A 72,089-nucleotide genomic window follows, 5' to 3' on the forward strand; every position below is an offset into this window, starting at 1 on the left:
ACTTGGATATCGTCGTTTGGTTTTTCTGTTCGTTTTTCGCGTTATTCGTATCGTGTGTTTTTCTTTCCGCGTCATAAATTGGACGCTTCACGTAGTGTGTGATGAGCTAGAAGAAGAGGAAGGCAAGCTCGAGCCCTGCAAAAAACGAACGAAAAAACGAAAAACGTTGGTGCCTTTGAGAATGCATCAATAGATTAAACTGACGTTATGACGAAGCAGGCGTTAAGGTTGTGCGCCCAAAAATTATTCGGGGAAAACCGAACATCTTGAATGTCTTACTGGAACGTTATAAGTTATTTGGGTTCACGTGCCTGTCGTAAAACTGCCTTCAATTAGGATTGCATTTTGGTCATAATGAAGCAACGCTACTCTTTTCGAGGCTGTTAAGATTAACAAAAAGAGTTTTTTTCGCTTGTTTAGTCACTAAGAAAGTAAATGTCGTTCTGGAATTTTGTATGTGATTAGGTTTCGATTGCCAGTAGCGAAACTTCCTCTATAAGGGTGACAGCTGCGCTTCTCTCGAGCATGAGAAAGTAATGCAACTTTTTTCGAGGCCAGTAATATTAATAGAAGCGTTTCTTTTGAGAATAGGGCAAAATGATGAGAAGTGTTTATATTCCTAGTAGTTTCAAGCCACCAATATATGGCTCTGAATGCATGCTATAACGAACGCTTGTTTGGCGCTTGGTTTACGTTGTACGAACGATGCCTAGAGGTGCGATTCCTTTGAGGCAATACTTGATAGCATGTAGCATGATATTTGATACTTGCAAGTGTTGTCATTGTTGTTGTTTCCATGCGGTGCTAAAGATATATTGATGTAGTTATGAGATGTGGAATAATGGTGCTGGTGCAACATGTATATAATCGACTGTAACCGAGTCTATGTCAATTGCAAAAAATACCACCGGAATAGCGTTCGAGGTAAATTTTCAATACATTGACATGAAATGAATTGCGACATACGAATTATCGTCGACTCATTTTACGATGAAAAAACCATTTTAGAGATTATTCTACTAAGTAGTACTAAGCAGATGCGATCGTATATTGGACACAACCTCCTATATTTTTTTTTCAAAAATGACTTTTTTCAATTTCGATTTCTTTCTGTTTTTTAAAGATTTTGTTGACTAATACAATTTTTTGGTAACCAACTCAATATTAAATCCAATTAACCTGATTAACCAGCTTTTATTTGATTCCTAAAACGTGCCTGCACAACGTTCTTTCCATACAGAGATATTTCTATTCGAATGAGGAATTACTTATTCGTCTCTGATGTTGAATAATTCAATAAACAATAAGCCAACTCGATCACTTCGGCGGCCGAAACTATATAACGCCGGCTAGGTGGACTGGTGCACTGGTACTGACGCGCTCGGCCTAGCTACCCTTGCAGGGAACTCCAGACCAACACGGTCTGAGCGGGATTTTGCCTTTCCCTTCACTCCTCCTCCTTTGCCATGTCCAGACATGGCTGCTTGGGTTGGTTTGTTGATGTGTTGTGATGCGAACTGATGTGGTGTACGGTTTGAATTAGAATGATCGTTACGGCAGCGGAGCGGGGATTTTTAAGCTGACTGGCTGGTTCGAGAATTACGCGTGTGTGAGACTGCGACCAATGTTTCGTTCATTTTTTTCTTTTTCCTTTCCAATCGTGCTTCATTCTATTTCGCTGCTGCTCTGGTTGCCCGTTTTGGTCGGTACGATTTGAGGAGCACAAAATGGACCAATCAAAAATGAGCACATAGTGCTTTTGGACAATGCTTGATATTTCACAATTATTCAATTATTTATCTCAAGAAAAATGAAATGTTATTCGTTATGATAGATGCGTAGATATATTTCCTATCAATTGATGCAAAAACCTTTGCGATCTATTGAGAAATGCTCGAGTTATAAGCGTTCCAAATCTTGCATTTTTTCCTACTTGTTCAGTGCCTAGATTTCCATTTCATCCCCTATATCTTCCGGTTAGACGTAGTCCTACGTCAAAAAAAAATCGGATGAACCGTTCCGGAGGTAGAACTCCCACCAGTTTGCAAAACTTAGTTTCGAGAAAAACGCGTTCGAAATTTTGGATCCGCGCTCCTTACGCAAAGACTTAGTTCCACCATTGGTTTGTAACTTTGGAACGGAGCATCGGACAAACCTGGGACAAAAAATATAGTAAAAAAAAAAGGAATTCAGGACAGGAATTATTTTTTTTTATTTTTTTCAAGTTTCCATAGTTTACTACCCCCTTAATAGAGAATAGGGGAAGTGTGGATAAGACGGACATGTTAACAAGAACTTCAATTGTATTTTTGGATACCCATGTTTTCCGAAACTTGAATGCAGTTTCTTACAATTCAATATACTGTACTATTCCTCAACATAGTTCCCTTCGAGGGCAATACACTTGGTATAGCGAGTTCCCAAAATTCGATTCCCTTTCTGTAGTACTAAACGTCTATGTTTTCGGAATATGCCTCAGTGCCACTCTGCAGAATGCCTATTGGATTCAGGAGTTTGGTAATGGGTCCACGTTTCATCCATTATCACAAAACGTCTGAGAGAAGTCCCCTCGATTACGCCTCAACAACGCCAAACCAGCTGTTGAACCATCATCGCGCCGCTTTTTTTGGTCGACAGTCAGCAAACGCGGTACCCCTCGCGCGGATAGCGCGGAAATGCATCCCTCTTTTTCTTTTGAAACGCCTACGGCCTCAGCTAACTCGCATAACTTCATTTTATGGCCGTTCAAAAATTAAAAACGTGACATGTTTGTTTAGGGCTGTCTTTTTTCTGTCAGATTTCCTGTATCAAACATTTATTCCATGAAACGGAGAAACATGTTATTTGCAAGTGGTTGAAAAATCTTATTATAATGACGAGTTTAGGTAGAAGTACTAAGAATTTTTGACGTAGAACTACGTCTTTCATTAAGGGTGCCAAATCAGAAAACAGGTCACGTTTTTATGAAATAAAGTTAACGTTAATAACTATTTTTGTCGCGAATGGATTTTGGCGATTTACATAGTAAACGAATCGGAAGAGCTGTCAATAACGAGCAACTTACCGAAGACCAACGGAAGGGAAATCATAGGATTTAAAGTCTCCGTGAACAAAGGAAAAGAAGAACAATGGAGGGGAATACTTGCCTAGAGTATAAACATTGGATCTCGCTGAGGCAAACTTTCATTCGGCATCGGACTGTTGAGCAATCCAGTTCACTTTGCTTTCGCTGCGCTTCGATCTAAGATTGGACCCCACCAGTGGTAATCCAACTTGGATATCGTCGTTTGGTTTTTCTGTTCGTTTTTCGCGTTATTCGTATCGTGTGTTTTTCTTTCCGCGTCATAAATTGGACGCTTCACGTAGTGTGTGATGAGCTAGAAGAAGAGGAAGGCAAGCTCGAGCCCTGCAAAAAACGAACGAAAAAACGAAAAACGTTGGTGCCTTTGAGAATGCATCAATAGATTAAACTGACGTTATGACGAAGCAGGCGTTAAGGTTGTGCGCCCAAAAATTATTCGGGGAAAACCGAACATCTTGAATGTCTTACTGGAACGTTATAAGTTATTTGGGTTCACGTGCCTGTCGTAAAACTGCCTTCAATTAGGATTGCATTTTGGTCATAATGAAGCAACGCTACTCTTTTCGAGGCTGTTAAGATTAACAAAAAGAGTTTTTTTCGCTTGTTTAGTCACTAAGAAAGTAAATGTCGTTCTGGAATTTTGTATGTGATTAGGTTTCGATTGCCAGTAGCGAAACTTCCTCTATAAGGGTGACAGCTGCGCTTCTCTCGAGCATGAGAAAGTAATGCAACTTTTTTCGAGGCCAGTAATATTAATAGAAGCGTTTCTTTTGAGAATAGGGCAAAATGATGAGAAGTGTTTATATTCCTAGTAGTTTCAAGCCACCAATATATGGCTCTGAATGCATGCTATAACGAACGCTTGTTTGGCGCTTGGTTTACGTTGTACGAACGATGCCTAGAGGTGCGATTCCTTTGAGGCAATACTTGATAGCATGTAGCATGATATTTGATACTTGCAAGTGTTGTCATTGTTGTTGTTTCCATGCGGTGCTAAAGATATATTGATGTAGTTATGAGATGTGGAATAATGGTGCTGGTGCAACATGTATATAATCGACTGTAACCGAGTCTATGTCAATTGCAAAAAATACCACCGGAATAGCGTTCGAGGTAAATTTTCAATACATTGACATGAAATGAATTGCGACATACGAATTATCGTCGACTCATTTTACGATGAAAAAAACCATTTTAGAGATTATTCTACTAAGTAGTACTAAGCAGATGCGATCGTATATTGGACACAACCTCCTATATTTTTTTTTTCAAAAATGACTTTTTTCAATTTCGATTTCTTTCTGTTTTTTAAAGATTTTGTTGACTAATACAATTTTTTGGTAACCAACTCAATATTAAATCCAATTAACCTGATTAACCAGCTTTTATTTGATTCCTAAAACGTGCCTGCACAACGTTCTTTCCATACAGAGATATTTCTATTCGAATGAGGAATTACTTATTCGTCTCTGATGTTGAATAATTCAATAAACAATAATGGTACCGTAATCTCAAAGGAAGTTTTGAAAACTCCAATGGATTTTGTATAAGTTTAATCTATTAATTTGCCGAAAAAAAAAATTTGAATTTTTGGCATCGATTTTAAAAAAAATGCCAAAACAGGGTTTTTGTAGTGTTTTAGAAAATCTTCTGTTATTCGCAAATATTGCAGTAATTTTAAGTGTTTGCAAGAATATCTTTAGCCTAGTGCATCTTCAAAACCCCTGTGAACGTTGCAGATTGATGTTCACTCTAACCGCTGCTGTTCCTCATCGTTTTCGAGTAGATAGTTGGTGCCAGGGCTCTGCATAGTCAAAGTCAACTGAGGATAGTCAGCTGACTATCTGACTGACTATATCCATACTCAGTTAGTAATGACTTTTGGCTTCTTCACGCAGTTTCTCCGATAAAACGACTAAACAGTCAGTCGGTCGTTTGGTCGCTATCTCCCTCTACCGACTCGACTATATCATTTCATTCTTCCCAGTCAAATTGTCCTGATTGCATTTTGAAGTGACTTCCCTCAAAACAAATTCGTTCCTCTCTCTCTCTCTCCCATGCACGTTTGCATGCATCGATGTTTGAGTTCACCGTGGTTTGACAAACGCTACAGGTAAGCTAGATTTTGACGTAGGACTACGTCTAACCGGAAGATATAGGGGGTGAAATGGAAATCTAGGCACTGAACAAGTAGGAAAAAATGCAAGATTTGGAACGTTTATAACTCGAGCATTTCTCAATAGATCGCAAAGGTTTTTGCATCAATTGATAGGAAATATATCTACGCATCTATCATAACGAATAACATTTCATTTTTCTTGAGATAAATAATTGAATAATTGTGAAATATCAAGCATTGTCCAAATGCACTATGTGCCCATTTTTGATTGGTCCATTTTGTGCTCCTCAAATCGTACCGACCAAAACGGGCAACCAGAGCAGCAGCGAAATAGAATGAAGCACGATTGGAAAGGAAACAGAAAAAAAAAGAACGAAACATTGGTCGCAGTCTCACACATGCGTAATTCTCGAGCCAGCCAGTCAGCTTAAAAATCCCCGCTCCGCTGCCGTAACGATCATTCTCATTCAAACCGCACATCAGTTCGCATCACAACACATCAACAAACCAAACCAAGCAGCCAAATCTGGACATGGCAAAGGAGGAAAAATTAAGGGAAAGGCAAAACCCGCTCGAATCGTGTCGGTCTGGAGTTCCCTGCAAGGGTAGCTAGGCCGAGCGCATTAGTACCAGTGCACCAGTCCACCAAGCCGGCGTTATATAGTTTCGGCCGCCGAAGTGATCGAGTTAGCTGCCAAAGCTGCTCGCGCCGAAAACAAAACCCGCATTCGGAACAGAACACATTCGGTTCGGTGGACATCAAGTCAACAGGCAGTTGCAGCGAGTGGTGAGTGGCAAACGCAATCGCAAAACGGCAGCTGGTAGCAGAAGAAAATAGTTTGTTCTTTATACAATCTGCTTTGGTGGCAAATCCAGAACAAGGCGGCATCGAGGGCGTTCGAAATGGTTTTTTTCAAAACCACGAGTACAAAGTTTTCTAAATTGGAACCATTCCATAAAACAAGGCGCTTATCAGGGCCATTAAACCTTTCAAAAAAGAGTTTTCGAAATATAGTTCAATGCTTTCTAAAATAATATCCAAAATAATAATAAAAAACAATTTGATTTTTTCATAATTTGTTTGCCAGGATCTGCTGAGTATGTGAATTTGGCAGTTGTTCTGAGCTTATTGATAGTTGGGGACTTTCCTGATTATTCAATTTACACCAATTCTTAAATTGTTTCCAGATTGAAAGTACAGTAATTTACAATTAGTTCGACATTTAGCTAATTGGACGGACATGTAATGCGACATAATTAGTTGGACATTTTTGTAAACATAGAGATCCAAATTATGACCCCACATTGAAAGTCGACACTGTACCACTGTCATCGCAAATGTTCAATTACAGGTTAAAATCGTTTCCAATGCGACACTGAGTGGTGCTTCGGCACGTCGCATTGAATGTAATTTACTGTACAACATGTCACAAAGCTGGATGGGAAGAAATTTTCCAACTGTGAAAGCTGTGGCGAGTGGCAACAAATCGCTAAACAGGAAGGTTTAGCCGAACAAGATGGGGATATCGAGTGATAACAAAACAATAAACTCTTTAGAATGAAGATAATTTTGTGATCCTGAAAAGGACCCTTTTTAGCCTGCATGTGAATCCAACGAGCGAACAAATCGTAATGAATGTATTTTTTTGCCATCGCTGCCTTTTAACGCTCATTCGTTCGTCTCGTTGGACTCGTCCCTTTGGCTGAGTCTGCCGATTTGTCTCTATCCTGTGAGCGTGTACCGCTAGAGTATAAAGCGCGCGGATCCAAAAAAAATATCTCATTTTCTTTCAAACCGTAAACCAGTGTGGTTGTACGGCATCGTTTAGCATCGCATCGCATCACATCATAAAAAGAAAACAAGCAGCAACGTGGACGTGTTGACGTAACAAAGGAGGACAAGTTAAGGGAAAGGCAAAGTCTCACTCGAACCGTGCATGTTTCCAGTTCCCTGTTGGTCGCATTCATTGATTGCTCCGCAAGGGTAACTAGGCCGAACGGATTGGTGCCGGAGCACCAGTATACCTAACAGCGGTTATAGAGTTTCGACCGTCGGAGTGCTCGAGTTGGCTTGCAAAGCTGCTCACGACAATCAGAAAACACGCATCAAGAACAGAGCAGCTTCGGTTCGGCGCTCGTCAAGGCAACAACTAGTTTCAGCGAGTGGCAAACGCAATCGCAAAACGGCAGCAGGTAGAAGAAAGAAAAAGTTTGTTTATACAGACCGCTTTGGTGGCAAAACCAGCCACCGTAAAACACGGCGCTTTACAGGGCCATTAAACCATTCAAAAAAGAGTTATTAAAAGTTTTTCACAATACCAATGCATTCTAAAGTGACATAATATGACATATAATATAAACTGTTTTGTTTTGTTTATGCTTGTTCTTGAACTGGTTGGGGTTTTTTAAATTGATCATTCAGTTTTCACAAACCCATGTATAGTTTCCGAATCAAAAGTGGCTTCAAATTACAACACATTGTATGCAGGATGGCATTAACGAATTTTCTCGGTAGCAAGAACTGCTTTCTTTGGTTGACTGACTGACGTTACATCTGCATTGTATAGGAAAATAACTAAGGAGCAACATGATGAGCTATGTATTTCCTGCTGCTCTGTTCTTATTTTAAGTTCTTATAGTTCGTTTATCTTTCAACAGATCGTCTCCAAAACCTCAGTTCTTTTTTATTTTTATTTACTTTGTTTACGGATACTACAAATCTTACAATTCATTCGTCTCTGAAACCACAGTTTAAGGTACGTTAATGTGCTCAATAATGAAATATATGATAGTGAATGAGTTGATGACTACCTATGCATTCCCTATCACAGCCATCATTTTGATTGTACGATATATGCATACGCCGAAAGATGCCCGGCGTTGAGCATTTAATAAGTACAAAGCCTTTAGAAAAAAATCAAGAATCAAGTTTGTAAAAAAAAACGCAAAAACACAACACCAAAGGTTCTTTTCAGAACCCCCAACATGTTCATAAAAAGTAAACAGTAAAGTAATTCATTTTTCAGGTAGATAGGTAGGTAGAAGAAAATAAAACAATATAATTAAAATATATATTTAGCAAAAGCTGTCCCCTTTGTATAGTCCTACGTCACTCCGGTTATGTCCCCGACATTACCCACCCGTCTTTTTTTGTAGCGTTTACGAAAACTACTCACACGTATAATATAGCGTGCAGTGTGTGTGTGCTATTTTGCGCACTATTTACTAATACTAACGCGAGGACCTTTATAGCATACTTGATAAATGTCTAAGTTCATTGATTTGAGTTCACGATGGGGTAACTTCTTTTATGCATCAGAAATCATGCTTTCGTTCCTCTTTATATAGACGTAAAAATAAGATTGTGTACGCGGTTATAAAATTAGTGTCAAAGGGAAATGGAAGTGTGGATTGAAGTCAGTTGATTGAAGAGACAAATTTGTATTCATTAGTCGAGTCAGTTAAAATAACCACTGACTGGACTAGTTCACCAGTCATCCTCGTTAGTCAACGCTAGTCAATTCATTTTCTAGTCAAGTCACTTCTTATTGTGGACAACTGTCGAAGCAGTTCTAGCCGAAGCGAAGCTACGGAGAGTAGAGTCGGTCTTCATTTTTCACCTTCGAAGATTTCGGGCCCTGGTTGGTGCGATTGACCTTGAATCATGGGAGCTAGGGGAACCCATTAGAAGGAGATTCCAACAACTTCGCTTCTGCTGACGTTATAACTTAACTATCACAACGACGCTCTAACATGCATAGTAGACTCAATTACCTGACCGAACGCTTCCCTGTGACTGGTCTGACCATCAATGTCAGCGACACTAAAGCTCTAGACCTCAACACGATCAACCCTTTCAAATTCAAAGTAGCGGGCAATCAGTGAAGATAGAAATAATGAAAACCAATTTCTCGTTCTCAATCTCGATTTTTTATTGTGACTAATATGCTTACAAAAGACAGACATGACACCCATTTCCAATTCTTTCGAACCTTTTCCATGGTGTGTATGTATGAAAACAGCTTCTCCAGTAACTCCTAGCTCATTTCCAACATTTGAACTGAGTTTTTACCCAGGGCTCAGGCTGCTGCTTTGAGCGAAACTGCCATCAGAACGTTGTCTCAGCCACTCCTGAACAGAAATGCAGATGCGTTTGTGAGTCGCTCTTAGCATGAAGAACAGACACGGCACTGATCATCGTCCCTGCCTGCCTACGAATCAAGTTCCTATCGGGGATTAGAAACCTAGTCATTCAAAAGATGTTCGAATTTATCTTCGTACAGCTACGGATTCGGAAGTTGAAGGGCACAAAAGGCACTCAAAGCTTCACTAAGCTTCTCTAACCAATGTGTATTGTTATTATTATCATTCAAGACTTGCACAGGAGATTAAGTAATGGAATAATGATTTGACCTGTGCTAGGAACACTGATTTCGGTATAATTTCTAAATGAACACTTGGACCAACCAAATATATGCCGAAGACGAAAATGCAATTTTATTGATATGCTGGAGAATGATGGATTGTACAGGGTTTTCCAACATTAAATTCCGAAAGTAAATTGAAATAAAACACACTTAGAATTCGAATTTCGATGAAACTTTTATTTCAAATTGAAGTTTGGTTTATGCCATTATGTGTGAAATACAACATCATTCAAATGTCCACCTAGGGCTTCCTCGCACACCTTGACCCGGAACAGGTAATTTTCGATGACTTTTCGGCACATATGGGGCGGTATTTCGGTCATAACTTCACGAATGTTGTCTTTCAAATGTTCAAGAGTTTGCGGAGAGTTGGCATAGACACGGTCTTTCGCATAACCCCACAAAAAAGTCTAGCGGGTTCAAATCGCATGATCTGGACGGCCAATTGGCATCACCAAAACGCGAAATTATGCGTCCCTCAAATTTCGTTCGCAATATAGCCATGTTTGGTCGTGTTGTGTGGCACGTGGTGCCGTTCTGCTGAAACCACATGTCATCCGTATCCATATCTTCAATTTGTGGCAAAAAAAAATCGGTTAACATGCGGTCATAGCGCTCACCATTCACCGTCTCACCGTCCTCATTTTCAAAGAAATACGGCCCGATGACTCCACCAGACCATAATGCGCACCAAACAGTGACTTTTGGCGGATGCAATGGCCTCTCAACAATCACGTGTGGATTTTCTGAGCCCCATATACGGAAATTTTGGGTGTTCACATAGCCACCGAGCTCGAAATGTGCCTCATCGCAGACGAAAATTTGATGCGAAAATTCAGATTTGGCTGCTGTTGTTCGTTCACCCAATCGACGTATGTCCGACGCATTCCATGGTCACCACGCTCTAATTTTTGTACTAGTTGAACTTTATATGGATGTAGGTGCAAGTCCAAATGCAAAATTCGCCACAATGATGTGTTTGACAAGCCCAATTGCTGAGCACGCCGTGGAATCGAAACATTCGGGTCATCCTCCACACTGGCAGCAACAGCAGCAATATTTTCGGCCGAACGCACATTACGATGATGCACAGGTTTCACAATATCCGCTACGGATCCAGTTTGTTCGAATTTACGCACTACATTAGCGATTGTGTGCTCTGTAGGCCGTCCATGACGACCAAAATCCGTCCGTAATGCTCGAAAAACATTTGCCGGTTTCTCATCATTTTTATAGTATAATTTAGCAAAACGATCCATATTGTAAAATGGCAGACATTCAACTAACGATATGACGCTTTGATTGACAGCTATGTCAAACGGTTGTCAGCGCAGGGCTGTATACTTTCGGGAGAACGTAATGGAAAACCAAGTACATGAAAAGAAAACATGTTGTTAAAAAAGTATATTTTCAGCATTTTGCTCTAACGGAATCATGTTCCTTGATTCCACAATGGTTTATTGCAAGGCTGTTATCACGTATGATCGACATGGAAAAATAATCATCTCTCAAAGTACTCCCATTGCGCTGGTGATTTCCGAGAACAACTTTGAAATTCGATTTCGTTACCGCAACTCAACCGTTTCGGGCAATTCCACTCGAATAGAACAGAAAAAACACGACCATGTAAACTCGGCTCAGCGAGTTGCGATAAAAAAGGTACCTACCACTAGTTCCGAAGTCATTCATTTAACAAACCCTCGTCTTTCCCCTCGTCTAATTCTATGCAATTTCACAGGTATTTCATCTGCACCAGATGAGAAGTTTCCGCTTACATGAAACACAATAATTTTTATCACCACCAAAAGCGGAACAAGCGAAAGATAAAAGCCCACAAAAAAGCCGGGACAACCCGCCATCCTGTTTTCCCTAACCGAACGTCAACCAAAATCAGCCAAGCAAAAACAGACTTTCCGACACTCCTTCAGTCTATAGCATAAAAATGGACCACAGGAGAAATCTAGAGAGCACCAACCAAAAAAAAAACACCAACATCTCACAACATAATGTTTGTTTATTCGTCTTGCCTCCTTTCCGGCCCGCTGCGAAACGGGTTGTGTGGTTGAAGGAGAAAAACAGTGAAAAATTTATAAAATTTTTAATCAGTAGGTGAAAACTTATTACTTTCGGCGTAAAAGTTTTACAGCGAAAAACACACACTTTTCCGTGCTGCCTTTCCCGAGCGCGCTGTTGTCACAACGTAAACTGGAATTTACCATCCCGAGGAAGAGAGAGACCCATAAACGGATGAAGAATTACTTCGGTGCTGTAATTTTGTGGAAGTTAAACTGTACTTTAGCGAACACTAATCAATTTACTTACTGAGCATCCGTAAGCCTTTGATTATAACACGTTGATGGAATAAAAAGAATGCGGTTATTACTTACCGTTCTTTTTGTTTCTTGGCATCACAAAAATTTCGATTTTTCATGAATTACTTCTGGTATAAACAGAAGTCTAGAGAACAGAATATTTTTCTGTTCTTATGCTGTCCATTTCTGAACTCTCTCTTGTAATGCTTTACATCTTCAAGTCGAGTATAGCAGTCACGAAAGGTTTCGTCACGAATCCCTTCCCACGCGACTTTCAGACTCAGTAATATTCCTGAACAACACTTTTACTCTGTGCTATAAACTCTCAACTGTTTTTTACTTATCGTATTTCGGTGATTTTGTTCTCGTAAAATAAATAAATGGCTCCAGCGACAATGTTTAGAAATCCATTGTCATGAATTATCTTCCTAATTTTTTATTATTTTGAATTTTGAACAATATCTAATACGATGTTCTTACATATGTTTTACAGATTACAGACAAAAATATATATTAATACAACATTTCCCTGCAGTCTATCTTGAATCAGGATCAATTCATGGTCAACACACACATCGTCATCGACGAGGGCATAAATTTAGAAACCTCTAATGACGCTCATTTTATCATCCCAAACAGCAGCGCCCATTCCGCGGGTGAAATATTGCATTTCCATATTAGTTCGACATAATTAAACTGAACAGAAAATTTACGAGCGGTTCTCACCGCCGCCCACAGGTAGATATCTCGTATTCGTTCGCTCAATCATTATAATCCATCGTTCCGGAGTAAACCCGAAGACAGGTGGAGGTTACTTTGCGACGATAATCAAAATTTCAACAGCCATTCATCGTAGTTTTCTTTACCGCTGCTGTCCTTCAAGGCATTTCTACCTCTTTTCTTGAGAGGATGCCGCAAAATCTTACCTCTGCCGCTTTGGTGCCCCGATTCGATGCATATCATTTAAATATTTATGGGCTCTGCATCGCAGCATCCAGCGGCGCGTACTTTTGAGGGGGGGGAGGGGGGTTTCATTTCGAAACCTTGCTACTGTTAAGAAAACCTGAAGCCGGCATCACTCCTTCAACTTCACTTAACCTGAGAAAATATTGATTACGGTATAAATGGGAATATAATGAAACAACCAGATCGGGGGTTGAACTCACTGCCAGATTGTTTACGAAATGGTTAGCGCGTACTGTCGTCGAAACTGAAAAGTAATCTTAAAACAGGATTGTTCGCTGGAAATAATTGAGAGTTTCGATCTCAGTGCAAGATTTATACGACTCAAGACAGATTGTTATCATGCTCGAAACTGGATTTTCGAAATGGGTGTACAGCAGTGTGTCTCCATTGATGAGAAAACCCGTGGTAGGTCAAGCCATAATGGTGAAAGGTATTCAGAACTGTGATAAGGGATAAATCCATAAAGGGTGCTTATATTGTTTTCTTTCATCCCATATATGGAGAGACACCCTACAATCACCGAGATGATAAATTGGAAGAGTGTTCCCAATAAAACATCATTAGATATTTATCTTCGCTGCTATCTCCGAACTTCTTGTCTTTTTGCTTGTTTCGCTTTTTTCGTTTGATTCGGTCAATGTGTTCCATTCCTCTATGTCATTCAACGATGTTGGTTGAACGATATTTTACGATACACAAAAAAAACCTGCTATTTGATCGAAACAAGAAATGAAATATGCATCCCAAAGAAGATTGTGTTGGATTACCTGTTATCAGTAGTGCTCTTACCTTTCTGATTTATTTGATTTGTTGTTAGTTTATTTTCCAAAAATATATACGAATGATTTAGTATTTTGGATTATTAGGGTTAATATATTTATTCTGATGACCGCGTATAGCTTGTTATAAAAATGCAAATGATGATTAGGCTCGGTATCGTGTCGCTAACTTCGGTCAGGTCGATTCGGTCCACTGCCATCTCCGCGAAAACGTAACTTTGAAATTGATGTTTTGAAGAACAGACTTCATAATTCTTTCAGCTCGCGGTTGGCTCCGACGAAGTTTATCGCTAGAGCATTCAGAAAAGTAGACAAAACAAGATCTCATTTTCGAAATTGTCTACAAATTTTCCTATACAGACCGTACATCTTTATACCAATATTATAGTAGTAGTACCAATTATAGTTACATAAGTGAGTTTTTTATTAGCTTGGAAAACATGTTTTATTTTTAATGCCCATAAGAGGCTGTCCACATACCACATACCAATTGCATTGTGCCTATATTCAATTTTCAATTAGTCTTATTTTATATTTTGTGTCTTTAATGATAAAAAAAACAAAAAGGTCACAGGAGGGTTGTGTCCGAGACACGACCGCATAGTTGACGTAGGATTCCGTTAGGCTACCTGTTGATTTTGGATATGTTTAAAGAATTACATCGTTAAAATCATTGATAATGGTTTGATGGCCCTGAAAAGTGCAATCTCGTTTGGTTGTTGGGTATTGTTTGTTCACTCCACCAGTGTTTACCGAGTGGTGATGACAGAAGTATGGTAAACAGTCGTTGGATGGTGCGTATCAGATAGAAGAAACCGAAGTGGAATGAGATATGATGAATACCGCCCACTGTGACCCTATACGAGATGCTTCCTGTGTTATGTATGGATGAAATAAAGAAAAAAAACTCAGCAATGTAATATAGGATAATTACCAATACCGAACACAATTATCAATTTTCAGTAAAAACATGTTACTTTAATATGAAGAAAACATATTTGAAATGGAAAAAAGCATTTTTGTTTTATATTTTTATTCAACCCAATGCGAATTTTAATTGGACTAACATTACCTAACACTATAGTGTATATATATATATATATATATATATATATATATATATATATATATATATATATATATATATATATATATATATATATATATATATATATATATATATATATATATATATATATATATATAGTATATATATATATGTAGAGCATATGGGAAATCACTATTTTCGAATATTTCTTCACTTTTCCAATTTTTTCTCGCCGCATGAACTTTCCTTAGGTAAAAATGAACACAACAAAACAGACAGCTTAAATCGAACGAAACATTCTCGAGCGGGAACACACCTTGGTTTTTATTTATGAAAATTGAAATAAATCGTTTCAAACATAAAATCATATTTAACACAACTGCTACCATAAACAATTTTACAATTACACTTGTGCTAAATTTTCCACAATACACGATCGGTCATTGATTTGAAATTTCCCGAACCAACCAACATTGAAGTTCCAAATTTAAATTTTATTTGCTAGAATGAATCGTATCACTAGGGGAAATTTTTATACAGCAAGTAAGGTGCAATATAACAATGCCCCCGACTTGTATATATTGCAATGCTGATTTTCCTCGGGCACCTTGGTTTTGATGTCTCTGTTAGGGAACCGCCGCATGTGTCGTCAATTTCGACCAATTAGAAATGGATATTCCCGTTAGGATAGGGGTTGAGATTTCTCAGTTGTTCGATAGTTAGTTTCATGACATATATTATTTTATTCAAAATGAAAAATTGTTATGGAGTGCCGAAATCGATTGACGCAAAAACATCTTCAATCCATCATGAAATGACTGAACAATAAGCGTTTGAAATTGGACAATTATCACGATGTGCTTGATTTTCGATTTTCAATTTGTACCCCAATATGTTCCCGAAAGACGTAATCCTACGTCAAAAAAAGAAGATGGGTACGAACTTAGGGGCACGGACGGAATTTTGTTTATTTGTTTAGATATAACATTCATCTGACAAAATCGTCTTAATGAACAAAAATTAGTATAATAGTCGAACAAAAACATAACATTAAACACATCGGGATTCTCAATTCGGTTTCTGAAGCGTAGTGATGATTCTCCAAAGTCATAAAACTGCTCTACGGATGAAAAGGTTCTGATCATTTCCGTGACCGGCTCATGTTGACCATACGATGAACGATGTGCAAGCGGTTGCAGCAAAAACGAGGATCGTAGAATTCTACTGGGAGCGCGAAAGTTCATCTTTTCGAGCAAGTTAGGCGCATCGATTTCACCACAAAGAAGTTTGGCAACGAAGGTGGCTTGTTGAATACGCCTACGACGCTCAAGAGTATTCAAGTTCAGTAAGCGACATCTAGCTGTATATGACGGCAGGTTCCGCGGGTCACGCCAAGGCAGATTCCTAAGCGCTCTACGGATGAACCATTTTTGAATCCGTTCAATCCTGACGATCCACATGTGTTGGTACGGGCTCCATACTACAGATGCGGTTTCAAGAATCGGCCGAACAAGCGAGCAGAAGAGAGATTTCAGGCAGTAGGGATCAGTAAAGTCCCTAGAGATTCTCGAAATAAACCCAAGCTGACGATTGGCCTTGGATATCAATGCAGATCGGTGTGCGTCGAAAGTGAGCTTAGGGTCGAGAGTTACGCCCAAGTCATTGACCTGACTGACTCTCTCCAAGATAATATCATCGATCGTGTAGTCGAATATAGTTGGTTGTCTTTTTCGATGGAAACTCATGATGACACATTTATTTATACTGATAGTTAGTTTGTTCAGGCGACACCAACTCACAAACTGGTCAAGCAGGCTCTGTAACCGTCGGCAATCCTCGAGGGTTTCGATGGCTAGATAGATTTTCAAGTCGTCTGCATATATCGACACACAGTCACATGCTAGAATAAGCGACACATCGTTATAGAAGATCGCGAACAGCAGTGGTCCAAGATTGCTGCCTTGCGGAACACCCGAAGAAACAGCAAACGGAGATGAAGTGTGAGACAGGAGCTTGACACGGAGCGTTCTTCCAGACAGGTATGATCTCAGCCAGTTGATGAATTCGTCGGAAGCACCAAGACGGGATAGTTTTCTCAGTAGGATGCGATGGTCAATTCGATCGAAAGCGGCTTTTATATCGGTGTAGATAGCATCAACTTGAGCGCGTTCCTCTAGACGGTTGATACAAAACGACGAAAACTCGAGGAGATTGGTGCTAACCGAGCGTCCTGGCATAAAGCCATGTTGTACTGGTGAGATATAACGCTTAACTTTGAAAAAGACAGCATCGTTCACGATCAACTCAAAAAGCTTGGAGGCGGCAGATAAACTGGTTATGCCACGATAGTTAGCCACGTTACACTTATCACCTTTCTTAAACACGGGAAACATAAAGGAATGCTTCCACACATCTGGAAAAACCCCTTGACTCAGCGAAGCTGTGTAAATACGGGAGAGCGGTAAAGCCAAAGATGTAGCACAGCGGCAAAAAACTATATCTGGAACGCCATCTGGGCCATTTTGACATAGGACTGTGGTTGTGTGTAGTAATTGCATTTGAATTTTCCTTTTTTTAAATATTGGGTTGGGGAAAAAGAAATGTCGTATATTGTATATGGCAGCACTTGAACATATCTTGTGTTGTACTTATCGCATCGGGTCATACTATACTATTTAAAGACGACAATCTGTACTACAAGTATCGTTTTGACAGTGTTGTGATTGTCCTTTTCAGTCTCAAGTTATAGCGCGTCAAAGATGGAGTCTACCAAGCAAGAAATTCGCCATATTTTACGTTTTTACTACCTGTGAGGTAAAACTGCAACGAAGGCGGCTGAAAAAAATTCGTGTATTTTATGGACCCGATAATGTAACGAATCGAACAGCACAGCGTTGGTTTGATCGATTTCGTTCTGGTTTAGTGGTTGTCGAAGATACACCCCGTACTGGTAGGCCAATCGTCGTGGAAACCGATAAAATCGTTGAAATCATCCAAGTAAACCGGCATCTGAGCACTCTCTCGATTGGCCAGGAACTGGGTATAGACCATAAAACCGCTTGGAACCATTTGCAGAAGATTGGATTCCAAAAAAAGCTGGATGTATGGGTGTCACACGAGTTGACGCAAAAATCTTTTAGACTGAATCAACGCCTGTGATGCACTGCTGAAACGGAACGAACTCGACCCATTTTTGAAGAAGACTGTGACTGGTGATGAAAAGTGGATCACGTACGACAACCTAAAGCGAAAAAAGTCGTGGTCGAAGCGCGGTGAGCCGGCCCAAACTATCGCCAAGCCCGGATTGACGGCCAGGAAGGTTTTGCTGTGTGTTTGGTGGGATTGGAAGGGAATCATCAACTATGAGCTGCTCAACTATGGCCAAACCCTCAACTCGGATCTCTACTGTGATCAGCTTAACCGTTTGAAGCAAGCGATTGAAAAGAAGCGAATGATCAATAGGAATGGTGTTGTTTTCCACCAGGACAACGCTCGGCCTCACACATCTTTGGTGACCCGCCAGAAGCTACATTTTTAGCAGAACCAGAATTTCACCCAAGAAAGATTATCCATCTGCAGGAATCTTTTAATACTTTGTGACGATAGGTGTCGGCTACATACAGCTGAGAGATGAATGTATCGAAAATTCAGAAAACATTTATTCGAAATATATCAATTCTTTGCCAACTGCCATAATTTGAAACGTTTTTTGATTGTATCGTCGATACAGCACAGATTGAATACGGAAAAACTTTCAAAAATGACAAAAACAAAGCACAACAGCCAAAGTATGTATTATGATAGATAAGCTGAAAGAAAAAAAACCTAAATAATATAATTTCCTATAGAATCATGAAAATCATAACGTTTAGCGAGAAGTAAAATTGATTTGTAAATAAGTTTAGAGCACTTCAATAATACTAAGCTTTCAGCTCCTATCAAAACGTCAGTCGGGCCCTTATAATTTTGAACGCAAGCATTAATCGATGAAAACATGTAGTTCGTTGTGGAGGCGATCTGGCGTAGTGGTAACATCCATGCCTCTCACGCTAAAGGTCACGAGTTCAATTCTCACTCCCGACATTCTTCCAAAAATGGAAGTAAAAAGTGACGAACCAGCCAAATGAGTTGAAAATCACTATAATACAGATAAAAAAAATGTAGTTCGTTCATTTTTATTATTTCAATTTATATTGCCACTGATAACAATTCTTTTTTTATGTAGTGGATTATTATAAAAATTTAATTGAATTCTTCATAACAACTTCTTTGATTATATCCGCATGACCCAGGTATGACTTATGTTTTTCAATTAATCATCCCTCCTTTACTCGAGTATACGTATACCGAGAATCAATTGTTTAGAGGAGACTATTAAATACTATTAAAACTGCCTGAAGTTGAAGATTAAATATTGTTTTTGAGTTTTTCAATTTAATTATATCTTTTTTAACGCCTAAAATACACAACACGAACAATTTATTTTCTATTTTTTTTTTTTTTGATAAAGCCATCGTTGGTAGACCGCAGCCTAACATTTGAACAATTTGTCGCCCGTGATGCCCAAAAGTTTGACCACCCCTGATTTAGCGATATCTGACAATTCCTCTACTCACAATTTCTCTGATCATACATTACGCATCTACCTACACTCTGTCCAACTTCTATAAGACCAGATGATAATCTTGATGCTTTGTGTCATTTTGAACAAACAATGCTCATTAGAGGCGAATGAACTGAAAAGTTTAAACCCTCTTAAAGCCAAAAAGAAGAAGAAGAAGAACAAACAATGATTCAATTTATATTCTAGTGTGCAGGTATTGGTGACTACCATACACTGCATGATTTTCATATGTGTGTGTGCAAGCGCTGAGTGTAAACGAATATTTTCGTATTTTCAACTGTCAAGTTTCTATAAGACCAGTTACATTTTCCGTTGTTTTAGTTGTTTTGTTCAATTAAATCTGGAAAATGCCGAAGGGAAAAGTCCTCACGGAGAGAGAAGAGAGACAAATCGATGCATTTCACCAAGAAAATGATGGTATCAGAGAAATTTCTCGTCGGATTGGACGACTATTTGGCGTATCCTCAAGGATATGGTAAGAAGAAAAGAGTTCCAATATTTGAACTACTTAACTACTCGGGTGACAATTCATCAAATTTTGGTAAAAAATCCTCACATAAAGAAGGCTTAAAAGGTTAAAACTCCTCATCTTACACCATCTCACCTCGAAAGACGTCTGAGTTTTGCCAAATCTCACATCAACCGACAGTGGGACATGGTATGTTGTGACAAAAAATGTTTCCAAAAGAATACATTTTGCTATATGCCATAACGAAGAGTTCTTCAATGTATGGGTTATCTTCACTGAAGTTCAATTTGGATGGAAGGAACAGTATTTTTCAACCAGGAATTTTGGTGGAGGTTCGTGCATGGTTTGGGCGGGATTCTGCGCAACCGGAAAGCTCAAAAAATAGCTTTCAAGGATTACACGCATGTTCTGGAATCCTCTCTTCTACCGTTTTTGCGTGGATATCGTCACAAAAAAATCAAATTCCAGCAAAATAATGCATCTATTCATACCAGCAAGTAAACTAAGCTATGGATTAAGGACCAAAAATTTATTTTTTTGGACTGGCCGGCTCGCTCTCCAGACTTGAATCCTGTTGAAAATCTTAGGGGGATCCTTGTACGCAGAATCTACACTGAGGGGAAACGGTACACCACGATTGTAGAACTCATGGTCGTAATTTCGGAAAAATGGAAAAAAATAGAGAAATCCGTTCAGCAAAATTTGATAAATAGTATTCCAACACGATTTTTCAAGGTTATTAGTCGAAATGGCAAGGTTACCGATTATTGACATGTAATTCAGCCTATCGTTTTGAATTTTTCATTGTTGAATGAAAATGAATTTTGAAGTGGTCTTATAGAAACTGGATAGCTGAAATTATCATATTTAAGCACAAGAAATAAACAAACAACTCTTTTGAACGAAATTGACGTTAAATATACTTTATTCTAAGCAGTCTACAATGTATGAATGTATCTTGGTGAAATTCTAACTGTTTGTGTTGCAAAGAAATAGAATCAGGGTGGTCTTATAAATAGAAGTTGGACAGAGTGTACATTGTCCGGAGTTGGAGTTCTCGAGTGAAATCTTCCACTGGAACGACGAACGATTAGGTTTTTTTTCGGACAAACCACTTCAGCTGCACAACGGCAACAACACAGGTTGAAGGAGAAACGCACAGTAGTTTTGAGACAGTTCGCTAGCAGTGATTTCGTCTATGCTTACGCCATTGTTGGCAGCCATAACCCCCGGATCCGAGTGCGAGTCAAAGTCCTACTCCATTGTCAGTAACCGTCGACGTATTGGCCTAGCATAACATCTCCAGCCGTCCTGCAGTAGAACAAAAACCAGTTCTTAAAGAGAAGCTGCCAGCTGACGAATCACAGTACTTTTCGGATTTAGCGTTGAAGTTGATCCATATTAACCAGGTCAAGCGTCATTTGCGGTTGTGACAACCAAGAAAACAGATCATGTTTCCTGTTTGATTTGAATCGAACTGGATGCCTTACAGGGAGAGAAGTCCCATTCCAAACAATCAGGGAAGTATATCACGCGGTCGAACCTGGGTCTGTCGCGAAAAGTATTCAATCATGAAGGAAATGCATAGTTTCCCTCCGTTTCGATACACTCTGCGTTCGACACCTAACTCAAGATATTATCTCCGAAAAGTATTGATATTTCTATGTGCGAAAATACTGGCGAACCTCTTGGAAAGGGCACACCCATATCAGCACATCCAATAAAACCAGAGCATATAAACTCATCGAACAAATTGAGTAAGTCCATGAAACCGAATGGCCAACGGGAGACTGAATAAAACATCCGCACAGATACGCAAAACAAGAAATATGGTAATGCTTGCGTATTCTATTAGCTTCTCCGTCTGTGAAACACCGATCCCACCGTCCCCGCCCCTCTCATATATCTTAATCTTCCGAAGAATCACACAAGAGTCGCGCTAACCAAATCAGCCGGTAGAAATGAAAACGGGAACAAATCACATTACTTTGTATTTAATCATTAGAAAAGAAAATAACCAAATTACATATTAACGAGTTCGTTAGCCGGAACCCGAAATGAGGTTATAAATATATTTACACGCTTTTTTGCTTTTGTTTCTGGGGGCCGTTCCGTTCCTCTTGTGGGAAGGGGGATGTGGAGGTGTGCCGGCCAAAAGATCAAAACAAAAGGAAGTGAGCAACAGGAAGCTCTTATTTTCTGGTTGGCGTGTCTTTGACGATGTGTGCACGATTTGAGGTGGAGTTGTTTGCTCGGTCGGAAGGAACTGCTCCGAGTTTCAATTAGGTTTCCTTCACTCATCCAACTTGCCACCACCCCCCGTGGCGCATCCTCTCGAAGTTTTGGTTTTTATTCTGCCATGCTTCTTGGCCGGGTCGATTGGGTGGCTGCAGCGGAAGGAAGGGAGTTGACTTTGGCTTCAATTCGTTCGAAAGCCGTGAGAAAAGCAACAACAGCATACCAGCCGGCAATGTTCAACTAGAAACATTCTCCTCCCACACACACACTCACTCTATACGCGCAAATGACGTGCACCTCGGGAGGAAAAGCCTCCGGAAAAAAAGCTCTCACTGTAGAACTGCTTGTATAATGAGATTAGGTCTGATCTACGTTTGTAAAATATTCAGAAGCTTTATAAGTAGATGTGGGCGGAGTTACACAATTTCTCAAAGATTTTACAACATGCGGTTCTGCATTGGTTACGCTAGTAAATTTGTGTTATCATCATAATTGGAATATTTCGGAACGTTTTCTGCGTTCACGATTCACTTTCTAAAAATATCGCCAACCTACGTAATGCCCATATTGATGAATCGAGAATGAAATTAAGATTATGAATATAATGGAGTGACATTTTACCTTTTCAAGAAGTTATATAGAATCCCACAATTTTATTTGACTTTTTTCGACAATCAAAAGAGTACAGACGGCGCCCAGCAAACATTAAATCGTATAACTTTGCACATGATAAGTAACATATAATTTCGAATCAAATCACAATCGCATAAAATATCAATCAAAATATCGATCATATATATCTAAAATCGCATAAAATGCAAAAACACGATTTTCCATGTCATCGATGAACTGAGTGGTAACGTTGTCGTATCAAATCGCATATCAGTCCAAAAAGCATCGCATATCGTTATATACGGCTTTATATGCGTACAAAATATGGCATATACGTATATCGCCTCCACTTTTGTGTGTATATGCTAGTTATCTGCATCATATATCATACAAATGTGTTTTGGTTGTATGTATATCGCCTCCAATTATAGCTATTCATACGACTTAATGTTTGCTGGGCGGTTTCATGTGTAAAATATGGTGCATTTGACGAATTTCATGCCAACTCGTCTTAGGAGTTGGCAGTACCATCTCAGATAGTAGTGAAACGTTGTGAGTGTAAAGACATGGGTCATTGAGGCAACTTTGCATACTTAAAATATTCGAAAAATAATTAGACTACTTTTTGGGTACAGCCAAAAAATTTTCCTTAATTTCTTTCGAAAAATTATAACTCAAAAATTATGATACCTACAAAATTTTTGTCAAAGGATGAAATGTAGGAAATTGTTTAAAAATATAACAAACATTTTTTGAAAAATTTTCGCTGAAAAAAAAGTTGTTTAAAAAAATTAAAATTAATTTTTCTCAAAATCTTATTTTTTTAAAATTCGCAAAATTAAATATATGAATAGCCCTTACAATTTCCAACAAGCCATCCATACACCGGAAGATGGGCACTTTTACAGGGAAATTTTTTTTTTCTAACAACAACTTTTTCATGTTTTCTTTGGGTGGAGCCGATCTGGCGTGGAGGTAACATCCATACTTCTCACGCTCAAGATCACGAGTTCAATTCTCACTCCCGACATTCTTCCAAAATGGAAGGTAAAAGTGACGAACCAGCCAGAAGCGTTGAAAGTCACTATAATACAGGAAAAAAAAAAAAAAATGTTTTCTTTGAAAAAAACACAACCAATCCTAATTTTGTTTAAATGTTCTTGACATGTTTCGAAATAGAGAAAAGTTAGCAGAGGATTCAAAATGCGATAATTTATAAAAATGTAACGAATTGAACATTAATAGTATTTTTTCAAATAAAAACATGAAAAAGTTGTTGTTCGAAAAACTTTTTCCATGTAAATGTGCCCATCTTCCGATGTATGGAAAACTGGTTGGAAATTTGAGGGGCTATTTATATCTTTTTTACAGAATTTTGAAGGCATATTTTTTCGAAAAAAATGATTTTTAATTTCTGAAATTTTTTTTAATGAAATTTTTTTTCCAAAAAAAAGGTTTGATAATTTTTAATGAAAACCAAAATAATTTCCTACATTCCTTTCTGTATCTAAAATTTAGTTGGTCTGATAGATTTTTTTGTGTTTTTTTTTAATTTTGAGTTTTTTCAATTTTTTTTCGAAAAATCTTAATTTAAAAACTATAAGATCTACAAAACGTTGGTCAGAGAATGAAATGTATTAAATTATTTTGGTTTTCATTAAAAATTATCAAACAAATTTTTGGAAAAAAATTCATTGAAAAAAACATATTTTGAAAATTAAAATTATTTTTTTCCGAAAACATGTTTTCAAAAATTGGACAAAATAACTATGAACAGCCCTTTAAATTTCCAACAAGTCATCGGAAGGCACATTTACATAGAAAAAGTTTTACGAAAAACAACTTTTCCTTTTTTTTCTTCGAAAAAATACTATTAATGTTTAATTTGTATCGTTTTTATTTATAAATTATCGCTCTAAATATAAACTCTGTTAACTTTTCTCTATTTAGGAACATATCAAGAACATGTCAAACGTGAGAATTTACACACAAAAATGTTACGAGCAAAGCATTAATTTTTCCAGGAGTCTTCATACAAAAATGACTTATATTCCAAAAACTATAACAGATAGAAAGTGGATGTCTTCGACAAAAGTTTATATTTTAACAAGAACTTAAACTTTGTCGAACACACTATATCGCTTTCTTGACTTTAAACAAAATTTGGATTAGTTGTATTTTTTAAAAGAAAACATGAAAAAGAAAAACTTTTTCCCTGTAAAAGTGCCCATCTTCCGATGTATAGACGACTTGTCCATACATCGGAAGATGGGCACTTTTACTTGGAAATTTTAAGGGCTATTCATATATATTTTTGGGAATTTTAAAAAATACGTTTTTGAGAAAATAGAATTTTAATTTTTAAAATAACTTTTTTTCAGCGAATTTATTTTTCCAAAATTTTTTGGTATTTTTTTGTAAAAATTTAAACAATTTCCTTCATTTCATCCTTTGACAAGAATTTTGTAGGTACATATCATAATTTTCAAGTTATAAATCTTTGAAAAAAATTAAGAAAAAAAAATGGGTAGGTTATATCTATGATATAACCGCAAGGTTGACGTGGGACTACCTTAGCTTAGTATTGTTTGTATTGATTAAATTTTTGACTGAATGAAACAATTTCCGAATTCAATTGAATTCAATATATTTGCGTTACGAGACCGTGTTAGGGAAACGCACTCTAGTCTGCACAAAAGCAAGCGAGTACAAAAGTATTCGCATTTTGCATGTATTTGCAACACCTTGGCTTAGAAGTCTTTATAGGTAAACAGATTTCAGTCGGAACAAAAATACTCTCGACCTGCATGAATTTGCAATCCCAACTTCCCTAGACACCTTGGTTCTGAAGCCTGTGTTGAGAAAACATATTTTAGTCGGAACAAAAATGCCCCCCACTTGCATGAATTTGCAATGCCAATTTTCCCATGCTCCATGGATTTTTTAAATCTGTGTTAAGGAAACACATTTCAGTTGGAACAAAAATACCCCGATTTGCATGTATTTGCAATGCCAACTTCCCCACGCTCCTTGGATTTAAAGTCTGTGTTAGGAAAACACATTTCGGTGGGAACAAAAGCTCCCCCTACTTTCATGTGTTTGCAATGTCGATTTCTCCAACGCTGCTTGGTTTTGAAGTCTGTGTTAGGGAAACCGTAAAGCGGGCCAATCAAAACGAGGCAGTTAGGGCGTTTAGATAACGCCTAACATTTTACAGTTATTCAATTATTTATCTAATGAAAAATAACATTAGTTATTAGTTGTGATAGATGTGTAGAATAATTCCCTATCAATTGATGCAAACATCTCATCGATCCAGTAAAAAATGTTCGAGTTATAAGCATTCGAAATCTTGCATTTTTTTTCCTCATGTTCAGTGTTTATGTTTTCATTTTACCCCCCATATACTCCGGTTAGACGTAGTCCCACGTCAAAAAATTTTGGCTTTTTCCAAAAAGTAGTCGAATTATATTTCAACTATGCAAAGTTGCTTAAATGATCCATGTCTTTACACCCACTGCTATCTGTGATGGTACTGCCAACGGCCAGTCGGGTTGGCATGAAAATCGTCATTTATGGAATAAAAAAATACAGCATCGTGCCCAGGGCTTGACCGCATTCTTGACGGAGGACTATGAAATTATCTCATTCATTTCTCTTGCTTATCTCTTTAGATACTTCAGGATAAACTAGAATGTTTTCGTAGCTGTGAAAAGGCCCGATGGTTTGTGCGCATGAAGATTGTTCATTCATAATTCATTATTGCCCTCGCATGAACAGTACACAAGCTGGCTCTATATAGTTTTCACGTATCAATGTGTGCACTACAGTGAGTAATGGACACGAACGTTTTTTTCTTCTTTGTGTTATGGCCATAAGAGCTATCACGGTCGCTTTTGACGTGGGATTATGTCTAACCGGAGTATATAGGGGTGAAATGAAAGCCTGAGCGCAGAACATACAGGAAAAAAATGAAAAAAATTGAATGCTTATAACTCGAACATTTCTTAATAGATCGTTTGCAACAATTGATAGGAATTATTTCTATGCGTATATCGTATGCGTATAAATGTTATTTTTCATGAGATAAACAATTAAATAACTGTGAAAAGCCAAGCGTTATCTAAACGCCCTAACTACCAAGTTTCGATTGGCCCGATTTACGGTTTCCCCAACACAGACATCAAAACCAATGTGCCCTATATAGAAATCAAAGACGCAGTCCTACGTCCAAATATCTTAAATTCTTCGAAAAACTGATGAGCAACAAGCGATAGAATCTAGATTTTCTCAATTTGTACCACCAATTCACCCGCCAAGTCTATAATTTTAACATAAAACAAATTTTCTCTACTTTTCTTCTACACAACAACAACTTCTGTTTCAACAAACAGATCTAAATAACGGTCGCGATTGTCAAAAATGATTGGAACTCTCTGGTCACTCACATTTCCATCATTCACCACAACATTCAACATTCATCATTCACCACAATCACCACTCTCGTTACGTAAAGTTGTAAACAGAGCGATCGGCAGTGCATTGGAACCAACCGTCATTTGGTTAGGTGTCAGAAACAAATGAGTGAGTATCACTACTGAGTATTCGGATCTCACGTGCCGTGAGAGGAATTGAGTGACTATGGTCAGCTTTTTTGTGACATTGACGGTGATGGATTGCAGCACTGGTTGCAGCTACGGTGATGGAACGATGGAGCAGCCTGATGTTGGCTGAAGCGCTCACACACCGTACCTTTCACCGACGTGAGTTTCGGGAATCGCTCTGGCGTTGGCAGTCTTCCCGTAACTGATGCAACCACGGTGGATTTGTGCCGCTTGTAGCGTATGGCTGCCGTGGGACCGAGCTTCCTCTCCGTTGACCAACGCACTCCAGAATGGCTTATAGTGGCACGCAACCACGAGGCGATAGGCCACTCCGGGGGATTCGGCCAAAGCACCGATTGGAGGATGTCAAAATATTCCGAACGTGGAGCCACAAGGCTACATAAATTGATGCCGCCATTAATGCCCTCTTTTATTCTACTAAAAATGCTTATTTTTTGTTTCTTAAATTTACCTCCATTCTCTTGGTGCGCAAAGAACTGCTACAATCGTATTCCTTGTAGAAAAGTCCTACAATTACCGAGTAGGTTTTGTTTCGTGAGTTCGAAACCTATCGAATATTCTAGAATATTTTTTCTGTCCTTTTTCCTTACTATTTCCTGTTTCACGAATAATGGGCCTGATCACGAACGTCACTTCACGGTGAAAACGAAGTGAATTGTATACAAACTTATTACGGCTGAGTAATAGAGTAAGTTGATTTCGTATTTATTTAGCTGTTTTGCTAACATTTTGTATCTTGTATTGTCTTGTGTAGGAAAGAGAACATAAACATAACTGCAATTTACCCGCTTGGTGGCATTTTTAGACGAAATCCTGACGTATCCAGAGGACTTAAATTGGTTTTTTTTGGACTCGGTTACTGCGATGTGAGGTAAGTTACTCTACTTCCGAATAGCAATAGCAATTTTTTGTCTTCATTTTTAGGACTAGTCTAACAGAAAGTTGCAAAACCATGTAAATTGAGGCCACTGGCCCAAGTACGTTGTAACAGTGTGATAGAAACGACAATTCGTCATCATTCATCAGAAAGAACAATAATTATGGTTGATTATGTATAATATTGATTCGTTGATATTTTGAGTATTGAATAATAACCGTGAAGTTTTTCCAACATTGGAAGAATTGTAATTCAAACATTCGCACGATAGTTATAACGGACGATAGTTATAAAGAATAAGACCATTATTTTTTTTCCTTTTTACATAATAAATATTTTCAACGATATTGTTTTGAAGACATGTTTTGAATAAAAGAATATTTAAAAAAAATTTAAGGGTCTGAGCCTAGGGGCACGGACGGAAGTTTGACGTAGGACTGTGATTGTTCAGAACACCTGATTATTTTAAATGTAATTTCTTTCATTGTTCAGAAATCTGTTAGTTTAACGCTTTTGGAACTCTAAATAGTAGCGCTAAAAAGAGCCGTTTGTTGTATATACGTCATATCCTTCAAACGGTTTGTAACGAACAAAGAAAGACAATAAGCTTCTGGCAGGAACTCCAACTGTCTAACTGAAAATGATAAATGAATGGTTGAATGGTAGATGATGTATATGTGTTTTGTATTTGAGAGGTGTCAAGTTGTAAATACAATGGTCTTTCATTGGGAATACTAACGCGCCATTAACACATTAAAATATAATTTATTATTGTAAAAGAACACGAGGTATTACATTGGCAGACCTTACAATTAACGATTGAAACCGGAAGTGTCTAGACAATATGACAACTGTCATCACACACATCTATGCACCTCACAGCATCGTCGGAGTAACAGGCAACTGTCACTCGAGAGCCCAGCGTCGTAGGGAGCCACTCATAGGTGGAGCCACTCCAACAGAATACAGTTGTCTCCAACAATGTGAATCGGTAAACAAAAAAAATATATCGTCATTGATTACATTGAATTTGAAGGAAACGAAAAAACAAGTTGAAAATAGTCACGATTTCGTGATATTTTGAGGTAAAATACACATGAAATCATGAAATTGCTTTATTTTTAATGGATAGCTGTGCTATTGTGATTTATTTCCATTGTCTTATTCTTATTAATAGGCATCGGGAGCAGTAGCTTTTTCGGTGAAATAATGTTCGTTTGCAGACTGTCACAATCAAGTCGTATTGGTTCTACTGCTCAATCTATCATAGAAGGAATTGAGTCATTGAGAATAATGAATATGAGTCATGAAGAATATTAATATTCCATTTCGTTTCATTTTTGTGTTGCGATGTAATGCAGATCTCAATAAGTCTTCGCATAATCGCTGCCTCCTCCTAATTAATAAACAATCACTGTATGGGTAACACTTTCCTCGTTGCTTTAATTGAATCTTGCATAAAATTTGAGTGATGCATGCCATCTTGCATATGATTGTAGTAGTATAGGTAAACCCACATGTAAAAATGGGTCAATAGCGTTTGTGAGAGAAGAGCCAAGCACACGTAAAGAGATTAATTCACTTAAAATGGAATGAAAAGCGCCACTGTTTGGCGCTTCATTGACACAAGTCTTTGAATACATTTGAAAAAAATAACAATTCAATACTAAAGTAAAATATGTTTCGATGAACAATTGCAAATATAAATATATATAGAAGGTGCATTTGCATATGAAGTTAAATTCTGATTATACGCGAGCGTAACATGAGCAAATTTATAACACATGCGAATTGGGGCTCTTTTGTTACTATCAAGTTCTTCCGCATAGTAACTCGATGTTGAAATTCCCTAATATTTTCCTTCGTTGATCTTATTGTTTTCACATATTCACGTTGGAGAGCCTTAACTCTTCTCTTCTTTGGCTGAGGCATTTTGATTGAATGTAATACTTTTCCGTTTACTATTATTGAAAGCATTGGCAGCCGTGGCAGTGTTCCGAGCTCTGCAATACAATTTGCTTAACCAATGTTATAGTTGCTAAAACTGTCATTAAAGACCCATTAAACGTAAAAATAATAATTGTATTGATATAAACACAATTTTATTCTATTGATTTTCAAGCCATGAAACGCTATGACTCAGGAATAACATTTTATTGAGTGGTTTTATAGCTGTTTCGATAATGTTGTCTGGCATCGGTGTCGAAAAAATAACGATGCTTTTACCAATACAAGCAAATCCATTGCCGAAGATTGAAAAATGAAAATTTAACTTTCAGAGCACTTGCTTGAGTTTTCCGACGTTTTTCAGCAGATGGAAGTTTAATATCTTGTGAGTAATCGATTAAAGTTTGGTTGATATTACTTGATGGGAGATGTGCGAAAACAATCATTTTCTTCACACTGTTTCGCCAAAATGATTGATTTTAGGGCGAGGGGTGAGGGAGGGAGATGAAAGAAATGAGCGCCATTGTGGCAGACATTCGTTCCACCTTCACCTTAACATCTTGCCTATTTGCACGCAATTTTGTGTTACATACAACATTCATGGGAACGAAAGTGGAAGAAAGAATGCATAAGAATGCATGATTTACCTTCGTATCCGCTCGTTAAAAATACCCCTTTTATTTGTTAATTTGCTCTCTTGTTTTATTATTTCCACTGTTGATGTCTCAGACGAAAAAAAATGTGGATAAATTTGTCGTCTAATGGTATATATTATAACATACATCGTAAGAACGATTCTGCGTAATATGCAATTGAAAACTCTTAATAAACGTTACATTTTTCGTAGAGTGACCCCCCTATATAGAAATCAAAGACGTGGTCCTATGTCAAAAGAGATAATAGATTTATGAGCCAAATGAACTGCAAAGTTTAATGTTCCTTCTTTCGACTTGCACTGTGGTCACGCGTATTTTAGAGCTTGCCCCTCAGAATACAGCCAAGGTGTGTTATTTGAAATGATGATGATGGTCCCACCTCTTTCCCCTACAAAGGCTTGAGCGGGACGAGTTATCTTATTGATAATAATTGAGTTACTGAGTTTATTACATCATACTAACCAGTAAGCACATTAAATTGAAAAGAAAACGGACTGGTTATCCCGCAGACATAGATTACTAATCGATAGAACAATTTAAGCCTTTGTCTAAAGTATTCATTCCATGGCATGTCGAGAGAATTTCCAACCCGGGAAGACCCTAGACCGATCGGGAATTGAACCCAATGCCTATGTCAGTATTAGCCATGAATTTTCAAGGGAAATCCCGCTTTATCAGATCCCCGGCCACGGCCTGCAATTGCGATCGTTTCCGAGTTCTAGTAGCTGAGCAAACCCAAGCCTTATTCTAGCCGACACTTCAGACCCATCACTTCACATATCCCAAGGCATGTCAAGAAAATTTCCAACCCGAAAAAATTCTTGACCGATCAGGAATTGAACCCAATACCTACGTCAGCATTAGCCTAGAATTTACAAAGGAATTCCCGCTTCACTGGATACCCGACAACGGTCTGTTAATCGTTTTCGAGACCAGACAGCTGAGCAAACCTAAGCCTAATTCCAGCCGATACTTCAGGCCCTACATTCAATCTGGGGTATAAACGTGTCAACCTGAATCTGCAATAAGATCTGCCACAACACAGAAAAATCTTGTTATAATTATCTATTGAGAAGATGAATTTACAAGTATTCCGATTGAGCTATCCCTAGCTTACCTCTGGTTTCCACATTAAACCCATTTGAATGCTTTCATTAAAAAGAATTGTTTTTGCATATGTTCTATCTCAAGTTGTCTATGTGTGCTAACGCGCGCGGGCTCAAACTATTAAAGATTTCACAAATATTGTTTAAGTTAACCATCATCATTATAGTCTAAAGATAAGAAAATACAAATATCCGTTAAACTTCGTCATCTTACACACTAACATTAATTATATGCAGGGTCAAAAATCTAAATCATGCTTCAAAAACTCTTTACAAATACTACGGAATATTCGAAGGCTTGTTGCTGTCTTTGCTTCATTTGGTAATGTGTTATACAGGCGATATCCTTTATAAAAAAGTGAGTTTTGTGTACATGACATTCGAAAGTTCATGGTTCTGAGGTCACTTGCTTGCCTTGTGTTATATCGGTGCATATCTCTTCCATACGTTATCGTGTTTTGTAAATAGTTCGGTGTCATGCCGCTAACCATCTTATATATGAACGTAAGAGTGCAATATTTGATACGCTGTCCCACTGACATCCATTGTAGGCATTCAAGCATAAATCTTCGTGGAGTAAGTCGATCGCATCTCAATATCAAGCGCATGGCCTTGTTTTGAACAATTTGCATTCTATTCATTTGCCTCTTATTTGCGAGAAATAGCACAGATGCACAATAATCGAAATGTGGAGCGATCAATGCTTTGTAGATGGTAATTTTACTTTCAAAGGTCAAGAATCGATTAATTCTACAAAGCACTCCATATTTTTGAGCTGCCTTCTTTATAGTATAGTTTATATGTTCGTCGAAGCGCAGCGTTTCGTCAAGAATAACGCCAAGATATTTGATTGAAGTCGTTCTTTCCACAGTTTGCCCATCGATAGTTATACTAAGACTATCACTGTCAAGATTGCGTGTCGATACTACCATATACTTTGTTTTGCTAATATTTAACTTAAGTTTTTTCCATCTCAACCATTCGTCTAAGTTTTGCAGTTCACGGTTCATCTTGACGAAGCAATCTTGCAATGTCTCAGCAACAATGAATATCATTGTGTCGTCAGCAAACAAGTTTACGTCACTGTCATTTAACACCTGTTTAATGTCATTAATATAAAGCAAGAAAAGCAGCGGCCCCAGAACACTTCCTTGAGGTACACCCAGATTCACTGGTCCCGCCGATGATTCACTGTCCCTGTAAATAGTGATTTGTGTTCGCCCGTTCAGGTAACTTTCAAACCAGTTCAATACAGGTCCAGTTACATTATAATTGGAAAGCAAATCAAGTAATTTCATTCGATCTACTGTTTCAAAAGCCCTCTTCAAGTCAATAAATACAGCCAATACTTTTTTTTTCGTTTCGATAGCCTGTTTCCATTTCAGGAGTAATAAATTGAGAGCCGTTTCACAAGAGTGGTTTTTCCTGAACCCTGACTGTTCCTCAACCAGAATTCCATTTTTCGTTATATGTTCCAACAGTTGGTCTTTAATAACGATTTCGAGGATCTTTTCGTATAATGGCAACATATTCACTGGTCTCCGGTCTTCTGGCTTGGACGATTTCGGATTTTTTGGAATCGGTATAACAACAGATTTCTTCCAAGTATGAGGGCATTCGCCCCGAAGCATAGATTCATTTATTATATATAGTAGATTTTCTTTGATTAGATCAAATGCATCTACTAATACGGTTTTATTGATATTCTCAACACCTGCACAGTTTTTCAAATCCATTACTACCTTCCTAAGAGTTTCCATGTTGATAGTTTTAAAGCATCTCAATTGTGAAGACAGGCCAGGGAAAACAAAATTCAGTCGATTTGATGGAGCTACAATACCATTGTGGATTTCTTCCACACTTGAAGTGAAAAAATTGTTGAGTTTCTCTGCTGTTATATTGTTATTTTCCTTTTTACCGTCAAACTCAATGTCGATATCCTTGCTGCCGCCTGGATTACATAATGATTTGATTTTTTTCCATAGCTTCTTCGGATCATGCTGTATTGTATTTATCTCATTTTGGATGAATTTATTCTTGGAATGCTTAAGTTCACGTACATAAATATTTCTCCATATTCTGTACGTGCTCCAATTTCCAATAGTTTTTGTGCGTTTAGCTATTATTAAGTAATAATCTCTTCGTCTCTTTATGTTAGCCAACGTAGAGTTATACCAGGCTTTGTTACTAATATTTCTGAGTACTGGAACGGCAGTCTGACTACCGGCAATTATCTGTTTCATTGAAGAACAAAGCGCTTCTTCTAGATTTTTTGCAACATCATGAAGAGAGATTCGTTCTCCAATCGGAGTTATTTTGTTCTGTAAAACAGATTGCAATATTCGTTTTGAATAATTGTTCCAACACTTATATGATTTTTCCTTTTTTATTTCAGAAAAGTCAACATCAGAAAAATGGTAGACCATTCCAATTGTTTCATGATCCGAGATTTTGCTATTGTAAAAAATTTCAATCACACCATCGTCGAAATTCGTAAATACTAAGTCAATGGTCGTCGAAGATGTTCTGGTTATTCTAGTGTGATCATTTATTCTTTGTCTGAATCCAGCGGCTTGGGTGATTGCTTTTAATTCAAAAGATTTCCTATGCTCGTCCCAATCAATGTTAAAATCACCAGTTATGACAATCATTTTTTGTTCATATACTTGTATGTGCTGTAGCCATGCATCTTCCAAAAATTCTAAGAAGTCCTTGTCACTAGCACTAGGCGAATGGTATATTCCAGCGTATATTCCTGAAATTTTGCATCCTCTGACTTCAACGGCTAGAAACCAATTGTCCCCATATGTTCCATTGAAAATTTCTTTAAAATATAAAAGGTTCGAAATATACATAGATACGCCTCCAGTATGGGCAGATCTCGACAAACAATTGATCATTGTGTATCCAACTACATTGAATCCATTCAGATCAGTCAATTCCGTTAAATGTGTTTCAACCATAATTAATAATTTCGGTTTTTCATTGAACAACAATATTTCTATTTCGTCGAAGTGTGTCCGTAATCCAGCCACATTTAGATAAAGCGCATCATATTTTTTCAATTCTCCTTTCTTGGGTGGCTAAATAGAGAAGTCCACCTGTTCCTTTTTCCTCTCGTAGTTTCGGAGGAATATAGGGCAGTTTGTACTCCACGCGAAATGTTTCGTATCTATGTCTATTCTTCGTTCGTTTTTAATTTTGTTACAATTTGAACATTGAATTTCTTCGGATGTACAGTTCTTGAATTCATGATTTTTGCCACATTTCGGACACACGCTGTGTTTTGCTTGGCAGTCGACAATTTTGTGACCATATTCACAGCATTTGAAGCATCTTAGAATCCTCAATCCATCAATAACTCGACATTTTTCAAACCCGCAAAATACTGATTTAGTCTCTATCATTTTATTATAAGTATCCCCATCGACTTCTATTATAGCACTGTATTTATTATATTTCATTTTATTATTACAATAGATTTTTCTTACTTCGAAATGTTTGGTTTTGTCCAACGAAGGGTTCTGTTTCAACAACGCAACTTTCAAATCATTTTCATTCATTTCTTCGCTAAATCCTATAATTTTGATCGTCGGTCTCAATGCTTCTGGTATCTTAACCTCGTAGTCTTGACCCAGTTTTTTCTCAACATTAACCTTGATTAACTCAATTGAGGTTTTATCTGAAGCAGAGACAACAACTGTACCATTCTTCCCGTTTGGCAATCCATTTATATTCAATCCTTTGGGATTGACATTATCTTTTAACATTTTTCTAGTAATATCAGATTCCTGCGTAGTTTTTGGCTTTATGATTAAATTTTTTTCCCTGGTCAAAGTTTTCTGTTTATTGTTACTCTCAACTTTAGCTACATTTCCAGTTGTTTTCTTTGCGTCTTTCAATACCGCAGCGAAACTTAGTGGAGTTACGTTTTCATTCTGAATAGCTTGCTCATCACGTCTACGTTTTTTTGAATTTGAACGTAAATTGTACCGCTGAGGTGTTTCCTCTGAATTCGTATTTATATCATTATTGGTTTTGAACATTTGGCTTAATAAATCTCAACTATGTATTAATAAATGACGCTAATTTAATTTAATAATTAAATTCATAGGTTGATACGACAAAAGTTCCACAGGGAACGTTAACGCAATACAAGAATGTTCCTTGAAAACAAAGAATTGAACTGAACTGATAATAAGTTTTAAAGAAGGAAAAATGAGTCTATCAAGCATTCACAAGATACTGTTTTGAAATTATTTTTTCATAATTTTGATATCCGTCTAAAGAAAATCTGCATCACTTTCTGCTTTTAGAACATTCATTGAAATCCATCAGATGTTTCATATGAAGATTATGTTTTTGACCGATGCTGTTGACCAGTTTCTGTTTGAATAATTAAATCAAACCTTGTGTCCCGTATCTCAAATTACACGAGAATAGGAAAGATAAAAGGTCTGAAATTCATAATTCCATATGGAAGTAGCTCAGATTATACTGATCGTGAGGTGGATAAATTCTATGAGTTGAAGAAATGTAGAAATGTAGTTCTTACAAAAATGATTCTAACCTTGATCTATACTAAATACTTCTCACTATTCAAACGAGTAAGACAGAACGAAGAAAAAGAATATGCGAGATGTTCATTATTATACATAATAGTCATGTTTTATCTCTAGAGTAATTTATAGAAAGAGAAAATAAAATTACATTCCCATATGTTCAAAACTACATTATTCACGAGCAACCAAGTATTCCTCTTCATCTTTGAACCAGCGTTTAATTCAGCAAACTAACGCACCAAACAAATGAATCATGGGATGAGCCCGAATAGTTGGCATTGAAATACCGAATCAGCGAGGTACAATCGCAAACTTGTCATTCTGAAACATACGCTTAATTAAATGGAATATTATCCCATACACTGTATTAATGTTACCTACATAACGTTCAAACGTCCGAAATTATGCAATCGACATAACGTTCAAACGCCCGAAATAATGCAACTGCATGTCTCTTATAAAAAAGAATGAACTCTTTCACTTCACGGAGTATATTTTCACACGCAACTGTTCGTGACAATGATGATAGACACAAAAAGATTAGGTGAAGTGTAAGTGATGTGAAGGCGTACGTGGCAGTGATGTTCGTGATCAGGCCCAATGATTCGTGACTTAATTCCCGCCGCGTCATATTTGAAATATGGAGTCTTCGTCGATTTATTACTTAAGTCTGATTCCAATAGGTTGTCTACTATTAGGCGTCAAATCTACTTAAACCCTATTTGAAACGACTATGCTCGTTTCAGGATTCAAAAAAAAAAACCACCGAATATCCAAATTATGCAACCAAACAAGAGTAACACGCGTAATATTCCATCATGACAATGTTTCTTGACCGCTTGGACGCCTTCAAACCTAGGTCCTAGGAGAGATCACCAGCAAATATCCGAGTATCTATCGATGCCAGAACTAGTCCAGCACAGGACTAACCAGTTTAGTCGATTCGTACATTATTCGAGTTAATAACAATTTGGAAAATAGCAGATGTGGAATTCTGGTGCACCCGCGCTATAGATCAGGCCTTTATTTTATTTATATATTTATTCATTTCGTCAAACAAATGTAGACTACACACTTATACACTAATGTTACAATGTTTTCTTAGGATAAATATTATTTTTGCGGTACATGTTTCTTTTTAGCTGTTTTTTATTCATTGTTGTGTCAATTATTTCGCAGTGCTGATTGTATAAATATACGCATCATGCGATTGATAGGGACGTTATTTGCATGATTTGTTCTGGATGTTTTGGTTAGAAACAAATTTCGTGTTCTTAGTTGACGCCCAGGTACATAGAAATTTAGTTTTTCTGGTAATTCAGCTGACTGTACTCGTTGCGAAATTAGGTCATTAACAAAAGAAAGCATTGTAAATTTACGGCGTTCCTTTAGTGCTTGGATGTTTATGAGCATGCAGCGTGCTTCATATGAAGGAAGTGGAAATGAGGTCCAGTTCAACTTATGGAGTGCAAATAAGAGAAACTGTTTCTGGACTGACTCAATGCGTTCTTCATGTACGACCATATACGGGTTCCAAACGATGTTACAGTATTCCAGAATGGGCCTTACGTATGTGACATACAAAAGCTTGATTGTGTATGAGTCCTGGAAGTTATGTGAGAAGCGTTTGACAAAGCTTAACACACTATTTGTCTGATTGATTACAGAGTTCTAGTGTTCTATGAATGTGAGTTTACAGTCCAGGACGACGCCTAGATCTCTAACTATTTCACATTTTTCTACATTTTGATTTCCAAGACATATTACAATATTTGGTACATGTTTTTTTCTGCTAAATTTTATAGAGTTGCACTTTTTCACATTCAGTTTGAGTAGATTTTTATCACACCAAGTATGGAATACATGTATTTCGTTTCGAAATGCTTCGTTGTCGTTTTTATTTCCAATTTCCGCGAAAAGCTTCATGTCGTCTGCATACACAAGTACATTTATACGCTTGAGAACGAAGGAGATGTCATTAACGTACTGAATGAAAAGAAGAGGACCAAGATGAGAGCCTTGTGGGAATCCCGAAGTGACTGTTACTGGATTTGAAAGAGAATTTTGAAAATGAACAATTTGTTCACGGTTTGTTAGATAAGAATTGAGCCAGTTTAAGAGTCTTTGTTCCATTCCAATTTTCTGCAATTTGAAGAGTAGTAATGGAATGTCGATGCGGTCAAATGTTTTACTGAAGTCAGTGTAAAGAGCTTCTACGTGTATGCCATTTTCCATTGCATTCAAAATAAAAGTCACAAAAGCCAACAGATTAGTTGCAGTTGAACGGCCTTTGAAGAAGCCATGTTGCATACACGTAATTCTATTCTTTACTTGTTGGAAGACTTTTTCGTTGACTATTGCTTCGAATAGTATAGGAATGCAAGAGATAATGGCAATTCCACGATAATTACGTACGTCAGATTTAGCGCCTGATTTAAAGATAGGTACCAAAAAAGATTGTTTCCATTTTTCTGGGAATATTCCAGTTTGTAGTGACATATTGAAAATGCAATGTAAGGGAAGGGTGAGTTCCTCAGCCAGGTTCTTTAGGAATATAGGTGCTATTCCGTCAGGTCCTGGTCCTTTTGTTCCGTCTAATTTTTTTAGTGCATGGCATATTTCCTGTTGTGAAAGATAGTTCACCGATATGTCATTTGGATATTCCGGTAAAAATAAAAAGTAGTTCCGATCGCGATTTTCTTCGGAAAATGTGGTATATACTTCCTGAAAGAAATTTGCAAAGAGATTACATATTTCGTTCGAAGAATTCCTCACATCCTCATCGAGATGTATCTGCGATGGGAAGTTATTGCTTTTGAGCTTAGACTTTACGTAATTAAAGAATTTCTTCGGGCACGATTTGACTTCAGTTTCGACCTTTCTATTGTACTCTTCGTGTGCACTTTTAATTGCGAAATTTAATTCTTGGGAAATATTTTGATATTCCAGCAAATTTTGATGACTTTTGTCTATTTTGTATTTTTTATGTGCTTTTTGTTTTTTATTCTTTAGATTTCTTATTTGAACGTTAAACCAAATAGGATATTTGCTGGTTGAATTTCTTCGTCTTCTTTTCTTCGGCACAAATTCTGATATTATGTTATTCAGAATTTCGTGAAGAATATGTACAGTTAAGTTGATATCTCGTTCGCTTTTTTAATAAAGTTTGCCATTCTATGGCTTGTAGGCTACATTTGATTGCTTCAAAGTTCGTCTTGTTATATTCCGGTACTTCTGCATGCTCCCAGTCGATGGGCAATTGTCTATTATGTATAAAGATTGAGTATTCAATTGCTGTGTGAAATTTTTCATTTTTCCAAAGAGGAGTCATGGACTCATTCACACAAAAGTCGTCGGTGATGTTAGTGAATAATAGGTCTAGATAATATTTTTGGAAATTTTTTACATGATTTATTTGGTTAAAACCGAGATGTGTAATTTCGTCAAATATATATTGTAGGGTTTCATTTTCCCCGACGACTGGAAGTAGAATGCATTCATTATCATTATCTGGAATGAAGTCTACTTTATTTTGATTGAAGTCGCCATAGATATGCAATTTCACTTCTGGTTCAAGTGTTTCTGCAAGCTGGTTTCAGTTTTGAAGCTAATATAATTTTATTTTTACTTTTGTTGACGTTACAAAAATGGAACGAAAATAATTTCAGTTTGTCCGCATTCAGTGGTTGCGGCGATTACTTGAAAATGGAACAATGATGGAGATTAGGTGCCTTTTTGTTAGTTCTGAATTCTAAATTCAAACTGTAGCAGTAATAAAATTTATGCTCCACAAATATTGCTTCATGGAATGTAACATTTACGTTTACAATTCCTCCGGATCATCGAACAGAAATGCAAATGTTGTGCCATCGATACTGTGCGAGACCTTTTTCCGATGAGTCACGCTGTGGGTAAATGCTAACCATTCGCACAATGGGTTAAATTACAGGATACGATTTTCAGCCAACGTTTATCTCACATCAATATTTTTATCACTCTCAGCAGTTTTCCTATCGCGATGATGTTGTGTCGACCAATGTCAGCGTCAGCAAAGTGTCCCCAACACAAAAAAAGGCTCAACGACCGCAACATGATGCTGAATCGCGTCATTAAGTGGGCTGTCATTCAAATTGCACTTTCCGTCCGTCCGTCTGTCCGTGCGTACATCCGTTTGTCGTGTGCATTTCTGTGACGCTATCGATTTTAGTGTTTGCAAAATAACGTTTGCATAATAATTAAGCATCGTTCAGTGGGAAAAAAGGAAATAGGTTGAGCATTAAAATTACAATGGAATACAAATTAGAAGCTGGCCGCTCATTGGCACTTGCTCTGCGATGGCCCTTCTCGCTCTCCTAGGACCACTCCGGTCCTTCGTTCCGCTGTTGTTGCCACTGCTGGTGCCGTGTGTCTCTTGTTCACGACCGGGACCCACACAAAACACCGTCCGAATGCAGAAACGTGGTGAAAATGCGCTCAACTGTTGACGGGAGACATCATGAACAAGCGGAATGTTCTGGGCTTCGTCTCCAGTCCTGGCTGGCCGTGCCACAGTGGTCCTGTCACATTCTACATTTCCCATAAAGTGTCGATCTGCTCCTGACTTTTTGCATCGTGCTTGCATATTGATGAGCTAAAGCAGCAGCAGCAGCAACAGCAGGAAAAAAATATAAGTGAAGCCAAACGAATACCGATGGTGTATTGATTTTGGTCAGTCACGGACTCGTTCATTCCTTGCTAGCGACTCATGTATGCAGCCTTCTTGTCCGTAGCCTGGTGCAGTGTAAATAAAATATACGATCCCGGAATCGTTAATGCGTATGTGACGATCGAAAGCATGTCGAAAGAGATATGTGTTTGCGTGCTCTGTCATTAATGAAATTGAAAATAAAAATCGTCTCGTCGCCATAAAATGTGGCTACAATTTTTTCTCTCAGTTATAAATTCGACGAAATGAGAGCTCGTTAACTTGTTTTACTTGAACAAGTAAAAGAGTTCAATAAACAGTGCATTTACACCCTAAACATGGCCATGTTTTTGAACAAAAAAAAGCTCAACTGATCACTATAATGCCAGCTAAGCATATTCTCACCTACAAAAGTAATGGAAAGGTCGACAAAATATAATAGTACACAAAATATCAACATTCCGCTCCGGTATTGGTTTCAGTATATTTACAACACGCACATTCTCTATTTCGAAAACATGGATTGTGACAGTCGTAAATGGAAAGTCAGGTTTCTATTTCATCACGAAACGTGCCAAAATTAACATGAGCCCATTGAATATATACTGTGTGGTAACGAAGAAAATCCTTACTCAGCGTAAAGTGACTTTATGTTTACCATATTTGCCACATTTCCGCAGTATCATCTTTCTGCTCTTTTTTTTCCACCCCCACATTCACACACACACACTTTTCGCACACGAGATCTGTTCCGCTTTTTCCACCGCTGGCAGGCGCGTTCGTGCCCTATCATACCTACATAGAAGGTTGTTTTTCCATGCACATTAACCGTGATAAATGTCCTAATTTGAAATTCTGGTCACAAGCGATGAAAGCTATTTTAATTTCACTTTAAACAAAAAAAAACGTTCTACACAGAACAGAGAGAGGGAGAGAATGACCCATCGTGCTGGCTCACTTTCACGCCCTTGGTTTCCCATAGCGTACACCCCCTCCTCCGTCTCAACAACAACAACAAAGCATGAGATGTTCGTTCTATTGGCCAGCATTCTGTTTGTCCAAGTGATGAGGGAAGTTTTCCTGGTTTTTTGTTTTGTTTCTGCCTGTGACACAGACTACAGACAACTTTTTAATTTATGAATGATGCTGAACCAATTCTTTAAGTAATCATCTATTGCTGCTATACTCAACCTGCGGCCCACCAGGCTCTTCCGGTTGGCCCGCCTGGCCCGTTACCATTTTGTATATGTAACAATCACGAAAATTTAAGAAATCATCTCGGATACATGAGATGAGCATAACGGAGCTTGGCACATTACACGTTATTTCACATTACACATTTACACATTAATTAGTTGTCTAGTTAAGTAATATTAGTAGATTAAGTATCTATTAAATATATTTAATCCGGGCATTAGGGCTGATCCTGTTGACGTTAGTGAATAAAAATGAATTTATGGATTTGAAAATATGAATTACCTATTTTTTTACATATGTCTACGTCTTTCAGTGATGATATTGCGTATTGAGTCGATTCAGCGAAAATTTGTTCGGTTTTCCTTGCGTAATCTGCCATGGAATGACCCATTGAATCTGCCCAGCTACGAGGATCGCTGTAGTCTCATAGGATTGGATTCATTGGGCTCTCGAAGGAATGTTACCAAAGCGCTTTATGTATCTGATATTGTTTTATCAAATATCGATTGCCCCGAATTACTATACTTAATTAATTTTAACTTTAGTCGTCGCAATTCGCGTACCCGTAACTACTTCTACCTTCCACCATCTCGAACAAATTACGGCTACAATGAACCCGTAACCAGTATGTGTCGTGTGTTCAATCTTTGATTATCACCTTTCCCGTTCGTCCCTCAAAGCGCTCTATTCTGCTGTTCTTAAGTAGTTATAATTGTTATAGGTTTAATATTTAGTTTTATAGTTTTATTATTAGTTTTATTATTTAATAATTAATTCTCGGTCATTAGGGCAAACATGTTAAGCCTGTTTTTTTAATTTTTTTTATTAAATTCGTTTATTTTTACAGGCTCAGTTTCATAAGTTTAAAGGAGTCGAATTCTTAATTATATTTTTATTACTATACATAAACATTTTCTAAATCTAAGGTAAGTAAGGTAGGAAACCGATTACTCGCGGTCTACTCGAGTTTAGTAGGGTGACATATTTGTTCAGGAAAAGGATGGGATATAAGGAAATTGTTACAATAATGATAATCTCACACACTCAATTCTTAAATCTATTCGTATATCTAATTGTGTATTTACATTTCAACTTATTCTACTGTTTGTAGCAAGGGGACCAATTGCACGCAAAGGATATAAGGATATAAGGATAATCACACACGAACATCGATAGCTTTAAGGAAAATATAGATTTGGGACATGTAATCAAGGTCTAACCGAGCCAACACATCTCTCACCGGCACATTGGGCTGTCTTCCTCTAGCCCTGAGGGAGTTTTCTAAATTCGATCTGGCGACAAGATACAACTCGCACGACCAAACAACGTGCTCGATGTCGTGGTAACCGTGGCTACAAACACACAGATTGCTGTCGGCAAGATTAATACGAAAGAGTAGCGCGTCTAACGAACAGTGGTTGGACATGAGACGGGAGAAGGTGCGAATAAAGTCTCGACTCAAGTCCAGACTTTTGAACCATGGTTTGAAGCTAACCTTAGGGATAATTGAGTGGAGCCACCGGCCCAATTCATCTTCGTTCCATTTGCGTTGCCAATTAGCGATGGTATTTTTACGGACTAAAGAATAAAATTCATTGAAGGCGATTTGACGCTGATAAATATCGCCTTCAATCGCACCTACCTTTGCTAATGAGTCAGCCCTCTCATTACCCGAAATTGAGCAATGAGAAGGGACCCAGACAAAGGTAATGACATAACAGCATCTGGTTAAAGCACTCAAAACTTCTCGTATTCTCTCAAGGAAATACGGCGAGTGCTTTTCCGGCCTCACTGAACGGATAGCTTCGACAGAGCTAAGACTATCCGTTACAATGTAATAGTGTTCAGCAGGTCGTGAGGCGACGCTGTCCAGCGCCCAGTGTATTGCTGCCAATTCAGCAATATACACTGAGCAAGGATATTGAAGACTGTGTGAAGTGCAAAAAAATACGTTGAACACTCCAAATCCTATGGACTCATTCATAGAGGACCCATCAGTAAAGTACATATTATCGCAATTGATACGCGCATACTTTACATTAAAGATCGTAGGAACGATCCCCGATAGAAGATAATCTGGAATTCCATGGATTTTCTCCTCATGAACAGATCAAAATGTACAGAGGAATTGATGTAGTCAGGAAAACAAACACGGTTGGGAATATACGAAGAAGGAACAACCTGCATGGAGATGAATTCATGATATGAACTCATGAATCCAGAGTGAAAATTTAGCTCGATCAGTTGCTCAAAATTTCCGATCACCAATGGGTTCATAACCTTACACCGGATGAGGAACCGAAGAGGTAATAAATTGAAGCGATCTTTATTGGGAGTACGCCTGCCAAAACCTCGAGACTCATGGTATGCGTTGAGGGCACTTTAAGCCTGTTGATGTTTGTAAAATAAGATAAAAAAAATGATGGCAAATCACAAAACCGGCCCCTTTTTTTAAATAGTTTATTACATTGGGCCTGGGGACGACATTGAGCCAAAACCAAAAATGTTTATTGTTAATTTTTTCGAACACGCTTGATGAGATAATTAAAACTTTATGTAGAGTGAAAGATTACGTATTTCTCTAATTGTTAGAGGAAGCCATACACAACAAAACTATTTTGATTCGTTTTACCAGTGCCTTAAAGATAGTCGCCATGGATACCACAATACAGGGTAACTTCGATATAACGTACATTTTGCTTCCAAAATTGTACGTTGTATCGAAGCATAAAGGTGTGTCACATCAAATTGCATCACGGAAAAAACGCTGTAGAAATTTAATTTTTAGGAATTATATCTTCAGCTTTCGCTTATAATCAGATAAGAGTGTATAGATTACGTTGGCCATGCTTCACTGTCAATTTTTCATAAATTTGGAAAAATGTCGTCGAACGAAAAAGAGCGTTGTGAATTAATACTGTGCACTCATTTCGAGAATCCGGAGTTGTCACATCGGGACATCGGTAAGATGCTGGGAATCGTCCAATCCACGGTCAGCAGAGTACTAAAACGATACTTCGAGAACCTAACCATCGACCGGAAGGTGAGGAACGGCAAAAATGGATGCTCCGTCAGTGAAAAAGATCACAAGCGCGTAGTTAAGCAGTTTAAACGTGATCCGAGAAGTTCGGTCCGGGATGTCGCCAATAAGCTGAATTTGTCAAGTTCATTAGTCCAGCGGACCAAGCAGCGGGAGGGCCTGCGTACATACAAGGTTCAGAAGGCTCCTAACCGCGACGAAAGGCAAAACATGGTGGGGAAGACGCGAGCCCGGAAGCTGTACACCGAAATGCTGACGAAGCCGCATTGCCTGGTAATGGACGACGAAACCTACGTCAAAGCGGACTTTCGTCAGCTGCCGGGCCTGTTGTTCTTCTCCGCAGAGGACAAATTCAGCGTTCCGGAGGAGATTCGCAAGCAGAAACTATCCAAGTTTGCCAAAAAGTACATGGTGTGGCAAGCGATCTGCTCTTGCGGAAAGCGGAGCGCCCCCTTCGTGATGAACGGCACGGTAAACGGGCCGGTTTACCTTAAAGAGTGCCTACAGAAGCGCTTACTACTACTATTGAAGCAGCACGAGGGCCCGACCATCTTCTGGCCGGATCTCGCTTCGTGCCACTATTCAAAGGACGTGTTGGAGTGGTACGAAGCCAACGGGGTCACCTTCGTGCCAAAGGAAATGAACCCGCCCAACGCGCCGGAGCTTCACCCAATAGAGAAATATTGGGCGATTATGAAGCAGGCCCTCCGGAAGAACCAAAAAGTTGTCAAATCGGAGGCGGACTTCAAGAGAAAATGGATTTCTGTTCAAAAAAACTACAACCTGACGTTGTACAGAACCTTATGGACGGGGTAAAGAGGAAGGTGCGAGCATACGGGCTTGGGCTCGAAGTATGAATAAAAAGAAAATGCCAAAAGTTGTTTAATAGTTTTTATTTTACTGTCTAAAACTTTCAAAAGGATCGGTCTACTGGGCGAATTTCTACAGCGTTTTTTCCGTGATGCAATTTGATGTGACACACCCTTTAATAAAGAACTCAGAAACGTAAATTATATTACTTTATTGTGTTGCTGTTAGAGTGAGGTTAATGAATAAATTCAACTAGAAGACGAAAACAACCTTTCTCATGATGTTTCCCTTCGTAGTGTTGATTAAAATTTGATTCATTTAGAATCCGGAATCACAAAACAGTTGTACTTCGGGATTGGTTAAAAGTACAAATCAAGCTTTAGTACCAAAATACAGATAATATATTGTTCTTTCAAAAAAACAATATTCAAAAAATTATTCCTTTGGGCTTTGAAAATGTGTATGTTATATCGAGTGACGTTATATCGAGGGTACGTTATAACGAGGGTACGTTATATCGGAATTTCCCTGTAATTCGTTGCCGAAAATTGTACTCTATAAGCCGTCGCACACACGAGATTGTCTAAATCTGACAAATGAAAGGTGCAGTGAGGCTCCATTAAAAATATTCTAACCACTAACTTGAAGTTGTATTGTTTTTCCCTCAGACAAGAATGTTTTTCCGAGTGTTGTAATTTTTGAGCTTGATTGGGGTGACTCTGAGCCAAACTAAAACCATCGGTTCAGTGTGGAGATTCCACCAACACACGAATAATTACCTGTAAGTACCAATACACTCGCCTTGTATACTATCAAACTCCGCATGTTTGTTAACAGATTCGATTTCATCATTCTTGGCTCGCGAACTGAACAGCATCGTAAGTAAGATATTGAATAAAGGGTAATTTTTGAGAAATTTTGTGGCATTTTTCCTCAGTTTAGGACATTTCAGTAGGTAGGGTGGGCTGATCAATGGGGCATTCAATTCTATGCAGGGGGTTTCCACGCCCATTCACATAAAAGTGCGTGAACACGTGTTTTCCAGTAAAAAATGCGATGCATAAATATATACTCATTTTTCTATCGTGTTGCCGTGGCCGAATTTGTATCAGCGAGGTACAATATTTAAATCGCTTGAAATGCAAATTCAGCCTTCTTTCTACTGACAATGTGGATAGAGAAAATATTGCAATCATAGCTCCGCCGTATTCTACTCATTGAGTATAAACAAGCCACTCACGATTTCAAATTACAGTATTCACAATTCATCAGTCATCTAACTAGCGGCCAGACGGCAGCAAGGTTTTCGAAATGACCTTTCTCAAGGTCGAGTGTTTAATATAGTTTTACAAATTGGTCTTTTTCAAGGCTAGAGGCGAATGAACTGATTAGTTTTAAAGCATCTATAGTTCAAAACATCATCTTCAGCATAATTCAAGTCATCTCTCCCAATTACAGTAAACATTCACTAACTGGGCGAAAAGGGAAGACCAGTTATCGACATTCGCGTTTTAACTGGTCCGGCATGTTAAACATCGAATAAAATCGAGGGGAACTTTAATGAATTGTTTGATTCGCGTTGATCATGAAATTGGACAAACAAAAGGATTCCAATTGAAGTTTCGCATTGAGTGCAACAACAGGTATGAAATACTATTTGAGGAAATTATTTTTCTGTAATTTAATCAATGCTTATGTCATGCGAAAATAATGTCAATTTTCATAACATTTCAAATTACATTCGAATGCCCCTCATAGCAAACCTTACATATATAATATGACGTCGATTGATTACTAAATTCTGCTTTTTAACTGGTCCAAGGACCAGTTAACGTTCGCCCAGTTGAAAAGCAGACCAGTTAAACCAGGGCCAGTTAGCGAACGATTACTGTATCAGACAGCGGTCTTTTTCAATGCTGAGGTCACAAACACACACTTGCTCGATTCTAAAGAAGAAGGATATTTTATTCGGTGAGAGCACCACGTCAATTTACATACCGCCTGGTGAAGATTTTTTGCATCACATCATATTTGAATCTGTACTGAGGTGTGGGTTAAAAAAACTGGAGCATTAGGTTTGAGGTGCAAAGTTGAACAAAGTGGTATGTCAATCACTTCATTCGAAAGTTGAAAGATGTTTGAGTAATGCTGATTACTCACTGAGCCAATAACTTGTTTCAATAGTTCAATCCTGCTTCTAAAGCAAATAGTTGAATTCACAAAATCTATAAATATGAGTTCCTGCTTTCACATCTTAGTCAAGATTTGTCGATGACTGTTGTAGGTTGTCAGTGAAAGTTCTCTAAATATTGTGCCAAACTCAGTTTTATTTTGCTACTGTATTGAACAAAATTTTTCGCTACAGAATGTCTTAAGAATATGCAAGAAGCAAACATAGTGTAGAGTAGAGAAGAGATATATTAAATAAGACTAGAGATATATTTCTATAAAATTCCTAGTTTTACTATAAAATTCCTAGTGTTTCTAACAAAACTCATCATTATATTATCAGATTATTTTCAGACACAATTCTCGTTCAAGATTTTTCAACCATTTGCAAATAACATGTTTCTCCGTTACATGGAATGAATGTTTTTTACAAAAAATATAATAGAATAAAGACAGCCCTAAATCGTTAAATTCCTTCAACACATGCAGCGATCCTTCCTGTTTGGTATAGATAGAAGAAGATATAGGAATGCTTTTCATTACATTAAAATCCATTTCCAGTTTCGAACGAAGATCAATTTCGCTAGCGCAAACATCAAATGGACTAACAGCCCTTGTCACTATGCAATTGTAGAACACATGGGAATTTAATTTTCCAAATTTTCCCTTCAGAGTTTTTCGAAAATTTTCAATTGTCATGTTTGGTTGGAATATTTTTGGTTGAATGGGACCCCCTTAATTCTCGAGTAATGCAGAAATTTGTGTTTCATTTGTATGGCAGCCCCCCCTAAGAGAGGGAGCAGAGTATTTAACCACCGTAAAAACACTTATTGCACCCTAAAACATCCACATGCAAAATTTGGCTTCATTTGCTTGGCATTTGTATGGCAGCCTCCCCTTAGAGAGGGGTTGGTGAGTCTAACCTCCATAGAATCATTTGGTGCACCCTAAAACGTCCATATTTTGTTTCATTTGCTTGATTAATTCCCGAGTAATGTAGAAACTTGTATTTAATTTGTATGGCAGCCCCACCTTAGAGAGGGAGGAAGGGTCTCAAACTATCATGAAAACCTTCCCCGGCCCCCAAAACTCCTACATACAAATTTTCATGTCGACCGGTTCAGTAGTTCCCGAGTCCATAAGAATCAGACAGACAGACAGACAGAAATCCATTTTATATATATAGATTTATTTTCGACTAAAGGAAGCTTCTGTGAATTTAGCAGTGTTTTTGAATTTACTGGTGGAATGATGTTGTTTTGAATTACAGAGGTTTCATACTTTTTCAGTTCATTCGCTTCTAGCCTTGAAAAAAACCAATTAGAAAAATCGAACTAAGCAACTCGGCCTTGAGAAATACCATTTGGCAGTCTTCAGAATACAACTCGGTGCTGATGCGCAACAAGATATTTGTACCCAGTTGAGCTCCCACTCCTTGCGCACACATGCGCTCTGGCGAATGAGCACGCTGCGAAATACAGATGAAATGTTTGGTTGTCAGCGCCGTGGGCGCAAGCCAAGTTTTATGGTGAGTTTTACGCTGAGTTTTGACGCTGAAATTTGCGCCGTGCTGCGCGCTTGAATCTGGATTGCTCTCTCTGTTGAGATATTTTTCTGCTGTGTTTGTTTTCTGAAGACTGCCATATGGAAAGCCGTGCTGCCATCCGGTCGCCAGCTGGATAAATCGTGATAATGATTGAATGTGAATGAATGAGTTATTTGTGATTTTTTTTAAATCGATCAGTCAATTTTCGTGATATCAACTATTGTTTACGGGTTAAAAAAGACGTAAGGTATTATTCAGCGTTGAGAGTTGTGTTCTCCGGTAGAAAACTGAAGCTGAAAATTTGTTTCGATGCTATTGATTTCACCTCCGACGCTACCACACAATAGATTCGGTTCGGATTTTGTGTTGCCGTTCTGCGTCTTCTGAGATGTTTAGTTCTGCGTTGGAGAAGTAATTTTACTAAAAGATACGTTCTATATTCTATGTTAACAATGCGGTCGTGTCTTGGACATTACCCTTCTTTATTATTTTTTTTTTTGCGACCCGCGACACCATGAATAACTCTTGTTTGTGGCCCCCTTGGAAAAAAGATTGAGTACCGCTGATCTATTGTAATCACACTGTTTCCTTAATGATCACGTTCGACTGTTCTGGGGTTAGGAGGACACAATATTTTGTTCATTGACGAGTAGATTTATATTATATATAAACAAAATATTGGGAGGATTTCACCGAGAAAGAAAGAGTTCCCCTAGAATCCGTACCAGCATTTTCGAGAGCCTACCGAAGAGAATCCGTATCTTCGTATAACCGGATGATGTGGATGATTCCTTTCCTCCGGGAAACGATTGACTACAAGCTCCTACCAATTCTCAAAAGTCACTGGTGCGGAATCAGAGATTGTAACCGAAAACAATCCAAAAGAGACCCAATAGTCAAGAACAAACAGCTTCCCGGAAAACCATCCAGGAGCTATGGGGCTATGGAGTTATGGGTATATCCGCACGACCTCATTGCCATCTTAACTGACTCAGCCAACGTTGTCGTCGAACTGGAATTTGACACCTCGAGGCACCCATTGGATACAATAGATACCACGACCGTGAAACACTGCCCCCAGTGCAGTGCATCCGAGGACAACCTACAACATTCCTGGAAGTCTCAGAAACGCCCTAGAAGACAAAGGAGGCAAAGACCTAGAATTGACCAGGATAACGAAAACGGAAAACAGACAATTGAACCTGATATCGAATTTACACAGTGAAAATTAACATCCGAGCCGGCTTAGATAATAACGAACTGGTTTGAAAATTACACACAAAAGAGGGCTTCTTCATTCCATCTTTTCTGGACCGGTTTAACTGTCATACCAGCTTTTCGCCACTAGTAAATGCGTTTTAGCAACGAAGCCATCGAAGATGCAGGTAACCCACATGGACACGAATAACATATTAACTGAATTATGTTTGGTGAGTCAGTAGTTGTTAATTTCTTACAAAGCACTGACAATTAACTAGAGAGGGGTCGTATCTCTAATATAAACGCAAGCTTGACGTAGAACTACCTTAGACTAATAATTTGTTTCAGATTGCATCTAAATCAATTCCCATAGGATGTATTTTTTTTCACTTATATAATGGTACATAATGGTTTGCTATCATTGTACTATTATGCGTGGTATGGATATATTCAAACAGCACTTAGTTGCTCTTTCAGGTGCTCTATTGAGATGGTACAATCCCAATTTAGCCTTAAAGAAGTTAACTTTCCTTCTTGCTGAATCTTTTGCCTAAGCTACACACAAGTTGTTCGACGACGTTGTACACGAAGCGAACGACTAATTTTGTTTCGCCTGCCGACGACATTCATCGACCCCATACTAATCATAATTGAGATGAAAATTCAGGGTAGTTCCTATATTTATAGATTTTTTATTACTTTCAAAGCAGTATTCGTGATTTTTAGGGTTGAAGGTTACAAGCAGAATACTCATGGACCTTTTATCGTTCGAATACCACATCGTTCAACCGGCCAAAGGATATTAAAGGGTTTTCCCTTTGAACATCAATGATACGCAATCAACTGTTTCGCGATCATTTCGTCAACTGTAAACGTGGAGAAGTTAGTTCCTTCTGTTGGTTGGTTAATATTGTGGTTGGGCCAGGTTGATAAATTTCTGTGAATGTTCGTTTGGAGCGTTCCCACAAAAAGAGCTCCAGTTTTTCTTGAATTCTTGGCATGCTTAGATACAAGAAGTCGAACAGGTGGCCTCAATTAGTCTGCCGATAAGCACTTTACGTTGGAGAATCACGTATACGTCCCTTCCCTTTAAATAGAAATTGAGGGTTCGATAACCGAGGACTAGACGAGCGGTTTGTTTTCGTTTCGAGTATTCGTGTTTTTCTGTTGTTTCGGTGATAAAAATCATATCCATTCCATGAGAAAGTGTGCATTATGGACCGAGAAACCTCAATGCGAAGGATATTGTTCTGATAAACCTAATTGTAATGTCCGGTGATAGTTTCTTCAGTGACATTTTGGTACAGTTCGTTCAGTTAAATTCAATATTCCCGCATTCGTTAACCGCTCGCTTTCGTGTGGGGATGTGTTTTCATCGTTGTGTGTGTAGGGGGGAAAGAAATAAAGCCTAGCACACATCATCAGTGTTATGAGAAAAAGCATATCAGATTGATTGTTTTCATGAGCATAGTTGCTCAGTATGATGAGTTCACCATTATTGAAATATGTTAATGTACAAAATGTGTGTGAGTGCCAATAGCGCATCGTGTGATTTAAGTTGTGTTACTATCACTACAGCAGTATGTGCTGCTAATCGAGTGTGTAGGTTACTGTCTTTCGTATCTCGAGCGTGAGTGCGACACTGGTGTGCGTGCATATTTGCGTTGTGCGAAACTGGTGTATATTAGTAGTAACCAAAGTGGTGTAGAATTCACCATAGGTGTGCTAGATTTTGACGTAGGACTACGTCTAAACGGAAGATATAGGGGGTGAAATGGAAATATAGGCACTAAACAAGTAGGAAAAAATGCAAGATTTGGAACGCTTATAACTCGAGCATTTCTCAATAGATCGCAAAGGTTTTTGCATCAATTGATAGGAAATATATCTACGCATGTATCATAACGAATAACATTTCATTTTTCATGAGATAAATAATTGAATAATTGTGAAATATCAAGCATTGTCAAAATGCCCTATGTGTCCATTTTTGATTGGTCCATTTTGTGCTCCTCAAATCGTACCGACCAAAACGGGCAACCAGAGCAGCAGCGAAATAGAATGAAGCACGATTGGAAAGGAAAAAGAAAAAAATGAACGAAACATTGGTCGCAGTCTCACACATGCGTAATTCTCGAGCCAGCCAGTCAGCTTAAAAATCCCCGCTCGGCTGCCGTAACGATCATTCTCATTCAAACCGTACACCACATCGGTTCGCATCACAACACATCAACAAACCAACCCAAGCAGCCATGTCTGGACATGGTAAAGGAGGAAAAGTGAAGGGAAAGGCAAAATCCCGCTCGAACCATGTTGATCTGGAGTTCCCCGCAAGGGTAGCTAGGCCGAGCGCGTCAGTACCAGTGCACCAGTCCACCTAGTCGGCGTTATATAGTTTCGGCCGCCGAAGTGATCGAGTTAGCTGGCAAAGCTACTCGCGACGATAAGAAAACCCGCATTCGGAACAGAACACATTCGGTTCGGTGGACATCAAGATAACAGGCAGCTGCAGCGAGTGGCGAGTGGCAAACGCAATCGCAAAATGGCATCAGATAGCAGAAGAAAAAAGTTTGTTCTTTATACAAACTGCTTTGGTGGCAAATCCAGAACAAGGTGGCATCGAGGGCGTTCGAAATGTTTTTTTTTCAAAAGCACGAGTACTAAGTTTTCTAAATTGGAACCATTCCATAAAACAAGGCGCTTTTCAGGGCCATTAAACCTTCCAAAAAAGAGTTTAGGAAATACAATTCAATGCTTTCTAAAACAATATCCAAAATAATAATAAAACATAAATTGATTTTTTCATAATTTGTTTGCCAGGATATGATGAGTATGTGAATTTGGCAGTTGTTCTGAGCTTATTGATAGTTGGGGACTTTCCTGATTATTCAATTTTCACCAATTCTTAAATTGTTTCCAGATTGAAAGTACAGTAATTTACTATTAGTTCGACATTTAGCTAATTGGACGGACATGTGATGCGACTTATTTAGTTGGACATTTTTGTAAACATAGAGATCCAAATTATGACCCCACATTGAAAGTCGACACTGTACCACTGTCATCGCAAATGTTCAATTACAGGTTAAAATCGCCTCCAATGCGACACCGAGTGGTGCTTCGGCACGTCGCATTGAATGTAATTTACTGTACAACATGTCACAAAGCTGGATGGGAAGAAATTTTCTAACTGTGAAAGCTGTGGCGAGTGGCAACAAATCGCTAAACAGGAAGGTTTAGCCAAACAAGATGGGGATATCGGGTGATAACAAAACAATAAACTCTTTAGATTGAAGATAATTTTGTGATCCTGAAAAGGACCGTTTTTAGCCTGCATGTGAATCCAACGAGCGAACAAATCGTAATGAATGTATTTTTTTGCCATCGCTCCCTTTTAACGCTCATTCGTTCGTCTCGTTGGACTCGCCCCTCTGGCTGAGTCTGCCGATTTGTCTCTATCCTGTGAGTGTGTACCGCTAGAGTATAAAACACGCGGACCCCAAAAAAAATATCTTATTTTCTTTCAAACCGTAAACCCGTGTGGTTGTACGGCAGTTAAACAGGAAGATTTAACCGAAAAAGATGGGAATATCGAGTGATAACAAAAACACAACACCAAAGGTTCTTTTCAGAACCATCAACATATTCATAAAGAGTAAACAGTAAACTAATCCATTTTTCAGGTAGATAGGTAGGTATTCACGTAGGAGAAGAAAATAAAACAATATATTTAAAATATATATTTAACAAAAGCTGTCCCCTTTGTATAGTCCTACGTCACTCCGGTTATGTCCCCGACATTACCCACCCGTCTTTTTTGTATCGAACAACAATTTTGCGAATTGAATTATTTTCATTGGATAAATTAGACAAGAAGTTCCTGCTACGAAGAAACCGTGCGTGCCCGTTAATTCTTTAATTTATTTCTTTTTTTTTAATTCTATAAAGAGTACGCACGATGATTAACAGAATATATCGCCGAATCAATTGGTTTTAGAGGAGTTCTCTCGGTTACCTTCTGAAGATTCCCACAGTTAACACACCTTCATCACGATTGGATTTATATAAAAATACGTGCTATAAATAATAGAATATTCAGATGTCGCAATAAATTTTACAGGTTTTCCTTTTCAGGATACCTAAAGATAATCTACGCAGTAGTGACACATGAGATATTCGGATTTTCGTTTCGTCGAGTGTTCAATAATTCGTGTTTAGGAAATCACATCACTTACCTCAGTGAATCCTGATTTTTACCCTCCCTACTAACATTTGTCCCTCCCATGATAAACGCTAGGGAACCACACTATAGAGGCGACCCTTCTGGCCTGCGGGCGGCGAATATCATACTAACATTCCTTTCCTTCCCCTGGTGACTGTAAGGACGTGGCCGGCGGTCGTTATTGACCATTTAAAGCTCGAATCACCGAAAATTGCACAACGAGAATGATTTGCTAGTCCCAAGCGTCTTACTGTGTGTTCTTTGTGCAATTTGGTTGGTTCAGGTCAATCACGGAGAGCAACTACGAATTGTACAGTCTACCCAAGCTCAAGCTCAAATTGAGGGTGCGATAACCGAACCAGGGCTGACGAGTGAAGCTATTATAAGTGAAGAAGATGGGGAGATGCTTACATCGGTGGTTATCAATACAAAGTTTATCCATGACCTGTCGAAACTGCAAGTCAGTGTGCCACACGGCTGCTGATTGCCAATATGGAACACTGTTTCACTTGTGCTTTTTATATTTGTTTTTTTTTCCACCAGAAAATCCATTATCACTCTCGTCTCCCACTGTCAGCACAAGAAGCCCAATGTCGTCAACGCGAATAGGTTTTACTGCCACTAACTTCATCGTTTTGAAATCCTTTGAAACTTACTGAAGGGGGTAGTACACTATAGAAGCTTGAAAAAAAAATTAAAATTGTTCTCTGGGATGTCTACATGACTGTAGTTTTTGTCCCAGGTTTGTCCGATGCTCCGTTCCAAAGTTACAAGCCCATTAGTGGACCTAAGTCTTTGCCTAAGGAGCGCAGATCCAAAATTCAAAACGCGTTTGTCTCGAAACTAAGATTTTGATCTAATAGTTTTTACCAGATTCTACACTAAATTTAACGTCGTCGTACGCAGGATTTTTTTTATATTTTGAAAAATAAAATTTTGGTGAATGTTTTTGTCTCGATTTTTGAGGCAAAAACGCAATTTTTTTACAAAAAATGTCGCCATTTCGTCAAAAATCAATATTTTGAAAAAATCCTACGTACGATAACAGGAAATTTATCCAAGAAAAACTTATTTATAGAGTTCCCACCAGTTTACATGGTTTTGGCTGCAACGGTTCAAGAGTCCAATTGACACAATTTTTTTTATTTGTTAATTAATATATACCTAATAAAACTGTGATATCAGATTAATCATAGTAATTTATTTTCTCGTAGAAAAAAAAAATGGGTGGGTTATATCTATTACATAACCGCAAGGTTGACGTGGGACTACCTTAGCTTAGCAATCATTTGTTGGGATTGGTTTAATTTTTGATTGAATGAAACAATTTCTGAATTCAATTGACGTCAATATATTTGTTTTGTGTGTAAAAAGATTGTATAATGCCATGTAAGGTCAATTCATACATTGTGATATATTATGTTCTTCGTTACAAGTAAATTTAATGACAGTCCTTTTACGTTCGGTATGATGCCTAGGACAAAATATGTGAACGGAAGAATTATCAATCGATTATTTTATTTTACGTTTCCTTCTGAAATTTGCATCTCTCAAGTGTATGTACTAGTTGTCCTTATATCCTTATATTCTCCTTTTCCTTTTCTTTCGCGAGAAATCAAATCCCTTCTTACTAAAAATAGAATGAGGTAATGTAAATACATATTAGATATAAGATAGGCTTAAGAATCGAGTATGATGAATGTGAGTGCGAATGTGAATGTGAACATTGTCAACATATCCTTATATCCCATCCTTTTCCTGGAAAAAAATGTCACCCTTCTAAACTCGAGCAAACCGCGAATAATCGGTTCTCTACTTCATTAACATTAGAATTAATGAAAAATGTTTATATATACTTGTAACAATACAGATAGGAGTTTGGCTCCTTTAAACTTATGTAAACTGCCTGTAAAAATAAACGATTTAATAAAAAAAAAGTGTATGTACTTCTCGAACAGCGGATTTAATAAACTTCAGGCACTCAGTTTCAATTTTGACATGTGCGTTGAACACATATTGTTTAATCAAACAAATACATTTCCTAGTTTGCACAAAGGCAAGCGAGTACAAAAGTACTCGCAATTTGTATTTGTTTGCAAAGCCGATTTCTCCAGACATTTTTTTTTTTTATCTGTATTATAGTGATTTTCAACTCATTTGGCTGGTTCGTCACTTTTTACTTCCATTTTTGGAAGAATGTCGGGAGTGAGAATTCCCCAGACATCTTGGTTCAGAAGTCTGTGTTGGGGAAACATATTTCAATCGGAACAAAATTACCCCCGACCTGCATGTATTTGCAATGCCAATTTCCCTACGCTCCATGGATTTGAAGTCTGTGTTAGGGAAACACACTCAGTCAGAACAAAAATACCCCCAACTTTCATGTGTTTGCAATGCCGATATCCCCAAGGCTGCTTGGTTTTGATGGCTGTGTTAGGGAAATCGTAAATCTGGCCAATCAAAACGAGGTAGTTAGGGCGTTTAGATAACGCTTAACATTTTACAATTATTCAATTATTTATCTAATGAAAAATAACATTTTATTAATTGCGTTAGGAGCGTAGAAATATTCTCTATCAATTGATGCAAACATCTTTCCGATCCAGTAAGAAATGTTCGAGTTATAAGCATTCGGAATGTTTCATTTTTTCCTGCATGTTCTGTGTTTAGGTTTTCATTTTACCCCCCATATACTCCGGTTAGACGTAGTCCCACGTCAAAAAAATCGCGAAAATCACATACTTTTTATTATATTTATAGTGTACTCCCCCCTTAAACACATGGAGGAGGGTGGTTCTGAACCGGCACCACAAATTGTAAATGCCATAAAACTACTAAAATATTTTTGGCGCCTTCAGCATGGAATTATAAACTCTCTTCAGACTCCTTTACTATGTTTTCTACCAGTTGATGTAATTCACGAGTAAAATTATATGAGAAACTAACAGACCCAACGAATTTCATCCCGCCAAAAAGTGGTGTTTTGAATTTTCTCCCGGAAATGTGTTTTTAGTACATTCGCGATTTATGACGAACGTCGTCTCTCAAATTTCAATGAAAGAATGAATGAAACATTATTCGATTTGCTTACTCTTCTTTGAAATTCATGATTACTTTCACAATAACGGAACATGAAGCTCAATGTCGTCAACGTTCATTCCAATCGCAGAAATTAACCCCAATTGTACAAACTTTTCATTATAGAATAAATGCGCTTATGATGTTTTATACATACGAAACATCCTTTTTATATATAACTATTAATATATAGTTACATATTTTTATATTAAGATATAGTTACGTCGATATTTTGGTGTTCCAATGTTTCGCACCTTCGAACAATAAAGTTCATTAAGGGAGCATTCTAGTGTAGAGGCACAAATTTCGGACGTTTTTTCGAGCTCCGGAAAACTAAAACAGAGCATATTTTTACTTTTAGATCAATATAACAAAACAAAGCAAACAAGTCAAAAACATGTTTTTCGACAAAATGGCGGCCGTTTGAAAAAAAAATCTGTTTAAAAGGTTTTTTCCCACGTTTCCCAATTTTTTTAAATAGAAGGATTGAAAAAAATATATTATTATTTAACGGTTTATACTACAGAGAGATGCCTACCGATTGTATTCATATGAATTCGACATAAATCGGTTCAGTAGAACTTGAGACATCGTGTACACCAGGGCCTAGGTGATTTTGCTGATGATAACATATTTTGACGTAGGACTACGTCTTTCATTTCTATACCGGGGTGTAAAATCAAAGTTTCGAAAACGAAAGCGTTACGCCGGAGACCGAGATTTTGAGTGTTAATAGCTCCTAAACAACTGAACGAAATGGTATGATAAACACTTCATTCGAAAGATAAAATGTCTACGCGTTCTATACTTGTTACTTTCTGATCCAAAAACTTGTTTCAATAGTCTTAAATTTGCTTTCAAAATAGGCTATTGAAATCACCAATCGGTATATAAGCGAGCGCCGCTCGGAAATTCACTCAGTTCTAATTGAACAGCGATTGGAGCATGTTGTCGCTGTTGTGGTGAAGCTCTTCATTTATCATGAAAGCGCGGATGAACGGTGTCACCAAGAGCCTGTTTGTGCACCTTAGGCCAGAAGGGAATCCATCAGCAGGAGAGTGATGCTACAAACGGTTCCCCGGGAAGATCTCGAAGCAGCCGCTACACACACACACATACACGCACGGAATTCTTTCCGTTTGGATCGAGAAAGATCCGGAAAATAATCTGCCAGTTCCTCTAGGAATTTAAAAATACATTCATGTGAAAGAGCTTATTTGAATGTTTTCTATCCATGTAACACTGTGACCAAATATGTTTCAATCAAGTGCTATTAACAGATGGTTATCGAGTTAGCATTAACCACTGGTGGGCTTCCAGTATCGAGGAAAATGTGGAAATATCTAATCGTTACTGAAAATAATCTGCCAGTTCCTCTGGGAATTTAAAATTACATTCATATGAAAGAGTTTATTTTAATGTTTTCTATCCATGTAACACTGTGACCAAATACATTAGGTTTTGTGATTTTTCAATCAATCGCAATCAACAGGATAGCTTCTGAAGATTATTCTTCCCCATCAGTAGGATATTTCCGTATCCAATATTGGATGCATAAAACCTTGTGCCTCCAACGTAACGCTCTCGTTTTCGAAGTTCTCCAAATATTCATTCATTCAGAATGAATTCAGATTCAACTTCATACAAATGATCTCTAAATCAACGATAGTCCTACGTCACCCTTACGGTTATACCATAGATATAACCCACTTCCTGTTTTTTCCATTTGGAAACGCTTGCGTCTATTTATGCGGACAATCAATCGTTTCAATGAACATTTGTCCGCATAGCTAGACGCATTCACCAGGTTGCTCTGTAGCGTTAGAGTCAGTTGCTATCGGATAAAATCAAAAAGGTTTGGAATAAATTTAGTGAAATGTCTGGAAAAGGTGCTCTTGATTTGTTGCGAGTCTATGATAGTACTTTTTCCTGAAGAATACTCTGGGATGTGATAAGAACAACAGGTTCGTGTTTTGACGTAGGACTACGTCTTTCATTTCTATACCGGGGTGTAAAATCAAAGTTTCGAAAACGAAAGCGTTACGCCGGAGACCGAGATTTTGAGCGTTAATAGCTCCTAAATAACTGAACGAAATGGTATGATAAACACTTCATTCGAAAGATAAAATGTCTACGCGTTATATACTTGTTACTTTTTGATCCAAAAACTTGTTTCAATAGTCTTAAAATTGCTTTCAAAACAGGCTATTGAAATCACCAATCGGTATATAAGCGAGCGGCGCTCGGAAATCCACTCAGTTACGTAGAGGCGAATGAACTGAAAAGTTTAAACCCTCTTAAAGCCAAAAAGAAGAAGAAGAAGAAATCCACTCAGTTCTAATTGAACAGCGATTGGAGCATGTTGTCGCTGTTACGGTGAAGCTCTTTATTTATCATGAAAGCGCGGATGAACGGTGTCACCAAGAGCCTGTTTGTGCACCCTAGGCCAGAAGGGAATCTATCAGGAGGAGAAGGATGCCACAAACGGTTCCCTGGGAAGACATCGCTACACACAAATACACGCGCGGCTATTAACAGGTGGTTATCGAGTTGGCATTAACCACTGGTGGGCTTCCAGTATCGAGGAAAATGTGGAAATATCTAATCGTTACTGAAAATAATCTGCCAGTTCCTTTGAGAATTTTCAAAATATATTCATGTGAAAGAGTTTAATTGAATGTTTTCTATCCATGTAACACTGTGACCAAATACATTTGGTTTTGTGGTTTTTCAATCAATCGCAATTAACAGGATAGCTTCAGAAGATTATTCTTCCCCATCAGTAGGATATTTCCGTATCCAATATTGTATGCGCCCGCAATCGATTATTGCTCAGTCGCCGAAAGTTCCGAGCTCAGAGAGTTCATTCCCCTCTAGTTTGCCTTCCAAATTGCCATCGTAAACCACACCTTCTCTCGATTCAATCACACACAAAAAGCATACTTAAGCGATATTCTGGTGGTGAGACACATTCATTTTTCGTGAGGACATCGACAAGACAACATCGTTGCCTAACGTGCTGGAGGAGGTGGACGGCGAAGGATCGACACATACACGCGCAGAACTCTTTCCGTTAGGATGCCATTCAGCATCGAGAAAGTTCCGGAAAGATCTAATCATTGCTGGAAAATAATCTGCCAGTTCCTTTGGGAATTTTCAAAATATATTCATGTGAAAGAGTTTAATTGAATGTTTTCTATCCATGTAACACTGTGACCAAATATGTTTCAATCAAGTGCTATTAACAGGTGGTTATCGAGTTGGTATTAACCACTGGTGGGCTTCCAGTATCGAGGAAAATGTGGAAATAACTAATCGTTACTGAAAATAATCTGCCAGTTCCTCTGGGAATTTTCAAAATATATTCATGTGAAAGAGTTTAATTGAATGTTTTCTATCCATGTTACACTGTGACCAAATATGTTTCAATCAAGTGCTATTAACAGGTGGTTATCGAGTTGGCATTAACCACTGGTGGGCTTCCCGTATCGAGGAAAATGTGGAAATATCTAATCGTTACTGAAAATAATCTGCCAGTTCCTTTGGGAATTTTCAAAATATATTCATGTGAAAGAGTTTAATTGAATGTTTTCTATCCATGTAACACTGTGACCAAATACATTTGGTTTTGTGGTTTTTCAATCAATCGCAATCAACAGGATAGCTTCTGAAGATTATTCTTCCCCATCAGTAGAATATTTCCGTATCCAATATTGGATGCATAAAACCTTGTGCCTCCAACGTAACGCTCTCGTTTTCGAAGTTCTCCAAATATTCATTCATTCAGAATGAATTCAGATTCAACTTCATACAAATGATCTCTAAATCAACGATAGTCCTACGTCACCCTTGCGGTTATACCATAGATATAACCCACTTCCTGTTTTTTCAATTAATTGAATTTGTAAAGGCAATCTGCAATGTTGGTAATTTTAGCAACATGATTTACCGATATCACGGTCAATCGCATAAAGATGGTGGAGTGACTTACTCCAACGGTATGAGTAAATGCTGAGTATGTGGAATAATCAATGTTGAATCCGAGGAACTATAATGCTAAGAATCAATATTATTGTAATGTTACTACTGATCTGATTGTTTCATTATCTACTTGAAGATCCAAATGCAGAAATATAGGTAATTATAACATTAATAAACACAGTTGCTTCTCTTTGTTCATCGTGTACAGAAAATAGTAATTAAAAGAGCAGCGTTTCAATGGTTTATTATATTCATCTATCAGGAAACACTAAGTAATAAGACACTATCGTGACAGACATGTTTGGACTCTACAAAGACTGTGATTCAAATGTAGATTTAGCTTATAGCACATAATACTGACAATTGCTGATTTTCGAACGATGTATGAAAGCTGTATGGAACTACGTCTGTTATGCGGACAAACAGAATCTTTTTTTCAAAATTACTCAAATGTTTTTCGCACAAAAAATGTTTGTTTGCATGTTGAACAAACGTATTACATTGTGTGGAATGCGAAACAGCGAAAAAGTCGATTTTGTTCATTTTGTCGTTTACGTCTTCTATACAAACATGGACAGTATCGGTCGGATTCAATTTTTTTACAGACTATATTATATACATAAAAATTATTTTTTTTGACGTGGGACTACGTCTAACCGGAGTATATGGGGGGTAAAATGAAAAACCTAAACACAGAACATGCAGAAAAAAATGAAAGATTCCGAATGCTTATAACTCGAACATTTCTTACCGGATCGGAAAGATGTTTGCATCAATTGATAGGGAATATTTCTACGCTTCTATCGCAATTAATTAAATGTTATTTTTCATGAGATAAACAATTGAATAACTGTAAAATGTTAAGCGTTATCTAAACGCCCTTACTGCCTCATTTTGATTGGCCCGATCTACGGTTTCCCTAACACAGCCATCAAAACCAAGCAGCCTCGGGGAAATCGGCATTGCAAATACGTGAAAGTATGGGGGCTTTTGTTCTTACCGAAATATGTTCCCTAACACAGACTTCAAAACCAAGCAGCGTTGGAGAGATCGGCATTGCAAATACATGAAAGTCGGGGGTATTTTTGTTTCGACTGAAATGTGTTTCCCTAACACAGACTTTAGAACCAAGGTGTCTGAGGAAATTGGCATTACAAATTCATGCAAGTCGGGGGCTTTTTTGTTCCGACTGAAATGTGTTTGCCTAACACAGACTTCAAAACCAAGATGTCAGGGGAAATCGGCTCTGCAAATAAATGCAAACTGCGAGTACTTTTGTATATCTTCTGCTCTCTGAATTACTACGTATACCATTTGATGATTAGGCAAGATGTTGATAACCAATAGCTGCGAGCTGCGACTATTGATTAAACAATATGCGTTCGACGTACATGTCAAAATCGAAACTGAGTGCCTGGAGTTCATCAAATCAAGCAAATTCGCGATTCGAGAAGTACATACACTTGAGAGATGCAAACATCAGAAGGAAACGTAAAATAAAATAATCATTTGATAATTCTTCCGTTCACATATTTTGTCCTCGGCATCATACGAAATGTAAAAGGACTCACTAAATTTACTTGTAACGAAGAACATAATCTATCACAACGCATGAATTGACCTTATATATAATTATACAATCTTTTTACTCACAAAGCAAATATATTGAATTCAATTGAATTCGGGAATTGTTTCATTCAACCAAAAATTTAATTAATGCAAACAAATGATTGCTACGCTAAGGTAGTCCCACGTCAACCTTTCGGTTATATCATAGATGTAACCCACTCATTTTTATATTTCAAATATGAATTATTTCAAGAAAAAATGTAACCTTTAAACGTTAAGGTGGAATTTGATTGGCCATTATTAGTACAGTGTGCTGAAAATCGTGATTTTTGAAGATTTTGCTTGATTTTTTCACCAGGAATCATTCATATCGATATTGTAGTGAAATTAAGAAAGATAGAAGTTGGGTGTGAAAGAACAAATTATAGAGCGGTTATAAAGTTCCAATTTAATTGATAGAAACAATCAAGTTCATTATTGGTTTTTAATAGAAAAAATAAAATTGATTACTAACACACATTACACATCAAAAATTACTAACTTTTAAGTTTTCCACTTCCAGAATGTTATTCAAATCCATCAATTTAGATGTTCCACTGCTGTATTATGCACTAAATTTTCTCATCATTCGAATGGAAGTAACATAATTGTCTTCTGCAGCGTACTCTTTGAGGTAGAGCCATTTTGAGGCAACAGAGTCCGAAAAAAAAATTATAGGGATCCACTCGATTTTTTTTGCGTGAGCGTTTATTCTTAAAGACCCTGTGCTTCACCTCAAGTCTACATACGCGGCTACACAATTACTAATTCGACGATATAACAGTGGGGACTCATGGAGTAGTGCGTTAGGCTTCTGAAACCGTTTGATGAACTAACCAAAATTACAAGTTCTGGCCTCTCCTGTAAATCCGAGGTATCGTTGGATTGGTAAGTCATTCCAACCTTTTTGAACTAAAGGTTCAAGTCAGACTATTTAAGAGTTCTTGAGATGGAAGCAGCCCGACAGAAAATTTTATTGGATCATACAATAATATCTTACGACGTATCTTCTCATCGTCGTCTTCAGTATCTGTTAAACGAATGAAAAGAGATGTAACTGAATCCAACGTTATAGGCGAAGCTCACGACACCTTTTGAGACTATTCCAACGAATTTGTGAAAAAAAGTCAGCGTCGCGTTCAGGAAAAAAATCCCATTGCTAAGGGAATTGACTGTGTTAGGTGAAACATTTCGAATCGATCGCAATCACGATCCCTACAGTTGGTAGTCAACAAACTCTAAGCAGTACCTCCAATTGGCAATGTTTGCTGAAGCTGACCTGTTGTACGAAGCAAAGCGCAATCTGTTGTCAGCAGCAGCTGCTGAAAATTGACAGTCTTTTCATTTGAAGCGCCCTTATTTAATTTATAAGTTCCGCTTATGTCGAACCGGCCCCACTTTAGTTTTTGTTTATTCGCCAAATTTCCGGGGGGCTAGTTCAACATAGTGGTTTGATTGTACAACAGGGGTTCGCGCAGAGTCAGCACCACGGAAACGTGTGCGTACGATTCTAGCGCGACCCGAAAAATTCAGTTAGTAAATAAGAAATTGTGATTGTAAACAAAAGAAGTTAATAAAAAGTACTGAGCCAGTCGGGCGCGGTAAGCAGTGCGCAGTTGGTCAGAACGCTATATATCGTCTTTTCCCTGACTAAAAAGAAAAACCAGTGCTACATCATCATAATTTACCACTGGTTGATTCTGGGTAGGGGCAATTTGGACCGACTAAAGGAATCGCCTAATATTTCCAAACCATTTCCAAAAAATGTCACATCGAACACTTCGCTACACTTGTTTTCGCTCAATCAATATTGTTTAATCATTATATCAAGCTTCAAACTACCAAATATATCATAAAATAAAATAGATTATTTTTGGACATTAAAATTTGATGCGGGGTGATTTGGGCCATCTCTGGGGTATTTCGGTATATTCGGTCCAGTGTGTGTTTCATCGAAAAAATACTTATGTTTATGTAAAATAAATTGGGATAATATTACAGTTCTGGGATCGATACCAGGTGTCTTCGCCAGTTTACAGACCAGAAAAATTGCATTGAGCCCATTTTGAATTCTGCACGGATCTTTCGTTCGAACATATTCAAACACTTTCGATACTTGGTCAAAGAAAATCCGTCCTTGATGGCCTGCGTTGCTCTTTCAAGCTCTTCCTTCTTCCAATGTTGTCGTCCATCCTTTTTCTGCAATTCAGAGTTATCTGGAATCAATTAGAACTTAAAAAAAGCTTCAAATACCAATTCAACCCACAGAAACGTGTTCATGTCACTCCACACATCGTTATCGAACTTACAGTTTCGCTGCATCAAATTGTTCCTCTTCTATAGGCGAACAGAAGTGCACAATACACGAAAAGTTTGTTTAACACGTTGACTGCCACGTCAGTCACCGATGACTGACAGTATAACATATGATAATAAATTTAAATAATATAAGCATATAACTTTATAAGCATTCCCTTTCGAATGAAAATACCTTCCACTACGATTGCCCTAATACGTTTAAAAATTTCCATAGATTCACCATGAAACCATGGCACTCAACGTGTTAATCAGCGGAAAAAAAACTCAAAACCATGATCATAAAACTCACATTTTCTGACAATCAAAGTGCTTGTTGTGTTCATGCTACCTCCACCTGTTAAATTTTACCGAAGTTTTATTACGTTAGGTACCGTTCTGAATCATATTTCGGACACTTTGTTCCAATATCTTGAAATGCTTAATGCATAGATGATATAACTATAAAATAAATATCACAATTGCTTCTCTAGAGTACTCACTTGGTTTCACTATCATTTTATTTCAGAATTACATTTGAATTATTACATAGTTGAAAACAAAATTATAGGAGGATGTGTCCAAGACACGACCGCATTGTTGACGTAGAACTACGCTGTAGTTTGATACAAGTTGCTTGTTTATAACTGTGAATATTGTTTTATAATGCCACGAAATTTTAGAAATAACCATTCTACCATTTTGGTCGCCCTGAAATATTTTTTTTTCTTGTGGAATCATTTGACGATTATTGTTTGATGACAAATTCTAGTCCTCGCAGAACATGCTCGAGGTAAGCGCAGTTATCATCCTTAGTGGAGAAAGTTTTGCTACTGGAAAGCGTAACCAAATCACATACAAACTTCTAGAACTACATTTACTTTCTTGGTAACGAAATACACTCTTTCTGTTAATCTCAACAACCTCGAAACGAGTAGCACTGCTTCATGATTATCAAGATTAGCGCAAATGCAATCCTAGTTGAAAGGAGTGTTGCAACTGACACGCGAACCCAAATAAATTAATAACTTATTATAACTTATTAAATAATTTGGTATTCCCCAAAACATTTTTTGGTGCACAACCTTAGCACCTGCTTCACCATAGCGTCAGTTCAATGCATTAATGCAATGTCAAAGGCACCAACGAAGCCTTTATGATGACGGAAAACAAACAATGTCAACTGCTTGGAAAAAAGCTGTATACTTTCCTCAGCAGATTAATTACTAATAGCCTAGCGCAAATATTTCCCTCTCGCTATCTCCCCTCCTTGTCGCCACGTTCGGATCGACATGTCCACCCGCAACAGCGCAATTCGTTAAAACGAACGCACGTACGCACACAAATATCCATATATCGATGGCTTGAAGCAATTAAATATGCACACACTTATCTCCATTTTCCGCTCTTCTCAACAGAAGCCCTTTTTGTTAATATTGCCGGTCTAGATCAGCTTAACTATCATCCTATGTTGAGAGAGTTTTGCTACCGTCATGCGAAACCAAATCACAGACAAAATTCCAGAAGATTTATTTTCCTGGTGAGCTGACGATTGGAAAACTTTACTTTTTCCTCGTATTACTCCTCCACCCCCATTGCCTTAAGAAAGGCATTCGATCCCTCACCGTCCAGCTCGCCCAGCAACGATGTTCGGTGTCCTCACGAAGAATGAAAGTTTGCCTCAGCGAGATCCACCGTTTACACTCTAGGCAAATATTCCCCTACGTTATTCTTCTTTTCCTTTGTTCATGGAGACTGTAAATCTTACGATTTCCCCTTCGTTGCTTGTCGATAAGTTGCCCGTTATTGACAGCTCTGTTCGGGAATGCACACAAATGGACAGAACAAATGTATGGGAAAATGGAAACGCTTATAGTTTTCATGAATTTTAACCGTTTACATCCCATGGGATTGTAATGTATAGCATATCAAACAAATCTTAGGGAATTTCCGATTCGTTTGGTATGTAAATCGCCAAAATCCGTTCGTGGCAAAAATAGTTATTAACGTTAACTTTATTTCATAAAAACGTGACCTGTTTTCTGATTTCGCACCCTTAATGAAGGCGTAGTTCTACGTCAGAATCCAACAGCACTACTCATTATCGTTTGTATTACGGAGACGGCAAACAAACTCGTGTTATTGTTTACAGTAAGCTTTAAGCTTAAATTAATTTTATTATACATAAATTCATAATAGCATTTCATAGGTTCTCACATTTTTAGTCTTCTCGATGACTTTCCGTATTGCATGTAGTAATAGTAAATATCAGATGGTAAAACAATAGATTGAGTTAAGGAACCCACAACGAGTTCAGTGCGAGTATTCACAAATAAATATTGTTGTACAATTTGACAGTTTAACCAATCTGACAGTTCGCATGACAGCATGACGCTACGATGTGTAACGGTTTTCTCACGAGGGAGTCTCGTAGGTAGATGGATTCACCTTTCGTTACTTGCTGAGCGGTTGCCGTTCGTAACAGTTTGTGTTTGACGTTTGCTTAGCGTGAGCACGTAGAATTTACCCCTTCATCAATATTTAAATTTCTCTTGTGTTCATCGTTTCATCATCGTTATCAGGTTACTCTGATTGCTTGGTAAGTGTTCCGCAGTTGACTATAAAATATACGAAAATTACATCGTTCAAAAAATTATAAAATAAAGTGTCCGAAATTTTAATTCAATCTGTCCGACATTTGACTTTTTTTTATAAATAGTGTCCGAAGTTTGATTCTCATTTGCTCGATTTGAAAAGCATTTTATTCGATGATTTTTTTATGTTTTCAATCAAATAGTTACTTAAAAGCATATTGAACTAATTTATTAGAAATATCAACCAAATAATACCTGTGCATAAAGTTGAGATCTGTTTTCTGCATCATATGCCTTAAGCGTCCGAAATATGATTCAGAACGGTACATACGATTCAGCAATAGAAGAAGTTGACATTATAAAAAATCCAACATGAGCCGTACTTTTTGTGGTGGAGGGGTGGTCCAAATCACCCCGTATGACCAAATAACCCCAAATTACTCTACTGGTAATGGAATAATTATAAAAGTAATACGGTTAATGAATAGAAGGGGTGAATTAATATTAGTACAATCTTGAAAAAAAAATTTTGGAATTCCAATTATGTTTTTAATTATGTATGAATGATGTTGATGAGTTGTTTTGTTATGATTTATCTTGTGTTAATGAGAAATTATTGATTTTTCCGAATATCCGGTATCCGGCCTTCATCTCTAGTAAATACACAACAAAATTAGAATTGAGAATGAAATCACTCCAACCATGGGAATCGAGTCTTGAGGAGTAAGAGCTGGTCAACGAATTTGGGAAACCACTTCCAACGATATATGTGATGTGTATAGTGTGGAAACATAGAAGGAAAAAGCATTTTTATGAAGGCTGGTTTGAGGCTAAGTACAAACCAATGTATTGTGTCACCTGAGAATACGGAAGCGTCCGGAAGAATCTAAATGCATTTGTCCACTTCCACTTCCAGCTGCTAAACTCGATTGTCCCGGTATCAAATTAGTCAAATTTCAACTTAAAATGTCAACAATTCAAACAAACTCGCCGAGCGAAAGTGACAAGCCGTAATTGGTTGTTGAACGTGTAACTGTTCCTGACATGGAGCATTTGTTTGATATGACAAGTTTCTTATTTCATTTCTTATTTACCACATCTGGGGGAGACCACCAGACCAAAAGTGGAGGGTAAAAACAATACCCCACAGTAATGAAGTGGCTTTACAGAAATAATAATTTTTCCTTTAGCGTCGTACATTTGCGAGAGCCACGCGGTTCCCTCCTTTTTACGATCCTTATGGCCGCGTCGGGCAAATCGCAAGAAGACGTGAGCCGCACAAAAGGGGAATATCATTTGTCGTATTGTTATGCAAATATTCGCATTATTAAGACTTATTGGTTTTGTTTCTGGTGCCTCTGGCAAATCATATTCTTAGTTAAAATTCACTTCACCGTTGTCTGATGCCCCGCGCAGATGGGAAGGGCTTCGAATTCTTGGAAATATGGTAAGACGTGATCGTACTTTTGCTTGCACAGATTGCCGCTGCTATGTAAGTAGCTCACCGAAATGGGGAGGAATGCTTATCATAACGTTTATGAAGATTGAGAACATTGAAATTTTATTGCTTTAAATCAATTCCACGACGCAGCTTATTGTAGTTCACAGATCCCCATGAGCCAGAGATGCGTTTGGAGGGAAAGGGAATCAATTTATTTAGCTATTAACTCTGACTACAGATTGTGACCTGGCCATTGACGGGAAAATTAATTATGTTTTGCTCGATATATGTTACTGAGCATTCTCCGTTCCAATATTGTTTCCTGTTGTTTACTCAGTTATCACTTCCCCTCGGAGCGGCTCAAACAGTCATAGTTTTCTTTTTCCTGTTTAATATGTTTCCTTTGTCCTCATCGATTTTGCGATGAACGAAGTGCACTATGAAAAGACTCTCCTCTCACACTAATTTCCCAGTGCTTGTTTTTTTATGATCACAGTTCCAACAGTGAGTGAAAACCCGACGGCAAACGATGACGGTGAAATCATAATGAAACTAGAGGGACACACATGCTGGAGAAAAAGGAAATGAAAATTGAAAAATTTATGAAAGCAATTTGAGAGTGCTTGCGTAGTAAGACATTTATATCAAGAACACATATCCTTCTATCATGGGCAACTTTATTTTTAAGCAGTTTGTATTGTAGTGAATTGTGGCTCATTTTGCAGAATTTTTAATGCACCTCGATTGCGAGATTACTTACTCAGTGTGGTCAATATGCTCAATTTTTTGTTACTTTATAGAACACTAACTGACCCGGCAAACTTCGTCTCGCCCAAAATTTATTTTTCGTTATCACACCCACGTTTTCTTACTAAGTGCACGTTCATGGGTCCATTCGCAGTTCATTGATTGATCTTCGAAAATTATTGTTTACTATGAAATTTCAGTACTTCTACCAAAACTCGACATTATAATATCAGATTATTTTCAGACACAATTCTCGTGCAAGATTTTTTATCCACTTGCAAATAACATGTTTCTCAGTTACATCGAATAAATGTTTGACACAGAAAATATGATAGAATGAGGACAGCCCTAAATCGGACAATTCCTTTCACGAGTTTTGCTTTTATCGACACATTCGGCGATCCATTTTTATTTATATAGATAGAAGATGATAGGTTATAGGTTATTTTATCACAAATCCATTTTCACTTTCGAACGAAGATCAATTTCGTTACCGCAAACATGCTAAGTTTAATTCCATTTGTTTGATTAGTTCTCGAGTTGTTCAGCAACCTCCCCCCTCTTTAGAAAGGGGAAAGGAGTATCAAACCAACATAAAAACATTTATTGCTCCCTCAAACTTCCGTATGCCAAATTTGGTTCCATTTGCTTGATTAGTTCTCGAGTTATGCAGAAATTTGTGTTTCATTTCCATGGCAGCCAATTCCGCAACAAACACCGAACAGGGTAAACTAAGCTTACGGAATATGGAGAAGTTAATATTAAATACCCCAAAGCCTGTGGAACCATTAAGACTAGATCCATAAAAAAAAAGTTTAGGTTGAGTCAATATGTTTATATCTTGACAGGAAAATTGCAGACATGATTATTTGGCGGAGATCACCTGGAATACCACTCACATAAACTTTCATTGACAAGTCAAAATTAGTAGAAGGATTGAACAAAACTGAAGGAATGGTCTGGAAACCAGATAAAGCAGATGGACTTTCCAGGGTCAGAAATTCAAGATATAGCGACATTCGCTTAGA

Source organism: Toxorhynchites rutilus, chromosome 3 (genome assembly GCF_029784135.1).
Source record: "Toxorhynchites rutilus septentrionalis strain SRP chromosome 3, ASM2978413v1, whole genome shotgun sequence".
Classification (NCBI taxonomy): domain Eukaryota; kingdom Metazoa; phylum Arthropoda; class Insecta; order Diptera; family Culicidae; genus Toxorhynchites; species Toxorhynchites rutilus.